The sequence below is a fragment of the Sarcophilus harrisii genome, chromosome 4, assembly GCF_902635505.1.
Source record: "Sarcophilus harrisii chromosome 4, mSarHar1.11, whole genome shotgun sequence".
NCBI lineage: Eukaryota > Metazoa > Chordata > Mammalia > Dasyuromorphia > Dasyuridae > Sarcophilus > Sarcophilus harrisii.
This window is the reverse complement of record NC_045429.1, coordinates 104,636,129-104,697,076: the sequence shown is the minus strand read 5'-3', so window position 1 is coordinate 104,697,076 and position 60,948 is coordinate 104,636,129. Positions and strand designations below refer to the sequence as shown.

At 36.9% G+C, this 60,948-nt stretch overlaps 1 protein-coding gene across 2 annotated transcripts; it reads right to left on the bottom strand.

Annotated features, from left to right (window-relative positions):
* Nucleotides 1-3,610: 3,610 nt before the first annotated feature.
* On the bottom strand, nucleotides 3,611-39,169 carry HSD11B1 (hydroxysteroid 11-beta dehydrogenase 1). 2 transcript variants are annotated; one of them, XM_031937291.1, is made up of 8 exons: nucleotides 39,112-39,169; nucleotides 36,859-37,075; nucleotides 27,659-27,815; nucleotides 12,870-13,000; nucleotides 12,192-12,303; nucleotides 11,888-12,073; nucleotides 4,561-4,704; nucleotides 3,611-4,421 (listed from the first exon to the last, which is right to left on the bottom strand). In XM_031937291.1, exons 3-8 carry the CDS (start codon nucleotides 27,744-27,746, stop codon nucleotides 4,144-4,146), a joined length of 939 nt encoding a protein of 312 aa, XP_031793151.1. In that variant the 5' UTR covers nucleotides 27,747-27,815; nucleotides 36,859-37,075; nucleotides 39,112-39,169; the 3' UTR covers nucleotides 3,611-4,143. The 2 variants fall into 2 exon arrangements, with proteins under 2 accessions (XP_031793151.1, XP_003767712.1); XM_003767664.3 differs by lacking the exon at nucleotides 39,112-39,169 and having other exon boundaries at nucleotides 36,859-37,094.
* Nucleotides 39,170-60,948: the final 21,779 nt, after the last annotated feature.

Genomic DNA, 60,948 nt, shown 5'->3' with positions numbered 1-60,948 from the left:
CAGTCAAGGAAGGTGCCTCAAGAACTCAGGGATCTTTTGTAGCTTTCCTCCTCTCTGTTGATACATTTCGGGTCTATCTAAATAGTCACAGTACTTTTCTCATGTATTCATTTACCATCTCTTCCTCTTTCACACTGGCAAATATGAAAGAAGATATTTTTGCAGTCTAGAAACAACTTAGGTCTCAGTCCTGTCCAAGTGGCTAGAAAAGAAAGAAAAACAGAATGCCCACAGATTTCCTCAGGTTTCTTTCCTATTTAATTCAGCCCTCCTTTTAAACTTAATCCTCCAAGTTTTTATCTTTCAGCTTTATTAATCTCTTTTGCTTTTCAGGATTTCCATTTTGATATTTAATTGGGGATTTAAAATTTGTTCTTTTTAATTTTTTTATTTTCATGCTAAATTCATTGATTTGCTTTTTTTTTCTTTTATTGATTTTATATATATATATATATATATATATATATATATATATATATATATATATATATTTAGATATAAAATTCCCCTTAAGTACTGCTTTGATTGCATCCCACAGATTTTGGTATTATGTCTCATTGTCATTATCTTTAGTGAAATGATTATTTCTATAACTTATTTTTTGATCTACTCATTCCTTAGGATTTGATCATTTAATTTCCAATTAATTTTTGAAGTATTTCCATGCATCTTTATTAAATATAATTTTACAGAATTATGGTTTGAAAAGGCTTCATTTAATAATTCTGCTTTTGGTTATGAGACTCTTATGTTGTAATCCTTACAAAGTGTTAACTCATTAGAGTTGATAGAGACAATAATTATCTAATTTAGCCATGGTTCAGTATGATTGATCTGATCCTACGAGGAGATGTTATGGGCCAGAACTTGAAACTAGGTACTAAGTGGAATTGAGGAGACAATGTTTAAATCTAGTTTAGCATTGATTTAATCATACAACAAATAATGGTTTCCCAGTGATATAATGATTGGTGTGTACTCAGTGAACAGCATATAAGCAAGAAACTCTCAGGGCCAAAGAGCACTCTGGGAGATACAGAAGCCCACTCTTGGAGGCAGAGTCAGATTCATTCCATTTTCCACCTTTGTGCTGGCTGGAGGCTGAAGGACAAATCTTTGCATTTGGAGACATTCTGAGGAAGCTCTTAGAACCAAGGAGAGAGATAGGTCTCTATTAAAGCTAACTGGGCCCAAGGAAAGAGACAAGACTTGGAAGGAGAAAATAAACGTTTGTATTTTATCAGCTGGCTGCGTTTGAAGTGATTATTACTCTGAACTGAAACTAAGGCTGCCTTCAGAAACCTCCCCAAGAAACCTGCTCCCAGAGAGAACCATCATATTTTATACAAAAGAAGAAGAACATCACAATCTTAGAACTTGACATCTGCCCTCCTGATATACCCAAGGCCTATGGGACTTGCAGGTCTTTCCATTCATTGCAAACATAAATTTTCTTATAGATATTGAAGTAGCTAGGTGGTGGAGTGGGTTCAAATGTAGTTTGAGGTTGATATTTGAATTCTGTGTATTTAGAAAATTGTCTTTGACTATGTTATATACCAATTTATGAGTATTTATGAAGTGTATCTGTAAACTTTTCTTCAATCAATCCATAAATGAACACATTTTAATACATTGTTTTGTAGGGTTTACTATCTTAAACCTATTCCTCTTCCTATCTCCACTGGAGAATAGGGTGGAGAGTATAGGGAAAATAGAAAATTTTATACTGGTAGAAATGTAGGTCAAATATTTCTAGCTCCTGCAGATCCTGATAAGATCTCCAAAGTGAGTCTCCAAAGAAATTTATGTGGTTCAGTGCTTGTGGCTAGTGGCTTGATTGAAATAAAAAGGAGTTTTCTGAGTTCAATTTAAATTATACACTAGTCTAGGAGAGATGTCGCTGAAATAGGAGCAATGAAGTCAAAAGATAAATATGGCAAAAATCTTTGTGGCAGCCCTCTTTGTAGTGGTTAGAAACTAGAAACTGAGTGAATGCCCACCAGTTGGAGAATGGTTGAATAAATTATGGTATACGAATGTTGCAGAATATTATTGTTGTGTAAGAAACAACCAGCAGGAAGATTTCAGAGAGGCCTGGGGAGACTTGCATGAACTGATGATGAGTGAAATGAGCAGAACCAAGAGATCATTGTGCACAGCAACACACTGTATGATCTTTTTTCAAGATCATACAATGATCAATTCTGTAGTATGTGGCTCTTTTCAACAATGAGATGATTTGGGCTAGTTCCAATAGTCTTGTGATGGAGAAAGCCATCTGTACCCAGATAGAGGACTGTAGGAACTGAGTGTGGATCACAATATAATATTTTAACTTTTATTTGCTTACATTTTCTTTTTTTTCATATTTCTTTTCCTATTTTGATTTTTCCCCTTTTTGCTCTTAAGTTGCAACTTCCTTTTTATCCTCATAATTGCTAATGTCATCTGCTAGTCTGGTAATGTAATCTGCTGGACTACTTTGATTTTTCTTATGCAGCATAATTGTGGAAATATGTATAGAAGAATTGCACATGTTTAACATAGATTGGATTACTTGCTGTCTAGGGGAGGAGGCAGGGGGGAAGGGAGGAAGAAAAAAAATTGCAACACAAGGTTTTGCAAGGATGAATGTTGAAAAGTATCTATCATATGTTTTGAAAATAAAAATATTTAATTAAAAATCATTAAAAAAAAGGATAGATTTGATGAACAGTTATGGCAGGCTGGCTAGACATGATTGTGGACTTTGTAGACATGACTTATAAAAGAGTTGTGATCGTCTTAAGGCTAAAGACAGCTAGATGAGTCAGTGGATAGAGTGCTGGACCTGGAGTCACAAAGAGCTTCAACTGAAGTTTCAGATACTAGCTGTATGACCCTGGTCATTTAACCCCTCAATTTTCTCAACTACAAAATAGGGATAATAATAGCACCTACTTTCCAGGATTCTTTTGTGAGGATCAAATGAAATAATATTTCTAAAACACTTGGCACAGTGCCTGGCACATAGTAGGTACTTTGTAAATATGTATTCCCTTCCTCTTCTCTATGGGCAAGAAGCAAAAAAAGATTGCTTTCCAATAGAAAAGGGAGAAATGCATAGTAAATGCAATTCAACAGATAATCAGAAGATGGCAGCAACTCATTGGAAAAAAAATCAACAGATGCCAACTCAAAAGCTCATCAGGGAAGCAACAGATGTTAGCAAAGCAGAGAAAATAGCACAAGAAATAATATCTATACCTTGCAGCTCAATGAAAACAAATAACAATTTATTTCTTGGTAGATAAAGTAGCCCAGAAGATTACATTACCAGTCTAGCAGATGACATTAGCAATTATGAGGATAAGAAGCAAGTTGTGACTTAAGAGCAAAAAGGGGTTCCAGATGGAATGAAACCATAAAGATATGTTCTCTCACCATGTATGTTCACTATGCATTTCCTCTTTTTCAGTTGCTAGTGTGGGAATCTGCAGTTGAGTGTGCCTCAATGAATATGGAGGGGATTTTCTTTATTACTTATTTTGCAATGCTGTTTAAATGCCTTTTGCTTTGAATTAATTGTTTTTTTGATAAAAGAGAAACATCAGTGGTTTTGAATAAATGCTGACCCAAATAATTATACCTTGTATTATGTCACTTTCAGGGGTTTACATTTGAAGGGGCTCCAGGGGTCAAAAAAGAAACACAGTTTTCAGAAAATTTTTGTTTACCAACAAAATCGTTATTCCCTCTTCCTCTCCTTCTATCCTGATGATTCTTCTAAAATTTTAGTTTAAACTATGATAAAATCTGAAGAAAAAGGGAGTTATTAACCTCATAAATTTTGTTTTGTGAGAGATGATTAAAGGGTTTAGGTTTTTGTTTTGTTTTGTTTCTTGGTCTTGATCTGTGGTTTCATCAATGTAGAGAACTCTCATATGAGGTTTGCCCATCATCAGCTATTCTGAAATTTATAGTCTTGGAAATGTGCCAAGGGCACTGAAAATTTAAGTGATTTGCTAAGAGTTGCACATATAGTATACATCAGAATTTGACCTGAGGCTTTTCTGTCTTTGAAGCTATCTCTGTCTTCCATGGCACAGAGTTTCTGCCACACCATTAGATATTTAATCATGGAAAATGCCCTTAATCTCTCTAAGGCACTAAAAGAGGTCTAGAATCTACTCTTTTATATTGTTGGGGATTTTCTTTCATGAAAAGCTTCCTATTAAATTTGTCTATTTTGATGTTTAAGAAATAAAAATATTCCATTATCATCCGGATTGGATTCCATAGTAAGAATTTGGGAAAGAATGGGTAAGCTATTTCTTCCTGACGTAAAACTCCCCCTTCGATGATTTTCAATGCGCATTCCTCCTTTGGAGCTGGAATTAGATTTTCCATAACCTCAGAAATAGCTTTTACAGCATTATCTGAAAAGGAAGAGAACACAAAAAAAGTCAGGTTGCCAAAATCAGGAGTGCATCCTGAATAATATAAGATTTACACCAGAAACTGTAGTGTTGCTGATGTTTCCATATTGTTTCTTTTACCACCCAGTGCTGGTCTTACCTGTGTCTATGAGGCCAAGGATGCAGAGTGTGATGGATATGTTGACCTTCATCATTTGTAATTCTACTCGCAGTGAAGAATAGAATCCATCTAGAGCAAACTTAGTTGCTGAGTAGCCAGCAAGAAGTGGAATAGTTATTTTCCCTAGACAACAAACATAAGTTGGTGATTGGGGATTATACTTCCTAGCAATGAGAAAGCTGATCTCTTCTATCTTTTCAACCAGTTGTGTCATTTTGGGAAAGCTCAACTCCAGAATCTCAAGAGTTGCAAGGGACATCAGAGATCATTTAGTTCTGATGATATATGGCCAAGAATTCCATCTATACTATTGTTAACCTGTCATCCTCCTTTCTGCTTGAAGATCTCTAGGGAGAAGGAACCTGTTATATTTCCCCAGTACTTTTGAACAGCTCTGATCATTCCACAGTTACCCCTTAACTATCCAATTTCTCTATAATGCCCATCCATTACTTTTAGTTTTATCATCTCAATCCAAGCAGAACAAGTCTAATCCCTTCAAATACAGAAAAAGGTTTTAGAGCCAGACCTGGAAGCAGAGTCGCATCAAATCAGCTGGAATTATATTTAAATAATCTTTGTTTAGCATCTAGATTAATTTAGTCAGTCAGCTAACTAGCATTTATTATTGTATCTACTATGTGACAGACAACACTTTGTAATTCTTTATATATATATACACACACACACATATATTTGTTTTATCTTATTCTACTCAGTTTCCAGACTTAAAGAGTGAAAATGTTTATTATTAAGAAATTAAGAAGCTGTGAAACAGGTTTGCTTTCTAATTCCTGTTGGCTGAATGATTTAACTTGCCCAATCAGAGAACATGGCCATGTAGTTGGAGAGAATGAGACATGGAATTGGGAATGGCAAATATATAGGATTGTTTTTGTCCACTTCCATTTCTTTTTCTAAAAAATAATTTTATTTGTGTGTCAGCCAAAATCTGTCTTCTTGTTTTTCCTCCCCCTCCCCAGTGGAGAACACAAGAAAAACAAAACCCATTATAAACATGGGTCATTTAAAATAAATATCCCCATTGCCTATATCCAAAAAACAAATTGTCTCATTTTGCACTCTGAGTGCTTCATCTCTGTATCATGAGGTGGATAGCATGTTTCATTATTAATTCTCTGGAATTGTGTTTGGTCATTATGCTGATAAAATTTTCCATTGCATTTATATACCATAACTTGCTCAGCTATTCCCTAATTTATGGGCATCTTCTCAGATTTCCATACTTTACTACCTCGAAGAACTATAAATATTTTTGTGCATCCTTAAGATTTGTTTTACTTAAGACTAAGTCCTCCTCCTTGAATTTTTGCTGTTGTTGAGTCAGACATGTCTCACTTTTTGTGACGTGAAGTTTTCTTGGCAAAGATAATGGAGTAGGTTGCAATTTGTTTCTCATTTTTCAGATAAAGAAACCGAAGCAAACAGGTTAAGTGATTGTCTGTTTTCCTATGTTAAACTGGATTGACAAATAATGTACTGTGACTTTTTCTCTGCCCATCATGATTCATTTTGGCACATTTTATATTTTCTAAGTTAATATAAAGAATATTTGTGAAGAGGAACTTAACCTCACTACTTCCCACCATTCTGCTCTCTTGCCACTACCACTTCTTCTTGGAGAATAACATCATCTTTTCTTTCTAGTCCTTCCTTTCTAGTCCCAGATACATAACCATTATTTTTAATTAGAGGAAAGAAGTAACTGCACGTAAACACACACACACACACACACACACACACACACACACACACACACTCTCTCTCTCTCTCTCTCTCACACTTTTGCCGTGACAAACTTGAAACTTTAAAGATCTCCAAGGGAGAAGCTCAGTATATATTTTAGATTTCAAACTCTGATTTTGTTGTTGTAGGGAACTTCCAGTGAAGAAATTCTCTCTACCAATGTCAATCAATATTTATTCATCTATTTATAATCTCAGAGAGTGAGATTAAATGATTTGTTTAGGGTCCTCCAGCTGATGTGGGAAAGATTCCTATCTTTGATTCCCACCCCCACCCCCTCTTAGTTAATGGGTCCCTTTGAATTCCAATAGAAGATCCGGACCTGTCCCAACCCCACCCGGATTTGAGCCAACTTTGGGGCTACACCGAAAGGCCCCTCAAGCTAAGTCTCCTATTATAAAAGGGAGACGCTGGGACCCCCTCTTTGAAGAGATTCCAAACATGTGAGGACCCTCTGTCCACTGGACCCTCTGTCCGGTGCCCTCCTTATCTCTACCTTCACCTATCTCCTTACTTCCAAACCCCATAATAAACCTCTTTTATCAATTTAGCCCTCTGGCCAATAAATGTCTTTATTTTAGGGACTCGTGCTGCTACTAGACTTCATTTACTGCCGTATCCTTGCGCCAAATGCAAGGGGGTTGCAGGGGAGCTGTGTTTACTCCCTGTACCCCAAACCTGCCACTAGACCTCAACTAAAACCTAATCTCATTTAGGTACCCCAAATCTAGACCTCAACACAGCCAGGATGGGTTTGTATGGGAAGTTGAATGAACTTAGGTATTTTTTACTTCAAGGTCAATTTCCTCCCACACTACCCACTCCTCTCTAGTGGGGAGTTTTTAGTCTAGAAGAAGAAATGACTCACAGAGAAGGAAAATTGAACATGATAAAAACGATAGGAATAAAAAATGAAAAGAAATTCTGAAAAAGTTTGAGTTCCATTTAAGTCACTTAATTAGTTCTATAATCCCATGCCAGGAGTGCCCTCTTTTTTTCTCCTTTGCTTTTAGAATCTCTACTCCCCTTCAAATCTTAACCCAATTCCACCACCTCCTCCAAGAGGTTTTTCTGATTTTCTGTCCATTACTCACCCCAGAGTTTATCTAAAATACAAAGTAATTTCTAAAAGGGTGAGAGGGGAAATGTATTCATCTCTCTCTGCCTCTCCATCCATTTATCTATCATATTTAATATATGCTATATGTGTTTATATGGATATATACCTATATTATGTATATATGTACATATGTGTATATATGTTTACCCATTCATGCTCATATCATTTTCCCCCAGTAAACTATATGCTATCTGCTCCTTTTGTGCCTTTGAATCTCTTAGTAAGTTTTTAATATTCAGTTCTTGACTTTCCTCATTTTCTTTAAGTCCCAATTAAACAACCTTTTTTTTTTTTTTTTTTTTTTTTTTAAAGTGGAAGCTTTTCCCAATCCTTCTTATTCTAACATCTTCCCTCTTTTATTTCTTTTTTTTTTAAATCTTGGATAAAGCTTGTTTGTGTGTATTTGTTTATTGTCTACCAATTTGATTGTGAGCTCCTTGAGGAAAGGAAGAGTCTTTAAACTCCTTTTGTACCCTTAACACTTAGCATAGTGCCTGGTACATAGAAAGTGCTTAATAAATGTTTACTGACAGAATTGAATGCTGAATAATGACAACTTCCCTTCCCCCCCCCCCCATATTTTTTAAAGCGTTTTCTCTGTTGTTAAATCTAGTTATGTTTTTATATAGTTGTGTCCTTATTATTTTCTTGACTAGATTGCAAGCTTCTTGAGAAGAGAGGCTGGCTGTTTTTCTTCTTTTTCCTACTTTTTTTTTGGTATCCTCAGTGTGCAGCACCAGACCTTGCACCCAGAAGGCTTATTTACTTGACTTCTAGATCAGTTCAGTTTGTTAGACTAAGCACTACACATATAGTAATCAGACACTTTTGGCTAGCTGCTCTCTAGTTCACCACTTAGGGGGTTTGCTCCCCCCCTTTTTTCCCTCTTTTTGATACCCAAATCTAGGTGAAGCTTTTCTGTCTCCACAGCCCCAGTTATTCAAGGAACTGAAATCCCAAGCCTGTCTAGCATTTCTAAGCTTCACTTAAAATTATTGTCAGAGAGGAATAAACCTCCAACAATCCTTATATATACAGAGAGGATGAGTAGTCTTGAAGCGGGAAGGAAACTGTTCCCTTTACTGAAGCTGTGTTCCCTTTAAGATTATCACTCTTAGACTTACATGAACTGATGCTGAGTGAAATGAGCAGGACCAGAAGATCATTATATACTTCAACAACAATGCTATATGATGATCAATTCTGATGGACGTGGCCCTCTTCAGCAGTGAGAGGAACCAAATCAGTTCCAGTGGAGCAGGAATGAACTGAACCAGCTATAGCCAGCGAAAGAAAGAACTCTGGGAGATGACTATGAACTACTACATAGAATTCCCAATCCCTCTGTTTTTGTCCGCCTGCATTTTTTATTTCCTTCACAGGCTAATTATACACTATTTCAAATTCCGATTCTTTTTGCACAGCAAAATAACTGTTTGGACATGTATACTGATATTGTATTTAATTTATACTTTAACATATTTAACATGTATTGGTCAACTTGCCATCTGGGGGAAGGGATGGGAGAAGGAGGGGAAAAATTGGAACAAAAGGTTTGGCAATTGTCAATGCTGTAAAATTACTCATGCATATAACTTGTAAATAAAAAGCTATAATTTAAAAAAAAAGATTATCACTCTAAGAGATTGCGTCCCCTCCTTTACTGATCTCAGAGATCAGGATCTCCCAGGCTCTAAGGAGTCTAGAGACAGAGCCCATCTCCCAGGATGAGAGAAGTAACACTATTCAGGGGCAAATCAACTCCCATTGAAATTCTAAATTCTCATTCAATTGAGAAATCTTGGTTTGATCAACTTGGGCTATCCCAACCCTCTCCCCTCCCCGCTTCCTCCACCCAGATGTACATATAACAGCTTCCCTCAGCTAAGTTCTTTGCAGATGGCCCAAGCAATTTGCTAGGACCCTTGCTTGCTGATTCTCTCAGCGTAAAATTTCATTTCCCAATAGAATTCTGCTGCTACAGAAATCTGTCTCTTAGCAAACTGATTTCTTTTCTTTTCTTTTTTTTTTTTTTATTATTATAGCTTTTTATTTATTCCTGGGAACTACAGGGAACATTTCTCCCCAATGTCCAGAGTTGCAACTCTGGTCTCTCCTCCTCCTCCCCCATAGAGTGGAGATTGTAGAGGAACTCAAGACCTGTTTCAGCCCTCTCCTCTACCTGGCCAGCTTGGTAATCTGTCATTTAAATGTTCTTATCCTGTTCCCTTATTGGGATACAATATAGTGAGGAGACTGGGGACTCAATCTTATATCTCCAGAAAAAAATTTCACTCCTCAACTTTTAAATTGCATGGACAACAGACCTTTACCGGCAGTCCAGACAAGCAGGGCCGGCCCATCCCAGACCCTTTGTCTGTCTCTCAGGAAGCATGCTTGTCCCATACATTTTAAAACCAGGCTTGGTTTCCCTGATTTGGTCATCCTGCCTTAGAGCAGTGACTATAACAGCCCTTTTAATTGAAATGGCCTCAAGAGCTTTTGCATGTTCACAGGGCTGTCTGGAAAGAAAGGGGATTTCAAACTGCTTTGGGTTTTTTTTGCTAAGCTTCAGGGCACTTGCTTAAACCTGCCTCAGCTCCTTGTGGAGAGATACACAGACTCGCTTTTCAAAACGCTCCTGTGAGCACTCTGGGGAAAGCAGGCTATGTCCTTCTTTCTCTCACTCTGCTACCTAACTTTCTCACTCCAAAGATGGGAACTTTTACTCCTAGCATATTCTCTCCTATTCTTCTTGATTGGCATTCCATACCCCTGCCAGCAATTAAAGGTCTGACTTTCTTGTAGGCTCCACCTCCGGCCAAAGTTGGAGCTTTAGGAAAGTCCATTGGAATAATGGTTGGGGAATTTGGCAATTAGTCATTTCAAAATTCTAAAGCAATTCAATTAAATTGGGGAGGATCGCGTAGAGAGTGTGAAGATGGTTTCTTAATTTTCCTTCCTCATTACCTGACTGCAGCAGGACCACATAGGGTCAGAGGGAGAGACAGAAACTATTTGAAAACTTCTTAACTTCTTTCATCTAGGGAGCTCTGTAGACAGTGTTGTTAGGTGGGTTAGGAGTCTGCAGCCTCCAGACAGGACCTGATGCATTTTCTGCAAAAAGGCTCCATTTCCAAAAGTCATCATCTCAACCCTGGAGGATACTCTACTTTTAATCTGCTCCTGAGATCTGTTTTCTCTGGGCTTCAAGCTGTGAATTTTCAACTACCTTTCAGCCTAGAGAACATGGGACTGATTGGGACACATGACACACAGTCAGATGTTCTGCTGCTGTTTTCAGTTCTCACCCCCCCTCCTGGCTTAACCCTCCCCAGCATCTCTACAACCCTTGTCAGCTTGAAGTAGCTACAGGAAGTTGAGATCTTCATCCTTTTCTCCCCAAAGGGCTTTGGATGTTAACTGCTTGTGGGGGGGATGAAGTAAGAAGGAAACTGTTCCCTTTACTGAAGCTGTGTTCCCTTTAAGATCATCACTCTTAGAGATTGTGTCCCCTTTTCTGATCTCAAAGATCAGGATCTCCCAGGCTTCAAGGAGTCTACAGACAGAATCCATCTCCCAGGGTGAGAGAAATAACACTATTCAGGGGCAAATCATCTCCCATAGAAATTCTAAATTCTCATTCTTGAGGATTACTGGTCTGATCAGCTGGGGCTATCCCAGCACACCTCCCCTCCCGCTTCCTCCACCAAGATGCACATATAACAGTTTCCCTCAGCTAAGCTCTTTGCAGATGGCCCAAGCAATTTACTAGGATCCTTGACTGCTGATTCTCTCAGTGTAAAATTCCATTTCCCAATAGAACTCTGCCACTATAGAAGTCAGTTTCTTAGCCAGCTGATTTCTATTCAATGATAAACTTTTATTTTGCAATTAATAATTTGGGAATTAGTGAATTCTTTCACTTTTAAATCTGCTGCTGATTAAAGGGGATTTTAACAACTCTCTCATTACCACTAACCTCATCACCACCAGGAATTGAGGACATTCAAACCTCATCAGTCTCACTGTTGCCTGCGCATTTGGCCTCTGGTCACCTCTGAGCTGCTCCCCCATCTATTCTATTTTCCAGCTTTTCTTTGAGGCTGCTCCCGAGAAATCATCAACTTTTACCAAATCAAAAAATTTTGATTGAATACTTTCAATAGCTCTCTCTTTCTCTTCATCCATTCCCCCTATAAAGTTCATATCCAGGCCATATACTGGTACCTCCATCAGGCATGTTATATTGCTTCTCTGAATCAATCCTGGCTAAATATAAACATAGATGAATTGATACTTTTCCTCTCTCCTCCCAGGTTCTATTACATTGAATTCAGGGAATACTTCCTAGTAAAATCAAAACCAGGTAGGCTCCTCTCCTATCTTTCTATTTTTTCCCTCTCATTCCTCACTTACCTGCTACTGAGGAGACCACCACAATGCTTCCATTGGTGTGTTTCAGCATGGGCAGGGCAGCTGATGTCATGGTTATATAACTAAAGAAGTTGATATCCATTGATTTACGTAAGCGGGCAATATCACCATTAAAATAATCCAAACTGGAATGTTCAATGTGGTTGAGGATGAGCATGTCCAGCCCCCCTGTATGAGTTAGGCAAGAAGAATCATTTAAGCTCAGAGCCCTTCCTTGACTTCTTAACAACCCCTATATAATTTTAGGGAGATCCCCAGAAGAAAAAGGAGCAGGGTTTAACTATACCCATCAACTTTTCTGCCTTGATAACTACTTGCTCTGCAAAAACTAAGTCTTCCATGGTTCCAGAAATGAAGTGTGCCGAGGCTGCTCCTAGTTTCAAACATTCAGCGATGACCTGTAATAGAGAATTTTTATAAATTCTGTTTCTTTGAATCTTTAGCTTCTTTCAAAGCTCAGTTTTTTTTTTTTTTTTTTTTTTGACTTTCTGAGCTACTAGTTCCTAGGACCAATCCTCTGAAACTACTTATATTTGTTTTGTATTATGTTTTATTTATTTTTATGTGTTCATGTAGTTTGCTCCAATAGAATATAAGTTCCTTCAGGGCAAGGGTTATTTTGGTTTATTTATTACTTTGATTTATTATCAACTCAATTTGATCTTTAATAAGATGCATAGTGCTATTTTAAAAGAATGAGTTAGTTACAAAAAAAGGACAAAGTTTTTCCTTTTAAGAGTTTATCATCTAATCAGGGAAGTAAAAAGGTTGTGAATGCACATTTTTGTTGGTAAATTAATTCTGATTAAATAATTGGTATGGATATTATTGACTATTTACTATGTTTGAGAGTTTAGCATGGAACCCTTGAATATATTATATATTGTGTACATATTATTTTGTGAATATGTACATATGGTGGTAAATGACTATATATGACTACAAGTTTTCTGATGCTTCTTACCTTCTTCAGCTTTGCCTCAGTCCGTGCTGTCACCACCAAGTGGGCTCCCATCCGTGCCAGGTGATAGGCTATTTGTTCTCCAATACCTGTGCTGGCACCAGTAACAATCACCCTTTTCCCTTGGAGCATCTCTATAAAGCCCAAGGAACATTATTGGCTCTTCAGAAATATTTTCATATATGTAGTTTATGTAGTAGTTTATTGGATATATTTCAGGGTTTACAACTTCAGGACTGGACTTAGTTCAGTTTATTTCAACAAATTCTGAATTGTGAGTAAATATTTCTATGAAAAATTCTCTAAAAATTCAAATTCACTCACACATAGCCACATATTCCAGGGGCTTATTCATATCATGTTCCTGTACTTCAGCTTCTACCTCTATCTATCACTTGATATATTCACCTGGGGATCTGGGCTTTGTATTAGTGAGTCTGTATATTTAGACCCATAGTACTATTTTCATGCCATGCTTCTACACCTCAAACTTAGCATTTCACCAACTCCCATGAGGATTTTGTTTTTTGATGAGTGAGCCTTTATCATTTCTAACTCAATCTGGGAATTCCACGGTTCCCTTATCCAGCATTTAAAATGTAGAATATTCTAGCCTGTAGAAAAGGAAAAGAGGATGAAACATTCGATTCTTACCAGATCAAGAAAAGATTACAGACTGATCCAGAGTTCCTGACCTTATACGAATGTTAATTGGCAGGTCTTTTACCCATTACTGAGTTCTGGATACAAAGAAGACTAAAGAGAAGCTCTTTCTATTTATGGGTAGTCTTCCAGAGTGAGATGTAGCTACTGCTAGGTTTGTACCAAAGTAGGAATAAGTTCAGAATCAAATAGTAACTGTGTGGCTTTACTTCCAGAATTCAAATGGGGTCTTTGGGCCAAAAATTTGCAGAGGAATAATTAGGGGAGTAATCCCCTTCTAAAGAAGAGCCTGAAGTTCTGTGACTTGGAATTCATAGAGCTTTCCAACATTGCTGAGAGTGGCCAAAAAACAGCAGCAGTCTACCAGAACTAACCAGGAACAAGCCAACAGAAATGTTGGATTGATCCAGAGCTAGACCAGGAATTTGAAGAGCTCAGATCAAGAGAGGTGGGAATAGAGTTTGCTTAAATCATATCACTTTTGGAGCAATGAAAACTTATAAATCCCCAGTTTAGTTGCTTCTGAGATCCCAGAATAAAGTTATCAATTAACTGCCCAAAGCAGCAGAAAGACCCAAGAGAACAAAAGCTGATTTCCTACATTTTCCCCCAGTAGCGTGCAGAGACTTGCTCCTAATATAAGGATTGAAATTAGAAAGTAGGTTGGAAAAACAAACACACAAAAAAGAAAAAAATGTATCCTTCCATAAAAAAATATTACAGGATCAGGAATGTTCAAGACAAGAATCTCACCAAAAGAGAATGACTTCAAAACATTTAAAAGTAAATTATCAAAGAGATATAAATCTAACAAATGTGTTATAGTGAACAAAGAGTTTTTAAAAAGAGAGAGCTAAAATTTTTGAGAGAGCAAAAAATATTAAAGTGCTAGGGGAAAAATAGGAAGGGAAATGAGAGCTATGGAATAAAGATTTGGAAAGAGAAACAATAGCTTGGAAGCTAACCCAAGCTTTCCCTGAAAATAAGAATTGACTAAATAGAAATTAATAACTCTATGAGATAGTGAAAAATATTAAAAAACAAAGTTCAAAAACTGAAAAAAGGAAAACATCTTGTAGCAAAAATAACTGATCAGAAATAAAATTGAAAATAGATAATTTGGGGGGAGCCAAGATGGTGGAAAAGGCACATGCAACTTTCTAAGCTCCTCTCATCCCCTCACAACCAATTATTAAATTCAGCCTTAAAAATAGCACTTGACCTCTAAAATTCATGAAGATTAGAAGCACACAATTTATCAGCCAAAGATAATCTGGAAGATTGCCAGGAAAGGTTTATCCTGAGGGGCCAGGAACAGACTAGCACAGGCAGGGAGAGACTAGTGTCCTAAGCAGACCAGGGGCGGGGGTGATCTCTGTGGCTAGAGAAGTTATAGAGGCAACTCTGCTATAGGCTAATGGCTCTGCCTTGATTACAAAGCAGTAAAACTGGCAGAGAAATTAAAGGTTACTCTAAAAAACACCAGAACTTAACAAGATCTGGCTGTAACCACTCAAAACTGGAAGTGACTCAGGCAGACCACAGCCCTGCAGCCACATCCTGCAGGTTGAGGCTTTCCAGAGGGCAGTTACAAATCTGCACAGCAGGGGGGCACAGCCCGGGGCAGCCTCTAATCTGCATCATGGGGAGCTTGGCCTGGGGCAATAGAACTTCCCCAGCATGACTGTGCTTCCCAGGGGAGAGACACTTTTGGTCCCTTCAGGGCTATTCACTGCTCAGCCACTAATACCCACAGCTCCAGGGTGGGCCTTGGCTTGGGGTAGTGAAACTTTTACTGCTCAGTCATTAATCCACACAGTAGGGTTCTTTGCAGGGCACTTTCCCAGCTTGGCCCTGCAGGCCTGAGTTACTTCTGGGTGGGGAACTCTTTCCTAGAGTACTCCAGTACTTTGCTGCTCTTTGTAGCTTGTTGGCAGGACAGCTACCTGTCCATACATCTATCACTGCTCTGCAGAGGAAGCTGGTAACCACCTGGTCCTGAAGGCAGACCCTACAGGCTTTAAAAAATAAGTAAAAAAATCAAAAGGATGATCGATAGCTTCTATACAGAAAGAGAGGAGCTTTTCAATCCCGAGGAGACTAATAACAGACAGTCTCCAGACAAGTGTTGGTCCCCAACACAAAAGGCTCTCCTAGAAGAGGCTATTAAAAACCTTAAAAGAGAACTAGAAGAAAAATGGGGAAAGGAAAGAAAAACTATGCAAGAGAGCAACAACTTCCTGAAATGTAAATTGGAAAAGGTAAAAAAACTCTCAAGAAGTGCAGGAAAACAGAATTTATGAATTGGAAAAAGAAAATAACTCACTAAAAGAAAAATTAGTGAAATAGAAAAAAATTCCATAGAGCAAAACAATGCATTTAAAAACTCAATTGGACAAAAAGAAGCAAAAAAAGCTATTGAAGAAAATAACTCACTAAAAATCAGAACTGAACAAATAGCAAAACCAAAAAAATTAAAGATTGGGAAAAAAATGTCAAATATTTACTTGGAAAAACAACAGACCTGGAAAATAGATCTAGGAGAGATAACCTGAGGATCATTGAACTATCCAAAAATTTTGATGAAAAAGAGGCTAGATACTATTTTATAGGAAATCATCAAAGAGAACTGCCAGAAGTAATAGAACCGGAAGGTAAAATAGGCATTGAAAGAATTCATTGAATAACTTCTGAAAAAGACCCTAAAATAAAAACTTCAAGGAATATTGTGGCCAAATTTCAGAATTTTCAAACTAAAGAAAAAATATTACAAGCAGCCGGGAAAAAACAATTCAAATACCGAGGTGCCACAATAAGGGTCATTCAAGATCTGGCTGCCTCAACATTAAAGGCATCTGGAATGCCTTTAATTCCAGGGTCTGGAATCTGATATTCCAAAAGGCAAAAGAACTTGGATTGCAGCCAAGAATAAAATCCCCAGCTAAGTAGAGCATTTTTTTCCCATGGAAGAAGATGGATATTTAATAAAACAGAGGAATTCCATTTGTTTCTAAGGAAAAAAACCAGATTTAAACAGAAAATTTGATCTCCAACCATATGACTCAAGAGAAGTAGAAAAAAGGTAAAAGGAACTCTTGAGAACTGTATTTCTGTTGTGCATATACATAAAAACCACATGTATAATTTGATTTTACTGATATAACATAAAAAAGGGAGTAGAAATGGAAAGGGGATAGTGTCAGAAAAAGGGAAAAGGAGAGATAAAAAGAGGGAAACTACATCCCACAATGAGGCAAAGGAAACCTATCATATCTGAGGGAACTTAGAGAGGGGGAGGAACATTGTGTGAATCTTACTCTCATCAGAGTTGGCTCAAAGAGGAAATAATTGACATATTTGTTTTACAGAGAATCTTCTCTCATCTCATTAAAAAGTGGGAGAGGAAAAGGGAAAAGGAAAAAGTAATAAGGGAAAGGTACAAGAAAGGGGAAGGGATTCAAAGGGAGGAGGGAGGGATACTAAAGAGGGAGAGCTGCGTGAAACAAGGGGGACCTATAAGTTTAATGCTAGGGAAGGGGGGAAGAGGAGCAAGAAAAAGAAAACCATAATCTGGGGATATTAGGATGGCAGGAAATACAGAATTAGTAATTTTAACTGTAAATGTGAATGGGATGAACTCTCCCATAAAGCGGAGGCGCGAGCAGAATCTATTATGCTTCAGGTGAAGTCAAAAAAGCAGGGGTAGCCATCCTTATCTCAGATCAAGCAAAAGCAAAACTTGATCTAATCAAAAGAGATAAGGAAGGAAACTATATCTTGCTAAAGGGTACTATAGACAATGAAGCTATATTAATACTAAACTTATATGCACCAAGTGGTATAGCATCTAACTTCCTAAAGGAGAAGTTAAGAGAGTTGCAAGAAGAAATAGACAGCAAAACTATAACAGTAGGAGATCTCAATCTTGCACTCTCAGAATTAGATAAATCAAACCACAAAACAAATAAGAAAGAAATTAAAGAGGTAAATAGAATATTAGAAAAATTAGATATGATAGATCTTTAGAGAAACCTGAATGGTGACAGAAAGGAGTATACTTTCTTCTCAGCAGTTCGTGGAACCTATACAAAAATTGACCATATATTAGGACATAAAGACTTCAAAATTAAATGCAGGAAGGCAGAAATAGTAAATGCTTTCTTTTCAGATCATGATGCAATAAAAACTACATTCAACAAAAAGTTAGGGGTAAATAGACCAAAAAATAATTGGAAACTAAATAATCTCATCTTAAAGAATGATTGGGTGAAACAGCAAATTAGAGACACAATTAATAATTTCACTCAAGATAATGACAATGATAAGACATCATGCCAAAATTTGTGGGATGCAGCCAAAGCAGTAATAAGGGAAAATTTTATATCTTTAGAGGGTTACTTGAATAAAATAGAGAAAGAGAAGATCAATGAATTGGGCTTGCAACTTAAAAAAGCTAGAAAAAGACCAAATTAAAATCCCCCAATCAATTACTAAACTTGAAATTCTAAAATTAAAAGGAGAAATTAATAATATTGAAAGTAAAAAACTATTGAATTAATAAATAAAACTAAGAGTTAGTTTTATGAAAAAACCAACAAAACAGATAAACCTTTGGTAAATCTGATTAGAAAAAGGAAAGAGGAAAATCAAATTGTTAGTCTTAAAAATGAAAAGGAGGAACTTTCCACCAATGAAGAAGAAATTAGAGCAATAATAAGGCGTTACTTTGCCCAACTTTATACCAATAAATTTGATAACCTAAGTGAAATGACTGACTACCTCCAAAAATATAGGGTTTCCAGATTAGCAGAGGAGGAAGTAAATTGCTTAAATAGTCCCATTTCAGAAAAAGAAATAGAATAAGCTATTAATTAACTCCCTAAAAAAAAATCCCCAGGACCAGATGGATTTACATGTGAATTCTACCAAACATTTAAAGCACAATTAGCCCCAGTGCTATATAAGATATTTGAAAAAATAGGGAATGAAGGAGTCCTACCAAATTCCTTTTATGACACAGACATGGTACTGATACCTAAACCAGGTAGGCTGAAAACAGAGAAAGAAAATTATAGACAAATCTCCCTAATGAATATTGATGCTAAAATCTTAAATAAAATATTAGCAAAAAGATTACAGAAAATTATCCCCAGGATAATACACTATGACCAAGTAGGATTTATACTAGGAATGCAAGGATGGGTTCAATATTAGGAAAACTATTAGCATAATTGACTATATCAATAACCAAATGAACAAAAACCATATGATCATCTCAATAGATGCAGAAAAAGCATTTGATAAAATCCAACATCCATTTCTAATAAAAACACTTGAGAGTATAGGAATAAATGGACTTTTCCTTAAAATAGTCAGAAACATATATTTAAAACTATCCGTAAGTATCATATGCAATGGGGAAAAACTGGAACCTTTCCTAGTAAGATCAGGAGTTAAGCAAGGTTGCCCACTATCACCATTATTATTCAATATTGTATTAGAAACGCTAGTCTCAGCAATAAGAGACAACAAAGAGATTAAAGGAATTAGAGTAGGTAATGAGGAAACCAAACTATCACTCTTTGAAGATGATATGATGATATACTTAGAGAACCCCAGAAATTCTACTAAAAAGCTATTAGAAATAATTCATAACTTTATGAAAGTTGCAGGATACAAAATAAATCCCCATAAATCCTCAGCATTTTTATACATCACCAACAAAATCCAATAGCAAGATATACAAAGAGAAATTCCATTCAAAATAATTGTCGATAGCGTAAAATATTTGGGAATCTATCTACCAAAGGAAAGCCATGAATTATATGAGCAAAATTACAAAAAACTTTCCACACAAATAAAGTCAGAGTTAAATAATTGGAAAAATATTAAGTACTCTTGGATAGGCTGAGTGAATATAATAAAGATGACAATACTACCTAAACTAATTTATTTATTTAGTGCTATACCAATCAGACTCCCAAGAAAATATTTTAATGACCTAGAAAAAATAACAACAAAATTCATATGGAAGAACAAAAGGTCGAGAATCTCAAGGGAATTAATGAAAAAAAAAAATCAAATGAAGGTGGCCTAGTTGTACCTGATCTAAAACTACATTATAAAGCAGCAGTCACCAAAACTATTTGGTATTGGCTAAGAAATAGATTAGTTGATCAGTGGAATAGGTTAGGTTCACAAGACAAAATAGTCAACTATAGCAATCTAGTGTTTGACAAACCCAAAGATCCTAACTTTTGGGATAAGAATCCATTATTTGACAAAAACTGCTGGGAAAACTGGTAATTAGTATGGCAGAAATTAGGCATGGATCCACACTTAACACCATACACCAAGATAAGATCAAAATGGATCCATGATTTAGGCATAAAGAATGAGATTATAAATAAATTAGAGGAACATAGAATAGTTTACCTTTCAGACTTGTGGAAGAGGAAGGAATTTGTGACCAAAGATGAACTAGAGATCATTATTGATCACAAAACTTTGTACAAACAAAACTAATGCAAACAAGATTAGAACGGAAGCAACAAACTGGGAAAACATTTTCACAGTTAAAGGTTCTGATAAAGGCTTCATTTCCAAAATTGACTCTAATTTATAAGAAATCAAGCCATTTATATTCCAAAGAGATCTTAAAGAAGGGAAAGGTACCTGTATGTGCAAGAATATTTGTGGCAGCCCTCTTTGTAGTGGCCAGAAACTGGAAACTGAGTGTATGCCCAGCAGTTGGAGAATGGCTGAATAAATTGTGGTATATGAATGTTATGGAATATTATTGATCAACAAGAAATGACCAACAGGATGATTTCAGAAAGGCCTGGAGAGAAATACATGAACTTATGCTGAGTGAAATGAGCAGGACCAGGAGATCATTATATACTTCAACAACAATACTATATGATGATCAATTCTGATGGACGTGGCCCTCTTCAGCAATGAAATGAACCAAATCAGTTCCAAGGGAGCAGTAATGAACCGAACCAGCTACATCCAGCGAAAGAACTCTGGGAGATGACTAAGAACCATTACATTGAATTCTCAATCTCTCTATTTTTGCTTGCCTGCATATTTTTTAATCTTCCTTCACAGGCTAATTGTACAATATTTCAGAGTCCGATTCTTTTTGTACAGCAAAATAACGGTTTGAACATGTAAACTTATTTTGTATTTAATTTATACTTTAATATATTTAACATGTACTGGTCATCCTGCCATCTAGTGGAAGGGATGGGAGGAAAGAGGGGAAAAATTGGAACAAAAGGTTTGGCAATTGTCAATGCTGTAAAATTATCCATGCATATAATTTGTAAATAAAAAAGCTATAATAAAAAAAAAAGAAATCAAGCCATTCTCCAATTGATAAATTGTAATGGGCTGAGGTTTGAGTTGATGCACTGAGGTCCCAAGTATGTGAGGCTAAATAGTAATTGGGCTATACTCTATTAATATACATGATTGGATAAAGAATGGTCCCTGCCCACTCTCCGTGCAAGTCCTGATGTGTTGTATAGGAAATGACGATTTTGGTGGGTGGAGGCAGAGAGAGAGACAGGAAGAGAAGCTGAGAGAGATTGGGCCTGGGTTCCATACTCCTAGCTGCTGGTCGTGTGGCTGCTGGTCTAGCTAGCTTCTTGACTCAGCTGCACACATTGCTATCGTCGATTCCCTTCCACCTCTGATCTTTCTTCACTGAGAATAAAGACTGACAATTTTCCCCTAACCTGAATTCCTGACTCCAACTGATTTTAAAATACACGATCTTCACAATAAATGGTCAAAGGATATGAACAGACAATTTTCAGATGATGAAATCGAAACTATTTCCACTCATATGAGTGTTCCAAATCACTATTGATCAGAGAAATGCAAATTAAGACAACTCTGAGATACCACTACACACCTGTCAGATTGGCTAAGATGACAGGAAAAAATAATTATGAATGTTGGAGGGGATGCAGGAAAACTGTGACACTGATGCATTGCTGGTGGAGTTGTGAATGAATCCAACCATTCTGGAGAGCAATCTGGAATTATGCCCAAAAAGCTATCAAACTGTGCATACCCTTTGATCTAGCAGTGTTACTTCTGGGCTTATACCCCAAAGAGATACTAAAGAAGGGAAAGGGACCTGTATGTGCCAAAATGTTTGTGGCAGCCCTGTTTGTAGTGGCTAGAAACTAGAAAATGAATGGATGCCCATCAATTGGAGAATGGTTGGGTAAATTGTGGTATATGAATGTTATGGAATACTATTGTTCTGTAAGAAATGACCAGCAGGATGAATACAGAGAGGCTTGGAGAGACTTACATGAACTGATGCTAAGTGAAATGAGCAGAACCAGGAGATCATTATACACTTCAGTAATGATACCGCATGAGGATGTATTCTGATGAAAGTGGATTTCTTCGACAAAGAAAAGATCTAACTCAGTTTTAATTGATTAGTGATGAATGGAAGCAGCTACACCCAAAGAAAGAACACTGGGAAATGAGTGTAAACTGTTTGCATTTCTGTTTTTCTTTCCAGACTATTTTTATCTTCTGAATCCAATTTTCCCTGCGCAACAAGAGTTCAGTTCTGCACACATATATTGTATCTAGGATATACTGTGACATATTTAACATGTATAGGACTGCTTGCCATCTGGGGGAGGGGATAGAGGGAGGGAGGGTAAAAGTCAGAACAGAAGTGAGTGCAAGGGATAATGTCATGAAAAATTAACCAGGCATGGGTTCTGTCAATAAAAGGTTATAATTATTTAAAAAAAAGAGAGAATAGATAATTTAAATATCATTGGACTACCTTAATACATACCCAAAAAGTAGCTAGACCTCACATTTGAAATCATTATAAAAGAAAACCACTTAGATCTCACAGAAGCAGAAGGCAAAGTAAAATGCTCACTTTCATAATTCATTGTCCATTGTACCCCTTTGGAAAGAAAGCCCCAAATGAAAACTTCCAGGAATATTATAGCGAAAATCCAAAGCTCTCAGGTCAAGGAAAAAATATTGCAAAGAGACAAACAGAAAGAATTTAAGTCGTGAAGAAATACAACCAGTCTCACACAATTTAGCAGCCACAACCATCAAAGAATAAAGAAGTTGGAAAATGGTATTCCAGAAGACAGAAAATATAAGCTTACAAATAAAAGTAATTTACTTAGAAAAACAGCATAATCTAACAGAGAGAGAAGTGTACTTTTAATGAGAGTATTGTCAAGCATTCCTGATAAAAAGGCCAGAGGTGAATACAAACTTTGAAATACATACACTGGAGTCAAGAAAAGAATAAAAGGCAAGCATGAGTGGGAATAAACAAGGTTAAACTGTTTGCTCTAATATAGGGTGATGATACATGTATTCCCTCATCATCATCACCATCAGAGATTAATCAGAGGAGCCAAGATGATTTATTATGGTTTTTTGGTCTGTTTTGTTTTGGAAAAACAATTGGGGTTAAGTGACTCACCCAGGATCATACAGGTAGTAAGTGTTAAGTGTCTGAGACTGGATTTGAACTCAGGACCTCCTGACTTTAGGGTTGGTGTGTCTATCCCCTGTAATATTTAGCTGCCTCTCTGTTATGTTTTGATGATCTTAAAAGAAGAGTGGAAAGGAATGGAAAGAGTAATACACTGTGGAGGAGGGAAGGGAAGAGATAAGAAAAAAAATTATTTCACATAGTTGAGATATGCAAGTAGAAGTCATTGTCAAAAGGAGAAGGGTGTGTGTGTGTGTGTGTATGTGTGTATAAATGTGTGTGGTTTTTTTGTGTGTATAAATGGGCAATGCTTAAATCTCATTCTTTTGTGATGGTCAAAAGATAGAAGAATAAATATAAATGTACAGAGTTGAATACAAAAATGCATTTCCAAAAAGGAAACAGTAGGGAAAGGGAAAAATAAGAGGAAGAATAAACTAAAGAAGAATTAGAAGTCAAACAAACTCTTGAAGGGAATGTGGGAAACAAAGAAAAGAAAAGGTATAAAGAGAATAAGAGAATAAGATAAGGGGAGGGGAGGGAACAGAATTTAGTTATCATAACTGAATGTGATTGAGAAGAACTCATCCATAAAATAGAATAGGATAGCAGAATGGCTTAGAAAATAGAAGCTAACAATATGTTGTTTGCAAGAAATACGCTTGAAACAGAAGGATACATATGAAGTTAAAAATAAGGCGCTAGAGCAGACTCTATTATGTTGGAGCTGAAGTAAAAAAGACAAGGGTAGTAATTATGGCCTAAGTCTAAAGAACAGGAAAAATTGAGCTAGTTAAGAGAGATAAAAAGGTAAATTACATTTCCCTAAAAGGTACCATATGCAACAAATGAATATAAACATGAAACATAAATGCCCCAAATGGCATGGGAGTACCTTGGAATTGTTTAAATTTGCATTTCTACAATGAGTATTTTTTTTTTCATGTAACTATGAATAGCTTTGATTACTTCATCTGAAAATCGTTTGTATCTCTTGATCATTTATCAAATAGGGAATGGCTTTTATTTGTATAAATTTGACTCAATTCTCTATATTTTTGAGAAATGAAGCTTTTAACAGAAAAACTTGCATTAAATTTTTTTTCACAATTATTATTGCTAACTGTATTTTCCTCCATCCTATTCTCCGTTTACCCTGTTCCTCAAAAGTTTTTGCTTCTGACTACCTTTCTTCTACCTCTACCCTGCTTTCTATCACCCTCCACCACCTTTTATTTCCTCCTCCTACTTTTCTGTAAAGTAAGATAGGTTTCTATAGACAATTGAGAGTGAATGTTATTTCCTCTTGGAGCCAATTCTGATGAAATTCAGGTCCTTTCACTTACCCACTCACTTCTTATTAACCTTCTCTTTCCCTTTTCTGTAAAAGTTTTTTTCCTTGCCTCTTTTATGTAAGATAATTTACTCAATTCTACCTTTCTTTTCCTTTCTCCCAGGACATTTCTTTCACCCCCTAATTTTATTTATTTATTTTTTTGCATATTATTCCTTCATATTCAACTCACACATGTACTCTCTGTTTACATATACTACTTTTAATAGCCCTAATAATGAGAAAGTTTTTATGAGTTACAAGGATCATCTTCACATGCAAGAATGTAAATATTTGACCTTAATTCCTTTATAACTTCCCTCTTTTGTTTATCCTTTTAGTGCTTCTCTTGAGTCTTGTATTTGAAAGTCAAATTTTCTGTTCAGTTCTGTCTTTTCATCAAGTCCTATATTTCATTGAATGTCTATTTTCTCCTCTAAAGGCTAACATTCACTTTTGCTGGGTAGGTGATTCTTGGTTGTAATTCTTGCTCCTTTGCTTTCTAGAGAATCATATCCAAGTCTTCTAACCCTTTAATGTAGGAGTTGCTAAATCTCATATAATCCTGATTGTGGCCCCATGATATTTGAATTGTTTCTTTCTGGCTGCTTGTAATATTTTTTCCTTGACCTGGAGTTTTGGAATTTGGCTATAATATTTCTGGAAGTTTTCATTTTGGGATCTTTTTCAGAAGTTGATTGGCATATTCTTTTAATTTCTATTTTATTCTCTAGAATATAATTCAGGGCAATTGTTCTCGACAGTTTTTTTGGAAAATGATATATAGGTTCTTTTTTTGATCATGTCTTTCAAGTAGTCCATTCTTTTAAAAATCATCTCTCCTGGATCTATTTTCCAAATCAGTTGTTTTTTTAATGAGACATTTCACATTATTTTCCATTTTTTCCTTCTTTTGATTGTTTTATTGTTTCTAGATTTTTCATAGTCATTAGCTTCTATTTACTCAATTCTAATTTTTTAGAAATTATTTTCTTTAGTGAATCTCCTTTTCCACTTATCCAATTATACTTTTAAGGGAGGTTTTTCTTCAGTAAATTTTTATGCTTCTTTTTTCATTTTGCCAATTCTGCTTTTTAAGGCATTGTTCTCTTCATTGGATTTTTGTAATTCTTTTACCATTTGGACTTGTCTGTTTCTCAAGCAGTTATTTCCTTAAATTTTTTTTTGTTTCCTTTCACTTGCTGTTGATTCATTTTTCATAATTTTCTTGTACCGCTATAATTTTTCTTTCCAATTTTTCTTCTACCTCTCTTGCTTGATTTCTACTTATTTATTTTTCCAAATTAATTTTATTTGAAGAAACAGAATAAGAAAAAAGAAAAACAGAAAAGTAATATGAAACAAAATGAAACAAAAGAGATTATTGTGCTCAGTAGAACATCAAAGAGGATTCAAAATATATAACAACAAATACCAATTTAAGAAAGTATATGTGCATATTAGTAGAAGAAATTATATTCACGAGTGGCCATCTTTTCTTTATTTCATTGTAAATTGTTCTTTTATTCTCTGCTATGAACCTTATTTACTTTATTCTTTTTCCTCCCTTCATCCCACACCCCCACCACCCTCAAGCAGGCTATAGTTAAGAAAGGATATATTTATATATATAATATGTAGAATATATACATATAGATACCCCACATACATACATATTTTTCCTATCCTTGTTGTCTCATTGAATTCTGCCCCATAACTTGGAAAGATTTTAAGTTGGGCAGCCAGACAAGGAAGTATGAGGAGAAAAACAAGCAGAGAGTTGGTGCTCATAGCCCTGGAAGGTACAGCATGTGGGACAGAGATAAGGAAATCTTTTGTAGGATTTTACTGATTTATTTTGCTTGTTACTTCTCTAGATTTGCAGGGCACAGCCAGTTGGGTGAGAAAAATATTTAAGTATCTTAAGTACCATTGCCTGTTGGGCAGAAAAGGAATTAAGTATCTTAAGTACCTTGCTGATGAGATTGCTTTTCACCTTCTGAAATGCCCAAAGAGAGAAAATACAGGACAGCCAAAATATTGTAAATTTAAGAGCGTTTATTGCTAGCTAGCAAATGAACCCCACCAGAACAAGGGAGTCTGTATCAAGTGATTTCAGAGACACATTTATAGAAAGAGACATAAAAGTTCCCGAATACATTTGTCATACTAAAGGAATTTCATCCTAGACAGGAGGCAAAGGTTATCACACGAAGGGTGCCATTCCCAGACAGGCAATAAGACAGTATTTCTTTATGTTTATCAAGTCATCAAGGTCTTAGGTTTTTTAGGGCAGCACATCTGGGGGTGTAAAAATACCACCTGCATTAAGGCGTGAAGAGCTAGTAACACTAACTACAGAGTTTCAAGATTATGAAGCCACTCAGCCCTCTTTGTAGTGACCAGAGACTGGAAACTGAGTGGATTGGAGAATGGCTGAATAAATTGTAGTATATGAATGTTATGAAATATTATTGTTCTGTAAGAAATGACCAGCAGAATTATTTCAGAAAGGCCTGGAGAGACTTAAATGAAGTGATGCTGAGTGAAATGAGCAGGATCAGGAGATCATTATATATTTCAATAGCAACACTATATGATGATCAATTCTTATGGACATGGCCCTTTTCAACAATGAGATGAACCAAATCAGTTCCAATGGAGTAGTAATGAACTGAACCAGCTACACCCAGTGAAAGAACTCTGGGAAATGAGTATGAACCACTTCATAGAATTCCCAATCCCTCTATTTTTGTCCGCCTGCATTTTTTATTTCCTTCACAGGTTACTTGTACACTACTTCAAAGTTCGATTCTTCTTGTGCAGCAAAATAACTGTATGAACATGTATACATATATTGTATTTAACTTATATTTTAACATATTTAACATGTATAAGTCAACCTGCCGTCTGGGGGAGGGGGTGGAGGGAAGGAGGGGAAAAGTTGGAACAAAAGGTTTTGCAATTGTCAATGCTGAAAAATTACCCATTCATATATCTTGTAAATAAAAAGCTATAAAAAAAAATGAAGCCACTGTTCTTGAATATGACCCTAGCTTTACTTTTGGGGAGACATTTCTACCTCTCTCTACTGCTTTTACATTGCTCTCAATAAAGGTGTTGGAAGTAAATCCTAACCCCAGATAGTCAAACCAAGTTTGTTCCTCACTCTGCCTATAGCTTGTCGGCTTATCTGTCACAATTTCACTGTCATTCATTTTCTCAGATTTTGCTGTCCCAGCCTCTGCAGGATTTAAGAAACCAACCCCATAGGAATTTGGGACTCACCTGATCTGAAGTTGTCTGTGGTTGGGTAGAAATAGTATGCCAACAAGAGTCCCAAGGCAGGGAGGAAGGTCATTTTCAGTAGAGCCATCAAGAAGGAAGTATGACACAGGATAGGTGTGAATACTGAATACTCTGGAAGCAATTTTTAATTGCAAAGCTGCAGAAAAACATGCTGATATAATACAAAAACTTATTTTGTTAACTCCATCACCTAAAAAACAATCACTGTTGTTAGATTTTGAATTTGACCCATCACAAAGTCCTTGGATCCTTACCAGAAAACAAAAGCAATAGCCTGACTTGTATAGTCACAGATTTCTGAGCCTTCTCAGAATCTCCTAATACTTGACTGTTCAAGGAACTAGAATTAATTTGAATCCACTTTTATACTGACTTGATCTATAAGCTTGCAGCAAGAGTTTGATTAGTTAGAAAGAATGGAGGGAGAGTTTCAATCAAGCCTGGCTTGCTTGATAAATGTTGAGTCCAACTATACATACATATATGATTATATATAAGTATATGTGTGTATATATATATATATATATATGTATTTGTGTATATGTGTGTCTAGATAATTATATTTATATCTATTTACATTTAGGTATAATTACATATGTTACAACTTATTACCTTATATATTTGGTTGAGATCTATATCTCAAAGTTTCTTAAACTATTGGTTGTCACCCCATATCAGGTCACAAGACTGAAAGCTGGGATTGTGAAACATCTGGCCACAGTAAAAGGTATCAACATTATGCTGAGATTTAATTCTTTATGGAAAAATAAATAAGCACATCCATCTCATTAGTATGCAAATTTGTATTCCAAAGAATCATTTTGAAATAAATTTATGATTTGTTATCAGTAAATGTTTGATTTGTATACTTATTTTATAATTTACATATCCAGGATTGCATAAAAATTTCTTGGGTGAAAAGGGATTGTGAGTGGAAAAAGTTTAAGAAATTCTGCTATATTTTGTGCAGAAAACATTTAGTTAGTGCAGTAGATTGAGAGCCAGGCTTGGAGTCACTTGAGTTCAAATCCAGCCTCAGATACCAGTTGTGTTACCCCAGGCAAATCCCTTCTCTCTGCCTGCCTCAGTTTCCTCATCTGTAAAATGAAATGGAGAAGGAAATAGCAAACCCTTCCAGTGTCTTTGCCAAGTAAATCCTAAATGGAGTCACAAAGAGTTGGACACTACTGAAATGATGAACAACTGCGACATTAACAAGATCTACATTTTATCTTCAAGGAATGACTCAATAACCTCTCATCTGAGATGGAGTCATTTGTCAGGGGTTGTTTGGGGAGGATGACCACTGCGGTTCCTGGTGTTGCTCAATGTCAACTTCAACATCAGTCACTCCAAATGTTTAATCATTGTCAAATTTTGTTGCTGCTCAACATTTCTTATATGTGTTATCTTCTCTCCTCATATTCAATCACTATCCCTAGTTCAGGCCTTCATTATCTTTTGCCTGAATTATTGTAATAGTTTTACTATTAGTCTTTCTCCCTCAACTCTTTCCTTATTCTAATTCATTCTCCACAGAGCTGCCAAAATAATTCTCTTAAATAGTGTAAATTTGGCCATTTCATTTTTCCTCCTGCTCAATAAATTTCAGTGTCTCCCTGTTTATCTCCAGGATTAAAAAAAAGTCCTGTTTGGCTTTTAAATCTATTTACAACTTGGTTCCTCCCTACCTTATCAATCTTCAACTTTAGAAACTTCTATATACTCTATGATACAACCCTAGTGGTCTCCTTGCTGTTCTTTGCATTTGACATGGTAATTTTTGTCTTTGTGCCCTAGTTGGCAGGCCCCCATGTCTGGAAGAACCAATTTTCAAGGCCTCTTAGCATATCTGGTTTCCTTCAAGATGTTCCTTGGAACATTGCTGGTTTTCTTTCACCTTAACTAAGAAAGATCACTGTCTCTCTGGCTTCACAAATGTTTTTAGTAGAACTGTATCCTAACCATGTAATCTGAAGAACTTTCTGAGAATCTACAGTGTGATTTAGGCAGCTTGAATGGCAAATATGGCAGGTTGTAGGACCCCTATAAGCTCAAAATGACTTTATCTAGTCCAACTCCTTTATTTTACAAAAGAGGAAAATGAGTCCTCGAGAGATGAAGAGACTTCTTTATTCTTTTCAAATTTGTTATTTATTTTTAACATGTAAAATTTTTTTGAGTTTCAAATTCTTTCCCTCTCTTTAGCCATTGAGAAAGTAAACAATATATTATTATAAGTATGAAATCATGTAAAACATTTTTTCATATTAGCTATTTCATAAAAAAGCAAGAAAAATAGAGAAAATGAAAAAAATTATACTTCAATTTGTACTCAGAGTTCATCAGTTCTCTCTGGAGATGTATTGCATTTTTCATCATAATTCATCTCAGAATCATTCTGTTGACCAGTTTAGTTAAGTCTTTCACAGTTGATCACTGTTACAATATTGCTGTTATATTATTGTGCTCAATGATCTCCTGGTTCTTCTCATTTCACTTGGCATCATATAGGTCTTCCCAGATTTTTCTGAAATCATCCCCTTTTTATAGCATAATACAATGCCATCACCATAATATACTACAACTTATTCATCTGTTTCTCAATTGATGGGCATCTCTTCAATTTATAATTCTTTGTCACTGGAAAAAGAATTGCTATTAATATTTCTGTAGATATAGTTCCTTTTCCTTTTTTTTTTTTTTTTAATCTTTTTGAGATATAGTTCTAATAGTGGTATTGTAGGGTCAAAGGATATACACACCTTTTTTGTTCTTTGGGCATAATTTCAAACTCTTCTCCAGAATATTTGAACTAGTTTAAAGCTCCAACACTAATGCATTATTGCACCTATTTTCCCATTTCCTCTCTAGCATTTGTGATTTTCCTTTTCTGTCTTGTTAGCCAGTCTGGTAGGTGCAAGGTGGTACCTCAGAATTATTTTAATTTGCAACTCTCTAATAAAAGTTAATGGTGCCAAGATGATGGAGTAAGGAAAGAACTCCTTTGAACTCTTCCAAATAACTTGAAAACCACCTCAGAACTGATCGAAGAACAGAGAAGAAGCTTACCTGCATAGCAGGAAAGATCTGTGTCACCTTACCACATTGTTCACAATAAAATCTGCCTTGATTTCTCAATCAATAGATTTGCTCCCAGAAATTCTTTTCCCCATAGTCCCTGACTGATCCCGACCAATCCTCATCCTTTTCCTGGTGGCCCAGATGGGGATTTTGGATAAAGGATGAGTCCATTTTCAGCCAATGTTGAAGTGCCCCAGCCTCGCAGGTGGGACCCCCTTGAGTGCCTATAACTCTCAGCAGAGGATGTCATGCCATTAAAATCATGGCTACTTGGAACTCTTAGGCATTCAGCTTGTTGCTTTATGAAGTCTTTTGTTTTTCTCCTTCACTAGGATATTATTGGAGGTTGATAAGGGAGGACAGAGGTGAAACATAGGACAGTCCTGGGATATGGATAGGGACTGTGCCTGAAGTTGTCCCTTGATACATTAGGACAAATTTGGCCAACAAAATCTAAAGAAAAAGGAGGTTTATGTTTTCCTCTGACACAGTGTGGTTACTGTACAATTTAGAAGACCAAGAAATTTGGCCAGAAAACAGCTTAATTTACAACATAATCCTGAAATTAGCTCTTTTTTGCAGAAAGGAGGGGAAATGTCTCATATGTCCAAGCTTTAATGACACTCTCCCAGGACTCTGCCCTTAGGAAACTTTGTCCTATTGATGCGGGAAAGATTCCAATCTTTGATTCCAACCCCCCCTAGTTAATGTAAATTACCCTTTGACTCAAACATCCTGGTCCCTTTGAATTCCAAGAGAAGATCCGGACCTGTCCCAGCCCCACCCGGATCTAAGCCAACTTTGGGGCTACATCCAAAAGCCCCTTGAGCTAAGTCTCCTATTACAAAAGGGCCACGCTGGGAACTCCTCTTTGCAGAGATTCTAAACATGGTAGCCATGTGAGGACACTGTCCACTGGACCCTCTGTCCAGTGCCCTCCTTATCTCTACCTTCACCTATCTCCTACTTCTAAACTCAATAATAAACCTCTTCTATCAATCTAGCTCTCCAGGCCAATAAATGCTTTTATTGGGGACTCGTGCCGCTACTAGACCTCATTTAGCGCTGTATCCTTGTGCCAAATCCAAGGGGGTTGCAGGGGAACTCTGTTTGACTCCCTGTACCCCAAACCTGCCCCTAGACCTTAACTAAACCCTAATTTCATTTAGGTACCCCAAATCTAGACCTCAACATTTGGTCTACACCCCAACATTTGGTTCCCTGACGAAACGAATACCGGAAGCTAGATAATTTGGTGACCAAACCGAACCCCAACCTTTTCAGGGCACTCAGAACTGATCTGGCATTTGAGCTGTTCAGGCAGTATTCTTCTGGGAAGAATCTGCTTTCCTTCTTTCATCTCTCTCTCTAAAGGTAGTGGGGAGAATATCTGCGTTCCATCTCACCCTACTTGCATTTTCGGTGAAAAGGCCTCTATTTTTACCAGGCAATCCGGAACTCTGGACAAGGTAAAAGACTTTTTTCTTTCCTAATCTTGCAGTGGACACCCAAAGCCCTCAGGTCGGGCTTGGGTCGTCGGTGGGAGCTCTAAGCTCTGGCACAATTCTTGAGGAATTGCTGCGGTCTGACAAAAGGCCTCTTTTGTTGGCTCTCTGTCTCTAAGAGATATGAGAGAGGCTGCAAGGATTTGGAAAACTAAAAGTTTTTACCTGTCCACAATCTAGACACTCCCCTGACTCTAAAATCTTTCCTGGAGCAGATGCTTTGCCTTCCTTTGCATCTCAATGCATTTCTTATCTTTTTTTCGTCACTAGAAAGCCCTGCTCTCAGAGAGGAAGTGTCTCTTTAGCAAAAAACAATCGAGGGGGAGAAGGGTTTAAACACATCCCCCCCCCCCCCCCCCCCCAGACCAAGGAGACACATGGCCATTCTGGGGACCCCACCCTTCTCGGGGGTCCCAGGCCAGTGCTCTCTTTGATCTGTTCTGGGGAGATAACTGGAGAAATGTAAGAGGAGCTGTGTTTGAGCCCTTCTCCCACTCCATTGTTAAATGCAATGGAGTTTCTAATGGTCAGGCTTTCGCCACGTGGAGAAAGGTCCCTGACTTGGGGTGAGTTTAGAGAATGTCTCTGCCCACGGCTGCTACTCCCTGGACAGACAGGGGTGAGTGGTCTCTCCTTCAGGTCTTGCTCTCCCAGCAAGATTTGGGGGCTTAGATGAGCTGCCCAGCCCTCAAGTTCCTGCGTTGAATCGCCAGAAGAGCCCTGGCCATTTGGGATGCATCACGCTGGGTAAGATGGTATCTCTTCCTCCCCCACCCTCGCTCCGGCCTTTCCTCCCCCTCTTCCATGGAGTGGGGAGTGTAGAACTCGAGGCCTGTTTCAGACCTCTCCCATGTGGCTTGGCAACCTGCCATTTAAATACTCCTATCCTGTCCCCTTCTTGGGGTACTGTACACAGTGGGGAGATTGGGGATTCAGTCTTAATCTCCTCAAATCTCCAGAAAGGTTTTAAACTTTTAAAACAGAACTTTGCTGGCAATCTGGACAAGTGAGCTGTGCCCCTCCCAGACCTTTACCTGGCTCTTAAAGCTGCAGCTTCCAGCCCTCAGGAAGCGTGTTTGTCCCATACCTTTTAAAACGGGACTCAGTTTCCCTGATGCAATGCCCCTCCCAGCACAGCCTTTTAACTGTAGAAGCCTCAGAATTATGCTTTTGCATGGAGGCTGTCTATAAAGACGGGGGATTTTAAACTGTTCTCGGCTTTTTTTCTTAGCCTCAGGGCACACTTACTTAAAACCTTTTCTCAGCTGCTTGTGGAGAGATAACCTAGGTAAACCAGGCTAGGCCTGTCTCTTCCTCTTTCCTACTTAACCCTACAGGTGGGAACTCTTTTGCTCCTAATTTTCTCAGTCCTAAAACCTTTTGCTCTTAGCACACTCTGTTCTATTTTCTGGATTGGTGTTCCATGTCCCTGCCAACATTAAAAAGTTTTTTTTTTTTTTTTTTTTTTTTGGACTCCAACCCTGGCCAGGTTGTAGCTTCAAGAAAGACCTTTGGAATGATGGCTGGGGAATAAAATTCCAGGTCAAGGCAAATTAAATTCTTTTGAAGATGGCTTTTTTTCCCCTTTTCTCCCCTCATTCCTTGACTGCAGCAAGAAATGAGTTAATGGGAGAAACTGAAACCATTTAAGAATTCGGTGAACACCTTTAGGAAAGAAGTCTGTCTTTCCTTTTGGGCTTTTCTCAAGCTCTCTAGACTTGTACCCTGTTTTCCCTCCCCCATTCCTTGAGACACTACGGCTCAAGGAGCTAGGGGGCTATAAAATATGCATACTGTCTAGGGTTAAGTGAGGAGCTATTGAAATGGAGATCACACCCACTCCTACCACAAGTCTCCTTTGCTATCTTGCCCTCAATGTTGGTGGCCCTCTTAGGAGGTTTCCACTGAGGCAAACCCACCACATCACCCTTTTATAATGGGGGGCGGCTCAAAGTCTCGGGCTAATTTGAGCTTGCTGGCAGACTCCAGGAGTCTTGAGGAAATTAGTCGCCTACAGGATGCCGTAGGGACGAAATCCTGGTTTTTCTTTGGCAAACGGCCTTCTAGGAGGCCCTTTGTGACACCTTCTAGAGATGTCTATGAAGATTACGTTATAGAATGGGAAAGTCTTCGGGTATTGCAATGAATTGGCTTCCCTCCCCCATCCCTGGAGATTTAAGCTGTCTCTTAATGCAGAGACAACACTGGGCTTGAGAAAAATGCCTCAATCTCAACACCTGAACTCTGAATAGATTAGCTGAATTTAAATTCGCGCACACTTGTCTCTTTTAAAGCTGAAAAACTCAACCTAATGAAACCTAGGACCCACCCACCTCCTCAACTTTTTCCGGGTCCAAAACTCAATGTTTCTTCCACTCTGCTGCTAACAGCTATTTGTTGGTTTCCCTTTACCTCCAACCTAAGACTCTCAGCTCTTTTCTTCTCAGGGCAACTTCTGCCTCCTCAAAAAAACACTCGGAGCAGAAGCGCCTTTTAATACAAATCTCTCCCAGACTTAGTCCTGTAGGTGTCCCGGAAACTGTCTGAGGAGACCCCAGTCTCTGTCCTGAGATCGAGCAGGAGAAACACTGGAGAAACTGCGTCACACCACAGGGGCTGAATTGGTCCCTGGCGTCCTGCTCCCCAGTAGGGAATTGGGGTCTGGCCCTGTTTCCCCTTTTATCCTAGGACAATCCCAACACCTCTGGGGCCGGTAAACTGGGTTGGCAGTGCTGATACTTTGCACTCCCTCTGTCCCCTTCTACCCCTTCCCCATAAGAGTGGGGAAAGTGGGGGGAAGGCTCAGGATCTTTGCTTATTGAGGAACCAACTCTTTTTAAAGGAAGGCAGCACAGTTAAAAGATTTCTAAGAGCTTAAAATTGCATTCTTCAAGGCCTCTTGCCTCCCTTGACTTCTTAGTCCACAGTCTTTAATCCCAACACCAGGAGAAATTAGCTTTCCTGGAAATTAAGAATGAAAGGGCTAAACTCTAGGCTACTTAACACTTTTACTATAGACAAATAATCTTTTGCTTCCAGGATTTTCTCCTACTTCTCCTTGTTAGATGGGCTATCAGCATTCTTACAGGCAGCCTGATACATTTCCTGCTGCATCTCCACCCTGGATGACACCCTGGTTTTAACCTGCTCCCGAGATCTGGGCTTCAATCTTTGGACTCTCAACTGCCTTTCAGCCTGGAGAACATGGGACAACTGACCGGGAACAACTGACAGGGACAAACACCCCTTAGATGCCCTGCTGCCATCCCCAAATCCCACACCTCATGCCTCACCTCCTGGCATGAACCCAAATCTCTACGATCCTTGGCAGCTCGAAGCAGTTAAGAGGAGATCAGCACCCCTTTTCCCACATGCCTTTAGAGGTGACTGCTTGAGGTGGGGATGAAGAGGGGACCCCTGAACTTGGAAAATCCTGGAAGGGGAAAATCTTCAATTCTGTCTCAATAACTGACTTTGCCCCATGTTTTTTTTTCCTTAAATGAATTTAAGTTCCAACTGCTTGAGGGGGGAATGATGCGGGAAAGATTCCAATCTTTGATTCCCAACCCCCCCTAGTTAATGTAAATTACCCTTTGACTCAAAAATCCTGGTCCCTTTGAATTCCAAGAGAAGATCCGGACCTGTCCCAGCCCCACCGGGATCTGAGCCAACTTTGGGGCTACACCCAAAAGCCCCTGGAGCTAAGTCTCCTATTACAAAAGGGCCACACTGGGAACCCCTCTTTGCAGAGATTCCAAACATGGTAGCCATGTAAGGACCCTCTGTGCAGTGCCCTCCTTATCTCTATCTTTACTTATCTCCTACTTCTAAACTCAATAATAAACCTCTTTTATCAGTCTAGCTCTCTGAGCCAATAAATGCTTTTACTGGGGACTCACGCCGCTACTAGACCTCATTTACTACGGTATCCTTGTGCCGAATCCAAGGGGGTTGCAGGGGAACTCTGTTTGACTCCCTGTACCCCAAACCTGCCACTAGACCTTAACTAAACCCTAATTTCATTAAGGTACCCCAAATCTAGACCTCAACATTTGGTCTACACCTCAACACTATGTTTCTTGCTAAATATGACTCACCAGCCAATAATTTGATCCACTGAATGTTTCAATGCCTCCTACCCTCCCACCTAATCATCCAGTCTCAGCCTGGGGATCCATGTCTCTGGCTGGTCTGGATAGTTAACCTAGGGTTGAGAGCCCCCTTTCTTCCTAGCTTTATCTTCTTCTTCAAGACACTCTTTCTTATTCTGAGTGCATACCTACACCTGTCACATAGTATATGCCTCAAGCTATAGCACCTGAAAAGTCTCCATCCAATATTTCCCTTCTGAGAGGAATCCCTAACTCTATGGGAGAATTAAAGGAATCTGGGACCTGAGCCAGAATTGGGGTCGTTTTAGGTGAAACCTACTCCCTTCCAGGAGCTACTTACTCTGTACTTTTGTAATTTGCAAGGGGCTCTACCCCCATAAGGCAGGGAGTGGGGCACAGTGACATCCCCCAGCCCTGCCCCAAAGTTCCCTGCAATCCCACCCCCATCCCAGTCCTCTGGACCTCCCATTCATCTCACCCTGGCTTCCGGCTTTAACAAAGTTCCCTCAGCCTCACAGTGCCCAGCCGGAGGATCCCGGGAGGTCTTGGGGGTGCAGGAGCTGAGGGTTAAGGCTCCAGGTTGTCACAAAGTTCTCAAAGTGCTGAAGGGGAACCGCACCAAGGACCACTGGGGGAGCTCCTGATCCCTCCAGACAGTGGTGGAATCTGCAGGCTCTGAGCAGGAAGGACAGTTCCTTTTGGTGGAGGAGATTTGAGAGAATCAGTCTAGGGGTGGGGCTAGAAAGGAAGTCCAGATCCCCAGAGGGTGGGGGATGGAGATGGGGAATGGGAGGTGGGGGAAGGAGTCTCTCAGAGCTTTTATGTATACACCTATCTTTAAAGATTAGCCTTGGGACAATGGCTTATAGCTGAGAGTGAGAACAGGTTTCTGTTTTCATTTAATACCTGAAATTGTTTGTTGTTCTTGTATTATAGTGAAGTCCATTTGAATAAGGGAGCAAAGTCAATCGAGAGTCCCTTGGTTGTAATTTTATCAAACATATATCAAGCCAAACTAAATCAAAGAGCAAAGGGATGGTAAATCTGAAAAGCGATTTGTCCTAGTTGTCTAATTTAGAAAAGTGATGATCATTAACTTAGTAGCAGAGTCTTTTATTCCTTCATCTTTATTGGACTTAGTAACATCAGGTGGTTCTAACATGGAAATGGACAAAGGACTGGCCTCCCCTCCCCTCCTCCACAAGGGCCTCGGGGTCCCAAAGAAATGTTTGCTCAGCTGGATTAAAGGAGGTGTTTGTACTATGAAGTGCCTGGTCAACAATGCTCCGAGGAGTATCTATAAGCATGGCTGCCTGACAATGTTCGATAACCCTGATCTATAACCTACCTCAAACATCTGCCATTGTGCATTCTCCTTACATCCAGTAAACCCCCTATTTTTCCCTCTCTAATGGAAAGTCAAATCACTGTTTAATGTCAAATGTAACCACAAGGCTGAACAAGAATGCTCTATCAGAGTTCCGTCCTGGCTGGTAAATAAACCAACTCTCTCTAAATTACTAACACCTTGGCTGTCTTGAATTTTATTGCCTGGGCTATCTCACTTGGAGGTCCCACCGAGATAAGTCTTTGGCTCAGTCTGACTCCAGTCCCTCTCTCTGGAGGGTGAAAGAGGTTAAGGATCCTAGGGGATGGCCACCGAGAGACCTTCCTTGGCCCCTAGTATCCAGTAATTTCTTTCTGTGGACCAGGAGAGTGAGACCCAAATTTTTGAATTTGGTCCAAAATTGGCACACAGCATCCTAAAAGCCAGTTCTGGTTAATAAGATTTTGAGGGGCCCCTGCAGCTGCCTAATTATCCTGCAGCCACCTGTCTGGTCTAGTGAGTACTTCTGTATCTGTAGCAAGTGGCAAAACTCTGGGTGTCCTAGATAATAAATCTGAACACATCTGGTATATGTTCTGTGTTCTGTGTGATTTTGTTGTTCTGTCTGTTTTGTTGTGTTGTTTGTTTCTGTCTGTTTTGTTGGTTGAAGAACTCTGTTAAAATTTTTAAGAACAACATTGCAACTGTGCTTAGTATAAAATTGTGATTTGTAACTTTTAATCTGTTGCATTAGTATTCATAAGCAAAAGCAACAGAATTTTAAAAAAATGTAAAAGATGAAAATAGAGCTCTGCACGTGTCTGTGTATGAATGTTTGCTTTGCATTTTGTTCTGTGTTTTCTTGCTGCACATGAAAAATCAGATTAAAAAAAGTAAATGAGTAAGAAAACAAAATGCAAGCGAACAACAACAAAAAGAAAGGTAGGGCTATGTTGTGATTCACACTCAATTTCCTCAGTCCTCTCTCTGGCTATAGATGGCTCTCACCATCACAAGATCATTGGAACTGGCATCAGTCATCTCATTGTTGGAATGAATCACATCCATCATATTGATCATCATCTTGCTTTTGCTGTATATGATCTCCTGGTTCTGCTCATTTCACTTAACATCAGTTCATCTAAGTCTCTCCAGGCTTTTCTGAAATCATCCTGCTGATTGTTTCTTATGGAACAATAATATTCCATAACATCCATATACCATAACTCTTTCAGTCATTGCCCAACTGATGGGCATCCATTCAGTTTCCAGTTTCTTGCCACTACAAAAAGAGTGGCCACAAACATTTTTGCACATGTGGGTCCCTTTCCTTCTTTTAAGATCTCTTTGAGATATAGGCCCAATTATCTAGTTAGTTTTGTGAGGGATGTAGAAGACCCTTACCCAAAATGACTCCTCAGAGATCACTCAGGAGGATGAGATGTCCCATCACGAGATAAGAAAGAGAAAGCTTGAGGTAGGAGGGAGGGCTAAAGAAGTAGTAAAGATACATAGCTTTTATATAAGAAATTACATCACAAGTAAGAGAGTATTGAGAAGGGGAGGGGGAGGCATCTGATTGGTTGTTGCTATTTGGACATTCCTGTTTCCCTCAAATCTCCTGATTTCTGGAAACAGAAAATCAGGCTTTCAGGCTTAATCAAGCAGATAGTGATCCAGCTACTAGACTAAATATTGATAAATACCAAACACTGATATATGTCATAATCTCAAGTTAAGTAAATATGTTTACAGCTAGCCAGGGCTCAAGTAAATATGAGCCTGCACATATTATACAGGTCATAGGGGAAACACAGAAATAATGAAAATAAAATACAGAAAAAGAATTTAAACATTCCTGTAAGTTCTTCACTTTATCTCTCCATTCCATACAGTTTTAATAGCTTTCACAATTAATAACCATTCAATTCATCTAAAATCATTTTTATACCCTAAACAAATTTGAAAATCCACCCCCTTTGGGCTAGTGTCTTTTTAAAGTTTGTGTGTAAGGAATGGAGGGTGTGTGTGACAGGGCAGATCTTAGTTCCTCTGTATACCAATTTACTTTTTTATACAAAGTTCTCATTATTCACATGTTATTTTAGTTTCTTCTTTCATAGAACTGCTAAGATTTAAAAAGTTGTCAAGGTAAAAAAAATCCAGAGAACCTGGCAAGTTCTCATAGAACTTCACAGTTATTGAGAATTTCTAAGGTCTTTTCCTAAACACCAAGTTATTATTATTGTTATATAAACTAAAACATGCCTATTTGTATACCTGAGACAGACTTTAACTATGAGATTACCTTACAGAAAAAACTCTTTAAGAAGTAATAGCTTAAATTTGTAATTTCATAGCATTCAAATCAAAGGTAGAAAGAGTAGAAGATAATTTCTAAGTTTGAAGGGAAAAAGGAGAGGCATTTTGTGATAACCATGTAAAGTGAAGTTATTGAATAATTAAAAGACCTGAGAGATAAGCTCCTTGAGAGTAAGGATTGTTTCAGATTTGTATTTGTATTCCTAAAACCTAACACAGTCACACAGTAGTGAGTTATAGTGTTTAAAATGGATGTAAACATTTTAAAAATGCTTGTAGCCGGTGAAGAAGTCAGGAAATAAAAGCATAAATAAAGGTGAGAAAGGTGAGAGAAAGGCTGACTCATGAGACAGGTTCCTGGAGGAAATGAGAGAAAATTAGATCAAGTATGGGGAGGAATGGAGAAAAAAAAAGAGAGGAAGCTAGAGATGTAGAGGTATTTGAAATGTGATTTAGGGGAGAAAAAGAAAGGTCATCTCTGAGATTTTAATAAGGCCCTTGGTTGTTAGATTGGTATTGACAGAGAGAACCTGAATTACTGTAAACAATCTGGAACCCAAGCTACTTCCTAAAGCAAGCAGGGAGGATACTGATAGGATTATAAATGAACCTTTTGATTTTGATTAGGCCTTTTGTTCTTTAAGTGGACTTTTAATACAATCCCACTTCAGGCTGAATTCTTTGCATTGACAAAATTCCACATCATAACTCCAAAGTTACTGTATATAATCAGAAAGCCAGGTTACAATGCCAATCCCTGTGGTTATGTTTCCCCTATAAAACAACTTACCGTACACCTCACTAACTCCTTTTAAGAGTTAGCCTGACAGTCCCTTGCTAAATTCCTTCTTCAAAAATTCAGTCTGCTTTATGGAGTCTAAGGTTCATTAGGAACTTGCCACGCCCTCATGCTATCTTCCTCTTTAATAGCATCTTCCCTTGATTGTGAGTTTCACTAGGGAACTTAGTTCTTGTGGTTGAGGTTGGAAAGTGGACCTTAAAAGTTTAGGGTCATAGACCAGTGTCATGAGGTATCTCAAAAAAATTTGCAGGCTTGAACCCATTTCCTGGTCAAGGGGAAAAGTTTTATTGTAATTGTAATGCCATTACAAGTGGGTTAAATTCCAAAAGAAATTAGCAAAGTGCTAAGAGAGAGGAGACCCTTTTATCCAGCTTTCTATCACTGACATGCTAATTCTATGGCCCAGAGGTAGGAGAGGTGTGGTCTCCGGAATTTGGTTCTCACTGACCAGATTATTAATCAGCAATGAATTGAGGAGTGGTCTATTCAGAATCAGACAGATTGTTGTTCTTAGTTTGGGAGTGTGGGAAGTCCCTGAGGCAGACTCCAAAGCCAGAAGATTTAAGATTTCTGATATTGTTAGACCAGAAGCCCCCCTAAAATCATTGCTATATTACATCATTGCCTTTCCCTTTGCTAATTACTAAAACCCCTTTTCTTTGATAAAAACTCACTTGGATTTCTCCTGGTTAGCTAAATAATATAATAAAATCTTTGCTTCTTGATTTGGAGAAGGTCTAAGCCTACAAATTCTTTTCAAATTTTCTCAAAAGTTTTCTCTATAATGTTTGGGATAGGCATCTATCATCCTTGGGACACTCCCTACTTGTTCAGGAATCAACAGAATAATTCAATTGCTCCTTACTTTGGGATTCCTTACTTACTATAAACTCTTGGACAAGATTATTCAAATTACCCAAAGCTGTCAAAATTCTTTCTTGAAGGTAGCAAAATGGATGTTGGATCTGGAAAGGGAGCCCAGAAGAATTGGTCTGAGAAGTGAGAGAAAGATTTAAGAAAGAGCTTTGTCCAAGACTTTTTAAAACAAGCAATCTTTAGACATCCATGTTTTCAGTCTGATATCATTTGACCAGACAAGATCAATGGAAGGAAAGGAAAGAACTAGTATCTGATCCATGTAATATTCTGTGTGGTAATGATTGATAATAGAAATAGTAATAGCTTACATTTACATAGCACTTAAAGATTTGTGAAGTGCTTTACATATGCCATCTGATTTGGGCCTCACAAATATCCCAATGAAGTAGGTGCTATTTTTATTCCCATTGTATGGATGTAGAAAATAAGCTGATACAGGTTAAGTAACTTATTCAGGGTCACATAGCTATTAGGTGAAAATTTAGGTCTTCATTATTCCAAGTTCAATGATATCTAAGCTATAACTTCATGAAGAAAAAAGTGGGTTCTCCTCTCAGCTTTGTCTTTCATTCATTACCTAGCAAAATGCTGTTCACAGAATAGGACCTTAGTGATGAGACTGGTGTCAGCGCCAAATGTTGGGGTTCCAATTATGTGCAAATTCACAATGGATTTTCTCTTTGCCAAAAGGTATTTTTATTTATGAGAAGAAGCTACTGACAAAATGAAGAGATGCTCTAGGAGTGGTAAATATGAAACAGATTTAGGAGCACATATAGTTAGCTTGGAAAAGGCTTTTAACAATTAATAATGAAAAAGATATATTCTCTAGTGGGACTCACAATTAACCAGGAGAAAGGAAACATGTCATGAGATGGGAGCACACCATTGACTGGCAGCAGTTTCACATTGTAAAAGAGTTAGCTATAAGGAGGAGAAATAGGGGAGGGGTAGGAGGAAAGACAGCATATGGCAGAAGACTATGGCAGGCTAATCCAAAACGGGTTCAGCAGAGATGACTTGGGCCAGGGACAGATTAAATTTAAACTCAGGGGTTTGACATCATAACTTGGCTTTCTATTGGATATAGTAAGATCGGGTTACTAAAACCTCGACAGGGGGTGGGACTGTAAGGCTGAGCTGATCCCCACCAGTGCCCTGATCTGCTTGCTTCTGGGAGTAATTTTATCAGTACTTCAGGCTTTCTCTGCCAACCCCACCTAATTACCCAGTATCTTGTCACTTAGTAAATGTGGGCCCCAATTGAATGACCAAATGCTTACTATTTGACAATGATTACGATTTCTCTTTTTCAGTGTTTACAGACCATCCATTTAAAAATTCATTTAGCATTTTCACCAAAAATCAGTCAAGCTTACCAGTTTATAGTTTCGAAAAATCAACTTCCATTAAAAAAAAATCAATACAAATATAATGAGAAATTGCTGTGGATTCCAAAATTACCTAAGATGGAGGCACCCATGTAGGAAATTGCAGGGATTTGCTTCTGGAGGACAACATCTTGTGTTCTCCTACCACGCAGATGGAAATAGCCTCTTTCAGTTGACTGCAGAGCTGGAATAAGTTTAAAACTCCCAAACAGGGACAGGCTCAGTCTTTCTCTCTCTCATTCTTTCCCTCTATGTCTGTCTCTGTCTGTCTCTTTGTCTCTTTGTGTCTGTGTCTGTCTCTGTGTCTCTGTCCTTCCTCTCTCTCTCTCTCCTTTCTCTCTCTCCCTTTCTCTCTCTCTCTCTTTCTCTCTCTCTCTCTCTCTCTCTCTCTCTCTCTCTCTCTCTCTTTCTCTCTCTCTCTCTCTCCTCCTCCTCCCTCCTCCTCTCTCTCTCTCTCTCTCTCTCTCCCTTCTTCTCTCTCTCCCTCCCCTCCCTCCTCTCCTCTCTCTCTCTCTTCTTCTCTCCCCTTCCTCCTCCTTCTCTCTCTCTCTCTCTCCCTCCCTCTCTCCCTCCCTCCTTCTCTCTCTCTCTCTCTCTCTCTTTTCTCTTCCCCCTTTCCTTTTTTCTTCCTCTCTCTCCCCTTTTCCTCCCCCTCTCCCTCTCTCCCCTCTCAGTCCCTCCACCCTCTCTCTCCTTCCCTCCCCCTCTTTCTCTTTCTGCATAAAGAACCGGGTTATGTTATTCACTTTGCATATTACCCCCAAAGGCATCATAACTTAAGTGTTTAGAGATCTGCTGAATGAAGGTATCTCTTGATGGTAACCTCATTTCCCAGCAAGCCAAATTATCCCAATCAGATTTTACCTTCTGTTAAGGGAATCCCTTTCTCTTTATACCTGAACTCTTTACACTTCTCCACCTCTATTTTCTCCTACAGGTTCCAATTCTTTCAGCATTATTGTCCCAAAGACTTCAGGTTTACTTTTTCCATTTTCTATCTTATAAGTTCATGGAAGTTTAGTGATGGAGATGCCCTTAGACAATGACATTCATTACTTCCTTTTGTTAGCTTCTAGGTCAATACTTCTAAGGGAAATATTGCAAACAAATGTAAGAAGTCATAAGTAGTAAATATATCCTTTACAGATAATAGCACAGCAAAAATAGTAATAAATTTAGGAAATACAAATAAAAGACAGATACAAATGAAAACTTAACAGTAAAGTGTTCATTAATGAATAAATCCAAGAACAAACTGCAGAAGCAATGAATAATTATGTGAAAAAATGATAATGATGAAACAATATCAAACTTCTGGAATGCAGTTAAAGCAATACTTGGGAAAAATCAAATCCATAGAAAAATACAATGATGGAATAGAAAATGAGAAAATTAATGATATGAATATGCATTTAAAAATTAGGAAACCAACAAAATAAAATGAACAAAAAGAAAAGGTATTAAAAATCAGTGGAAAGATAGAAACAAAAAACTGCTAGAAATGATAAATAAAACTAAAAATTGGTTCTCTAAAATGATAACAAAATTGATAAATCTTTAACCCTATCTGATTAAAAAGAACAGAAAATCACATCAATAAATCAACAAATGAGCATGGTCAAATTAAAACAAAACCAGGAAAAAAATTTATAAGAACTTATTATACATAGTAATAATACAAAATATAATTCTCTCTGTGTGTATATATAGTAACCAGGTCTGGAGTAAGGAAGACCTGAGTTCACTGAAACACTTATTAGCTATGTGATACTTAACCCTGTTTGCTTCAATTTCTTCATATGTAAAATGAATTGGAGAAGGAAATGGGAAATCATTTTAGTATCTTTGTCACAAAAACCCCAAAGGGAGCTAGACACAACTGAAACAATTGAATAATTATATCTGTCTGTCTTTCTATCTACCTGTTTGTTTATCTATTAAAACTTGAAATACAAGAGAGAAATACTTTCAAAAGTAGGGGCAGCTAGGTGGCGCAGTGGAGAGAGCATCAGCCCTGAAGTCAAAAGGACCTGAGTTCAAATATTATCTCAGACACAATACTTCCAAGCTGTGTAACCCTGGGCAAGTCACTTAACTCCAATTGCCTTAGCAAAAAAACAACAACAAAAAAAAAACCCAACCCTTTCAAAAATATAAAAAGTTCAAACTACCAGATGACTAAATTAAAATCTTAACCAAATTCAGAAAAGGAAATAGAATTAGTTCCAAAGAAATTACCAAATAAAAACATGTGTGGTCCTGATGGATTCATGGGCGAATTCTATCAAACTTCTAAAGACAATTGCTATCTAAAGACAATTTAGCTATCTTGCTATCTAAAGACAAAATACTACAGAGATTAATCTCAAAAATTGAGAAAGGAAGCACCTTACCAAATTCCTTATATGAGACAAATATATTCCCAATACCTAAATCAGGGAAAGGTACCACACAGAAGGAAAATTATTGATCAATTTAATTAATGAATAGTAATGAAAAAAAATGGTGAATAAGACTCTTTCAAATAGACTATGGTGATTTAATCCAAGAAATCATTCCTTATGACTAAGTGGTATTGATATCTGATATTCCAAGATAGTTCAACATTAAGGAAATAATCAGCCTAATCATATTAAAGACAGAAACATTTCAAACAAACCCCATGATTATTTCAATATATTCAGAAGTCTTTCATGAAGTACAACTCTCATTTATGACAAAATCCTATAAATATAGGCACAGAGCAAATTTTTACATCATAAAAAACATCTAAAATAAAACACAAGCATCATATGCTTACTAGAATTCTTTCTAGTAAATATAGGAGTAAAGTAAAAATGACAACTTTCATCATAATTATTTGTTTTAATTCTGGAAATACTAGCAGTAGCAATAAGACAAGAGAAAGAAAGAAGTTAAAGGAATAAAATAGGTAAAGAGAAGATAAAATCATTTCTATTTGCTGATGAGATTGTAAAATTCTAGAGATTCAGCAAAGATGCTAATTGAGACAACAGGTTCAGTGAAGCTTCAGGCTACAAAATAAATCCTAAAAAACCAATTGCATTTCTATACAATGATAAAATTGAAGAGGTAATAATAGAAAGTGAAATCTCATTAAAAATAACTATAAATTTAAAAAAGCATCTGAGGATGAATATACCAAAGCATTCTATACAAGATCATTGTATAATATTAATAATTAATTAAGCTGCACCATTTGCATATCAATATATTATATATAACAATATTAATATAATTATGTAATATTTCAATAATTGTATAATATTATTATTGTATATTATTGTAATGTTAAACAATATTAATATATCAAAGCATTTCTATACAATAATAAAATTGAAGAGGCAATAATAGAAAGTGAAGAATCACTCCAAATAACTACAAATATGACAAAGTGCTTGAGAATTAGTACACCAAAGCATACAAAAGGTTTGTATAAATGAAATTATAAAGTACTCCTTTAAAAAAATAAAGAGGAATTTAAATAGCTAGAGGAATGCTCAGTCCTCACATCTTGACCTTGCCAATATGATAAAACAGCAATACTATAAAAATTATCTTAAAGTTTTAATACTATGCCAGTCAAGTTATCAAAGGAGTACTTTATAGAACTTAATAATAGAATAACAATATTCATTTGGAAAAAAATCAGGAGTATCAAGGTAAATGATAAAAAGAGTCAGAGAAAAGAAAGAATAAGAAGAAATAAGAAAATAAGAAAGGAGGGAGTTTGCAGATCTCAAACTATATTGTAAAGCAGTAGTCATTAAAACTAATTGGTATTGGTTAAAACAAATGGAGAAGTAGAATAATGGAATAGGCTGGGCAATAGTGAATCAGAAACAATGAAATTCAGTAATTCAATATATGACAAACCAGAAAACATAAATAATGCAGAAAAAGATTCCCTATTGGATAAACAAAGGTTTCTGGGAAAAATGGAAATCAATTTGGTGGAAGTTAATCTTAGACCAACATTTTATGTGATATTACACAATATATCCTAAGTAAATACATGACCTTAATATCAGAAATCCTAGAATAAAAAATTAGAAGAAAAGCAGTTCTAGGGAAGACAAGAATGCATTAGAAAGCATAATTGGTCACATGGAAAAAGATATATAAAAGTTCATTGAAAAGAACTCCTTAAAAAGTAAAATTGGCCACAAAAGCTCACTGAAAAAAGGGATTCTTTAAAAATTGGAATTGGATGAGTGGAAGCCAATGATTCTATGGAGACATCAAAAATCAATCAAAAGAAATTTTAAAAAAATGAAAATGTGAACTATCTTATTGAAAAACAAGAGACCTAGAAAATAGATCCAAGAGAGAGAATTTTAAAATTATTGGATCACCTAAAAGCCATGATCAAAAAAAGAGTCTGGATATCATCTTCCAAGAAATTGTCAAGGAAAACTGTCCTGATATTCTAGAACCAGAGGATAAAACAGAAATTGCAGAAACCCACCAATCATCTCCTGAAAGAGATTCCAAAATGAAAACTCCCAGAAATATTGTAGCCAAATTTCAGAACTCCTACATTAAAGGAGAAAATATTGCAAGTAGCCAGAAAGAAATAATTCAATTATTGTAAAGACACAGTCAGGGTAATGCAAGATTTAGCAGATTCTATATTAAAGGATTATAGGATTTAAAGTATGATATTCTGTAAGGCAAAAGAACTAGGATTACAACCAAAATTCACTTTCCCAGCAAAACTGAATATAATCCTTTAGGGAAAAAATGATTTTCAATGAAATAGAGGACAGAGATGAATAGAAAATTTGATTTAATAATATAAGACTCAAAAGAAGCATAAAAATGTAATCAGGAAAGATAAATTACATGGGATCCAATAAGGTTAAATTATTTACCTTCTTACTTGAGAAAGTGAAACTTGTAACTCCCCCAAATTTTCTTCTTATTAAGGAAATTAGGAGGAATATACAAAGACAAAAGCACAGGTATGAGTTGAATATTATGGGATGCTTATCTAAAAAATTAAATTAAATTAAAGGGTGAGAAAGAAGAATGCACTGGAAGAATGAAAAGGGAGAAATAGAATGGGGCAAATTATCTGCCACAAAAAAGGCTTAAAAGACATTTTTACAGTGCAGGGGAAAATAGGGATAGAGGGAAACTGAGTATATGAACCTTCTTCTCATTGGAATTGGTTTAAAGAGGGAATAACATACACACTCGGGTGTAGAAATTTATCTTATATAGGATAGTTAGGAGGAGAAGGGTATAAAAGATAGGGCAGATAGAAAGAAGGGCGAATTCAAAGAAGTGGAAATCAGAAGCAAAAAATTTGAGAATGGACAAGGTGAAAGGAGAGTGAGAAGGGAAAATAGAATGGAGGAAAATGCATAGTAATCATTATTGTGAAAAAAAATTTGCATCATATTTCTCTGCTCAAAACCTCATATCCCAACTAAACAAAGAACTGAGTCAAATGTATAGAAATAAGAGTAATATCCTCCACAGCAACTAAGCTGATGCTAGGCAGATAGTAAGTGTTAAATAAAGTAGAGATATGAGATGATACTCTGATTTCATTTGTGGAAGAGGGAGGTTCACAAATGTTGTGCATTATACATTTTTAGAATTTTTCTGCATTGATCAGTTATAATATTTTTAATATAATATAGGATAGTTTAGTACAGTATTTTTTTTCTTTTTTGCCTTCAAAAAATTATATTGTTATATGAGATAGCTCTTTGGGAGGATAAAGAGTAGAGTTACTATAGGAAATTAGAGTGATGTAAAAAAGACATCAGTAAAAATCATTACATTTAAATTTTTAAAAATCATTATATTTTAATTTTTAAAATTAAAAAAATTAAATTAAAAATAAAAAATAATTCAATTATATAGTCCAATTCATCTTTGAACAGACATCCTTTCCCATGTGCATGTGGATGGAGAAGTGTCATATCAGGACAATTTCAGTGGATCTAGGTGACTTCTAAAGTATTTCCAACTCTAAGATCTTATGATTCTTTTTTTTTCTCCCTGAAGCAATTAGGGGGTAAGTGACTTGCCCAGGGTCACACAGCTAGAAAGTATTAAGTGTCTGAGATCACATTCAAACTCAAGTCCTTCTGACTTCAGGGCTGGTACTGTATCCACTACACCACCAAGCAGGATGGCGCAGTGGATAGAATACCTTCAAATTAAAAGTAGATTAAACCTTGTAGTTAGAGAGGACACATGATGGTTTTTGTTTTTATTTTTATTTATACAATTCCAAATCACATAATTTTGGGATTGGAAGGAATATCAGTGGTCTTCTGCTTCAATTCATGCCTGAATAAGCCTTCCTTCTGAGAAGATAGGTGGGCTTTGCAGGGGGAAGTTCACTCTAAGGATAGTTTCAGTAGCTGTGTTTGGGTAAATCAATGAGTCAGTCAGTGTGTGCTGGGTAAAGCTATAACTAAGGTAGGGTGATCAGGATTTTAGTCCAAGTCATCAACTTAGCATCCATATTTAAAGGATAATTCCTCTCTAGTGTTATGCTTTCTCCTCATTGTAGAATGGAGTTCAACCACTAACACATCTTGCTTCTTAGCTCCTTCACTAGATTATTAATACATGGAGAGATACCATTTTCAGAATCTTGTTTCTCTTTCTTAATGAAGCTTTTCTAGTGCTTCCTAATATTCCTTATACTATGGACTTCCCTATATTGTGAACTCCATGTTTGTATTACATGTTTCAATACTTAATAACACATGATGTTACATTGTTTTTCTAAGCTTTTTGTGTGTGAGTCTTGTGTTCACTGATGGTCCTTCGCCTAGAATGTAAGCTCTCAAAGGGTAGGGACAATGTCTTCTGCCAACATCCTCCACAGCAACTAACAATTTGGTAGGCAAATAGTAGGTGTTAAATAATTGTTGACTGCTGTGGTTTGGAGGAGAAGAAAGAAAGGGAGTTTTGCTTGAATGGTTGGGAAAAGAGCAATGGAGCAAAAATGATTGACCATTAAATTTTAAATCTGGATCGTGTCAAAGCCTGACACGCTTTTCTTTATTAATTCCCTTTATCTTTTCTATAATCTGTGTTTTTTTCAATGAAAATATAAAGGATACACTTATCATATTTGAATAAATCTGGGAGGCTCAAATTAAGGTTCATAAAGATCTCAATAGATTGGAAACTGGTCTTAAAAAAAGCACAACACTCTATTGACTAGGACACTGCCTTCTTTGTACTTTGTTTAATAAATGTCAAGTCATGTGCTTAGCTTCAAAATATCTCCTAGCTGGGTCTGGAATTATGCAACTTGGATGGACAACAGTTAACAGTAATAAAGCTTTTCAAATTTGAATGCCTAAGAGTTGATATTAAATAGAAAGGAAAACAGTCAGTAGACTGCTGAACTTAAATCTGGGTTCCAATCCTTTTTATAGCACTTAACAGCTATGTGATTCTGGTTAAATCACTTGACCTCTTTGAACCTCAATTTCTTGATATGCAAAATGAGAATGTTGGACTAGATGGCCTCTAAAATACCTTCCAATTAGAAATAAGGGATTCTATTTTGTAAGACTGGAAATGGAAATGGAATGTGAGGTCATAGATGCCCAGGAAGCTAGATGGCTCAGTCAGGAGTCAGAAAGACCTGAGTTCAAATCTAGATTCAGACACTTACTAATTGTTTGATCTTGGACAAGTTATGGCTAACCTTTGCTTGTCTTAATTCCCTGGAGAAGGAAATGGCAAACCATTTCAGTATCTTTGTCAAAAAAAAAAAAAAATCTGTGGATATTATGGTCCATGGTGTCACGAAGAGTTGGACTATAACATAGGTCCCTGGACTTCTTGTTTGAATTAATTAAAGTTATAAATGAAATATGAACTTGTTAGTCCTTAATCAGTTTGGCAGAAAGGAAGTGCTTGATCACTGGGAACATCAGATGAGACCATACAGGAAATGTATTGGGATTGTTGTAAAGAATCAGACATACCCCTGGACCTATGTGTATTATAGCAGCAGATTTTAGCAGGAACATGCCAGTAATTAGCCAATTTACAATGGTGGGGGGAATTGTCTGTTGACAGGGAAGACTGAGCTTTTTCCTTTACTTTCCCCCTCTCTATAGGAAAACCATGTAAATTTCCTTCATTTGGCATTCAAAACCCTTTATAATTGGTCCTTGATATACCCCTCTTCTTGCACCTTACTCCCCTCCATCTTGGCTGATTGCTTGTTGCCCTTCATTCTCAAAGAGGACCAAAATGACATTATTATATTGGGTTCAAGATATAGTAATGTGTTGGAGTAGGTTGCTCAGACCAACATGAGCTTGGAAACTTCTATCATAGATAAGGAACAACTAGTCACTCCATGTAATCCAGTGACACAGGGCTCCTCTTCGAACAAGACACATCTCCCAATATAACTTCAAGCATTTTCATTGGTTATTGCCCTGTATTTGAAATACTCTCTTCATCCATCTCCATTTCCTGGTTTCCCTAATTTTTTTTCAAGTTCTGAATAAAATCAAGTCCCAAAAAACATATAAACAAAAATTTGAACCTTCTATAAAAATGTATGCTGATACTCTTTAATGTTAGTCCTTTTCCTCTCTTGATTAGCTCTAATTTATCATGTGAATATATTATTTCTACATAGGTATTTGCTTGTCATCTCCCCTTTAGACTCGATAGGTCAACAACCATTTCCTGAGGATCTCTTCTGAGCCAGACACTATATGTTAAGTGCTTGGGATATACAAACAAGCAAAAAATAGTCTCAATGCTTAAGGAAGTTATCATCTAATGACAGAGACAATAAGCAAACCAGTATGAACGAATAAGACATTTACAAGACAAACATGAAAATAATTAAGAGAGGGAACTGGCAGTGAGAGGAACTGTTAAAGACTTTTATAGATTGTGGGAGTTTTAGTTGGGACTTAAAGGAATAAAATTCCTCTGAGTTCCTTAAGAGCAAGAGTTGACTTGTGCTTTTCTTTGTATCTCCCGATGCTTAGGACAGTGGGCACTTAGTGGGCACTTAGTAAATGCCCCTTGGTTGGGTGACTGACCAATGGCAGTATTCACATCTTGAATAGAGAAACATGATAAACCTAAACCAGACAAAATAAAGGAAGGAACTTCTAAACTCGATAAGGGTTCAAACCCTTGAAGTCCAATCAGAAAGCTTTACCAAGGAGAAACTTCATGAATACTTTACCAAGGGAGAAAAGAACTTCCAGGGACCAGAATCTATGAATTCCTCTTTTGACCATGTGTGCTCTCTAAGTTTGAGCTCGTTTTTCCAATGGGTCCTATGTATAACTATGGAAAAGTATCTCAGACTTTGGGGGGGATTATTCTTTTCACCACCTTTTCATTTTATATCTACTCAGTAAATACTTCTATTTAATTCTATCTGAATTGATGATTAATAGTCGATAATTGATAGTTAATGGTGAGCACATCAAATTGAAATTCATGAATGATAATATTTGAAACCCCTCAATTCCTCAGGGTTTCCCCAAGAATTATGAAGGGAGAATTAGTGAATCCCCATTTGGGGGAGCCAACTTGCTGGTATGAGTAGGAGTTGGGGTACACTATTATGATCCTTTAAATATGGATGCTAACAACACATGTTGACCAGTGGAGGCTAAGACTGTGAGGTACATTAGAGACATTATACGCAATGTTTTGAGGTCAGATATTTGCCATATTCTTTACAGAGTGGTTCCAAATGTCTTTCCAAGCTTGTATATCATTGGCTGTCGAGTAAGATGTTGTGGGTTTGTTTAATCTTGACTCTGAGGCTTCCTATCTGCATGAACAGCATGTCCCAATTTTATTTCCTGTCAAAGGAGTGAATTGGACTAGAGGGCCTTTGATGTTCTTTATAGCTCTAAACCTATTATCTTATGATACTGAATGGTAAAGTTAACCTGGATTTATACATGTTCTCTAAACGGTTTTTACTTTACTAGTTCCATGTCTTTTCTCATGTTATTTCCTCTGTCAGGAGAGCCCTTTGTGGTTAAAACCCATCATTCAAAATCTATGTGAAATTTCACCATGAGACTTTTAACCAGTCCATGAGACTTTCAAACAGGAAGAAATAAGTAGCCTTTCCCCCAGGCTTGGCTGAATTTAGAGGGCACCAAATCAATGCTACAGATATTGAAGCTTTTACAATTTACAGCAATTTACAGTAAAGGTATGGAATAGGGAAGAATGCCCACAGCCTGGGTTATGTCTCATCTACCAGGGACTAGAGAAGTCAGACATTACTTCTTCTCTTGGGATGTTTTAGTTATGTGGGAGCAAATTTAAAAATCTACTTTTTAATAAAATTAAAGATATTAAGAATAATGTTTTCTTTTAAAACCCTTCCTAAAATTCTTGGGGAAAAACTCTTTGGAAAAAATGAGTGATCAATCAGGACAAAAAGAGAAAAAAAGGCTTTTCAACAGATTAAGGGTGATAATGGAAATTTACCAGAGTACCTCTAGTCTGTATGTGATCATTGCCTTCCTCCACTCCTGAAACAATGGTTCTATGATCCATACAAGTTAAGGGGACATTTTTATTGTTTTCCATTTATGTTTTCTATATAGATTTGTGAAAAGAACTTCATTGATTCCTCTGGGAAAGTGGTACAGGAACTCAGGAGAAAGATAAACGCTCTCTATGTAGATTTAGAAGTGTCTGCTTCTTCAACTATTTAGAATTTTAACCCAGAACCCAGAATCCAGAACTACATTGTTATATATGTTGGTATTCTTTCTCAGACTCCTACAAATATTACTTAATCATCTGATGAGGGGAAGCCAAGAGTCATGTGGAAGAATATGGAGAATACCAATTTGAACATCTCTTACTCCAATCTAGATATAGTTTGGGTACAGATTAATGATGTATATATTTTTAAATTGCTCCTGGCAGACAAATCTAAGTTGTAGAGTATTAGAAATAGTTTTTCTTCAACAGCTATAATATTCAAAGTTTATTTTACCCAAATCAAGGCTGGGAGGGTAGTGTGACGTGGGAATGGGGATGGGAATGGTAGTCAATCTTAACACACACACTCACACACACGATGGGGATGAGAATATTTGAACATACATCTGTTCAGCTTGAGTTGGATGACAAATAAGCTCCTTCCCCACTGACTGCTTTTTGGCAGAGGCTCCTGATCCTTTGCCACTGATTAAGGCTTGTCTTACCCACCCTCAGCACAGAGGGAGAGATGGGTATATGCTGTTGTATTTTCACTGGGGCAGAGATAGGGGGAGTGGGATCAGGTAAATGGAGAAGAGGAGTCTTGGAGGACTGGTCTCTAATGAAAGATTCTGTGTAAGAGCAAGAGGTTGAGAAGAATATTTAGTTACAAGAAGAAACCATTCTCTCAGATTCAAATGCTGAGAAAAAGCTTTCTTAATTTTTGCTTTCCTTTCTCACCTCCTCCTCACTTCTCATACCCTTACAATCTGGCTTCTGATGTCACTGCTCAACTGAAACAGAATTCTCCAAGGTCAACCAGTATCTCTAAGTTGCTAAATTCAACTGCCTTTTCTCAGGCTTCATCCTTTTAAAGTTTCTCTGTAATTTTTGATACCATTGATTATTCCTGAATAATCTCTCCACTCATCTTTCATGACATTGCTTTCCCATGGTTTTCCTCTTATTTATAGCCTGACCTCTCCATTTTATTCTTTCTCAGTTTGTCTTATTAGATCATGATCCCTGCTAATTATGTATTTCCTAAAGCTGTTCCTTAATTTCTTTTCTCTCTACATTCTTTCCTCATACTCTCATCAGCTCTTATATATTCAACAATTGTATTTATGAAGAAGACTTCCAAATCTTATGTAGAGAGCTTTTATCTTTCTCCTGAGCTCAATCTCACATGTCTCACTGCCTGCTAGACATTTCCACTTAGAGTGTTCCATAGGTATCTTAAATTAATTATTTCCAAAACAGAACTTATTATCTTCCTTTTGAAACCTTCCTGTCCTCTAAACTTCTTAATTCTGTTGAGAGCATTCCCATTCTTTCTACTGACCCAGATTCACAACCTCTGAGTCTTCCTCTATTCTTTCCTTTTCTTCATTTGATATATCCCACTCAGGTGCCAAGTCTTTCTCCTGCTACCTTCACAATATCTCTTCCAATTATTCTTTCTTCTCTATTCACACAGTCATCTCTCTAAGTTTATTCAGGAACTTATAGCCTCTTATCTGAATTATTGTAGTAGTCTCCTAATTGAACTCTTGGTCTCTCCTATCACCTTCCACAGAGCTGTCAAATTAGTTGTCCTAAGCTCATGTCTGACCACATAACTCCTCTGCTAAGAAAAATAGCTCTCTATTTCTTCTAGAATACCATGCAAACACAACTTGACATTTAGAGTCCTTTACAACCTGTCTCTAACCTACATTTCCTAAGTTGCTGTTTTTCCCCTTATATCATTTTGCTTCTCTATGTTTCAGTCAAACTGGTTGTCTTAACTTTTACCAAAACATAGAGACTCCTGGGTTAAACCATGTTGGAAATGCATTTTCTCATTTCTGCCTTTTTGAATTTTTGCTAGGTCTGGAATCAGGAAACCTTGATTTCAAATCTGGGCTCAGATATTTACTAATTGCTCAGATACTTGCAAGCTAATCCACAAGTTAGCAGAGTTGATGATCCGGCAAAAGAGATTGAGAAAGTGTAATTTCTCAAAAGTGTGGGGAGAATATCCAGGAGTGGGACCTCACGTAATTGCCTTAATCTTGTTTGTCTCAGTCTCCTCATCTGTAAAATGAATTGGAGAAGGAAATGACAAACTACTCCAATATCTTTCCCAAGAAAATGGCAAATGGGATTGTAAAGAATCAGTCACAATGGAAATGACTTAACAACAGCTGCTGTTGATGCTTAGTGTTGTCACATCTATACAAATATCTTTTTACATGTTATATTGCTCCAAGCAAAAGATCCTTCATAGCAGCTTTAAATTTTGTCCATGTAATCTCAGTGTTATGCATGGTGTCTTGGACTTAGTAAGAGTTTGACGAATGTCTTTTGGATGGATCTGGAAGCTATTAGATGATCTACAGGAGGGTGCTTTTCAATTCTTCCTCCTCAAACTAGTCTCTCACTGTCTCTGGACATTCTTATAACTCTAAATGGAAGGACCTTCCCCACTTCTTGCTCTTATACAAAATCTCTCCTTAGAGATCAGTCCTCCAAGAAACTGTCCTTGATTTCCAGACCAGTTCTGAGAGGCATTTAATGAGTCAGCATTTATTCAGTATTAACAATGTGCTAGGACCAGGAGATCATTATATACTTCAACAACAATACTATATGATGACCAGTTCTGATGGACCTGGCATCCTCAGCAATGAGATCAACCAAATCATTTCCAATGGAGCAGTAATGAACTGAACCAGCTACGCCCAGAGAAAGAACTCTGGGAGATGACTAAAAAACATTACATTGAATTCCCAATCCCCATATTTATGCCCACCTGCATTTTTGATTTCCTTCACAAGCTAATTGTACAATATTTTAGTCTGATTCTTTTTGTACAGCAAAATAACGGTTTGGTCATGTATACTTATTGTGTATCTAATTTATATTTTAATATATTTAACATCTACTGGTCATCCTGCCATCTGGGGGAGGGGGTGGGGAGTAAGAGGTGAAAAATTGGAACAAGAGGTTTGGCAATTGTTAATGCTGTAAAGTCACCCATACATATAACCTGTAAATAAAAGGCTATTAAATAATAATAAAAAACAAAACAAAACAAAAACAAACAATGTGCTAAATGCTGGGAATACAAATGGAAGCAAAAAGAAAGGCAAAATTTGCTCTCATGGGGCTTACATTCAAATGAGGAAAGACAACAGATAAAAGAATGCTAAAAATGGGAATGAGAGGAAATAGAAAGGAAGAGAAAGAAATATGGATTAATAAAGTAAGATGGGATGAGAAGCCGAACTTGTGGAAAGAGTAGGAACAAAAAGAAGAGTATAGGAAAGCTCTCAGTTATTTTTCAGTATAGAAAGGCAGGCAATTTTTCTTTGAGACTCACTATGGATGTGGAGCCAAGATGGCAGAGAGTAGACGCGGCTTTCTGCGACCTCCTCTGACCTTCTCTCAAACCAATAGCAGATTAAGCTTCTAATCTAGTTTTGGAGACAGAGCCCATAAATATTTGGAGTACAATGAATTTCCAAAAGAAGATGCTGTGGAAGAACTTCAGAAAAGATCTGTTTCATATGGGCAGGACAGACTCTGGGGCAGAAAGCTGGTGGGGAGCCAGCATACTGGGGAATCTACTGCGAAGCTCTCAGGCTACTCTGTCCTGGTTGCACACGGGTGGTTTAGCAGATTTGCTGCAATTCACCCAAAAGCCAATGCAAAAGGCAAACTGAGAGCCTATGAAGTCAGGAAGAACATGGGACCAGCCATGTTTACCCAGTCCCAGAAGTCAGTCAGCAGAGCTGCCCCCAAAGATTGCCCCTTTGCCCTAAAAACCTTAAAAAAAGAGCAAAAAAGCCCAAAGAACTCTGACCACAGACAAATTTTATGGTGAAAGAGAAGAAGATCCTCAAGGATTCTAAAGGCAAGTCAGTGCCAGCTGAAGCCCCAAAAGGTTGATATGAGTAGGTCCCCATTTCACAAGGCTCTTTTGGCAGAATTCAAAAAGGATCTTGCAAGAGAATTAGAAGAAAAGTGGGGAAAGGAAATGAGATCTTTGCAAGAGGGTATGGAAAAGGAAAACAAATTATCTGAAGAAAACTCCTTAAAAATAGACTTGAAATGGAAAAAACATATAACTCCTTATAAAATAAATACAAAAAAGAAACCAATTCATTGAAAAACAAAATCTGTGAAATGAAAAAAAAAATGCAATCAAAAAAGCACTTCATATAAAAGATCAATTGGCTAAATGCAAAAGGAGATTAAAAAGGCTAACTGAAGAAAATAATTCACTAAAAATTAGAATTGAACAAATGGAAGTGAATAAATCAATGAGACTTCAAAAATCAGTCAAATACCCCCCTCTCCCCCCATGAAAAAAAATAGAAGAAAATGTAAAATACCTCATTGAAAAACAACTGACCTGGAAAATAGATCTAGGAGAGAATCTAAGAATTATTGGACTTCCTGAAAACCATGATGGAAAAAAGAATCTAGATATCATCTTTTCAGGAAATCATCAATGAAAACTGCCTAATTGTCCTAGAACCAGAGGGTAAATAGCCATTGAAAGAATTCACTGATCACTTCCTGAAAGAGACCCCAAAATGAAAACTCCAAGGCACATTGTAGCTAGATTTCAGAATTATCAAATCAAGGAGAAAAATTGCAAGCAGCCAGAAGGAAACAATTCAAATATTGAGGAGCTACATTCAGAATTACCCAGGATTAAGCAGCTTCTACTTTAAAAGATTGAAAAGCATGGAATCTGATATTCTGAAAGGCAAAAGAACTTGGATTGCAGCCAAGAATCAATTATCCAGCAAAATTGAGCATCATCTTTCAGAGAAAAAAGATGGACATTCAATGAAACATATGGATTTCAACTATTTCTGATGAAAAGATCAGAGCTAAATAGAAAATATGATCTTCAAATACAGAACTCAAGAAAAGCATAAAAAGTAAAAAAGCAAAGAAAAAAATAACTTTTTAAAAAAAGTTAAAATGCTTATATCCCTATATGGGAAGATATGTTTTACTCTTGAGATCTGAATTTCTGTAATAGATATACTTAGAGGGTATAGGTATAATTTGATTTTATTGTGATGATTTAAAAAATAAACTAGAGAAGGAATGGTGATTCTACTGGAAGAAGAGGAAAACAAAGGCAAAATGAAGTTACATCTCATGAGGAGGCAAAAAAGACCTATTGCAATTAGGGAAAGAAGGGAGGGGGATGAGCTTTGTGCAAATCTTAACTTTTATCAGATTTAGTTCAAAGAGAGATTATTAGACATATTTAGCTTCACAGAGAAGCTTGTTTCACCCGAAAGGGAAGTAGGAGGGTGAAAAGGAAGAAGGGAGGCTAATAGAAGGGAGAAGAGAAGTAGAAGGGGGAAAGGTATAAAAAGGGGGAGTTGCAAAAGGAGAGGGATGTTTGAGGGAGGGAGTTATCAGTGACAAAATACTGGGAGGAGGGAAAAGGGGAAAGGGAAGAGAAAAATATAATTGGTGGTAAACAAGGTGGCAGGAAATAGAGATAGTAATTCAATCTGTGCATGTGAATGGGATGAACTCTCCCATAAAATGGAAATGGATAGCAGACTGGATTAAAAGCCAGAATTCTACAATTTATTGTTTACATGAAACTCATTTAAAGCAGAATGATACATTTAGAGTAAAGATAAAAGGCTGGAGCAGAATCTATTATGCTTCAGCTGAGGTAAAAAAAAAAAAAAAGCAGGGGTAGCTATACTGATCTCAGATCAAGCAAAAGCAAAAATAGATCTAATTAAAAAAGATAAAGAAGGAAACTATATTTTGCTTAAAGGTACAATAGATAATGAAGTAATATCAAAATTAAATATGTATGCACCAAGTGGTATAGCATCCAGATTCCTAGAGGAGAAGTTAAGAAAGCTACAAGAAGAATTAGACAGAAAAACTATACTAGTGGGGGATCTGAACCGTGCTCTCTCAGAACTAGATAAATCAAACCATAAAATAAATAAGAAAGAAGTTAAGGAGATAAATAGAATATTAGAAAAGTTAGGGATGGTAGAATTTTGGAGAAAATTCAATGGAGACAGAAAGGAATATACCTTTTTCTCAGCAGTACATGGAACCTATACAAAAATTAACCATGTATTAGGGCATAAAAACTTTAAAATCAAATGCAGAAAGGCAGAAATAGTAAATGCATCTTTCTCAGATCATAATGCAATAAAAGGCCAGATGAACATAGACCAAAAATTAATTGGAAACTAAATAATCTAATCCTTAAGAATGAGTGGGTGAAACAACAAATCATATGCAATTAATAACTTCATCCAAGAGAATGACAACAATGAGACAACATACCAAAATTTGTGAGATGCAGCCAAAGCGGTTAATAGAGGAAATTTTATATCTCTAGATGCTTACTTGCATAAAATAGAAAAAGAGAAGATGAATGAATTGGGATTGCAATTTAAAAAGCTAGAAAAAGAACAAATTAAAACCCCCCAATTAAATACCAAATTTGAAATTCTGAAAATAAAAGGAGAGATTAATAAAATTGAAAGTAAGAAAACTATTGAATCAATAAATAAAACCAAGAGTTGGTTTTATGAAAAAATCAACAAAATAGGTAAAACTCTAGTTAATTTTATTAGAAAAAGGAAAGAAAAAAATCAAATTATTAGTCTCAAAAATGAAAAGGGAGAACTTTCCACCAATGAAGAGGAAATTAGAGCAATAATTAGGAGTTATTTTCCTTAACTATATGTCGATAAATATAATAATCTAAGTGAAATGGAAGAATAACTACAAAAATATAGATTGCCCAGATTAATAGAAGAGGAAATGATTAAATAGTCCCATTTTAGAAAAACAAATAAAACAAGCTATTAATCAACTCCCTAAGAAAAAATCTCCATGGCCAAAAGGATTCACATGTGAATTCTGCCAAACATTTTTTTTTAGAGACCAATTTAATAGTTTATTAAATGGAGAGATATACTGGGACCAAATGGATCTTGGTCCCAGGGCTAGACAAGACTGTCATCTCAAAGAATCCAGCACTAAGTATCAGAGAGCAAACTTTTTTATAGGATAACAAGAACAATGACATAATGGGGGAGGTACCTGGATGGGAATAATCTAATG

Coding starts and splice junctions, on each gene's coding strand:
- HSD11B1 (XM_031937291.1), bottom strand. CDS start 27,746: ATGGCTCTACTGAAAATGACCTTCCTCCCTGCCTTGGGACTCTTGTTG. Junction 13,001..27,658: donor CACAGACAACTTCAGATCAG/GTGAGTCCCAAA, acceptor TGGGCTTTATAG/AGATGCTCCAAGGGAAAAGG. Junction 4,705..11,887: donor GGTGGTCTCCTCAGTAGCAG/GTAAGTGAGGAA, acceptor TTTGTTGTCTAG/GGAAAATAACTATTCCACTT.